Source organism: Branchiostoma belcheri, unplaced genomic scaffold (genome assembly GCF_001625305.1).
Source record: "Branchiostoma belcheri isolate BF01 breed outbred unplaced genomic scaffold, Haploidv18h27 scaffold212, whole genome shotgun sequence".
In the NCBI taxonomy this organism is placed as follows: Eukaryota; Metazoa; Chordata; class Leptocardii; order Amphioxiformes; family Branchiostomatidae; genus Branchiostoma; species Branchiostoma belcheri.
The window spans coordinates 190,719-261,439 of record NW_017803625.1 but is presented as its reverse complement, the minus strand read 5'-3'; the positions used below and the strand labels follow the sequence as shown (position 1 = coordinate 261,439).

Here is a 70,721-nt window from a genome sequence, read left to right as displayed (position 1 = left end):
ATACATAACTACAACATGGACATTTCGTCACAAGTACACAAAAAATTAAGCCTCCTCTAGTGACATAAGTGGTTATGTCTGACTCTAAATCTTCCTACATTATTCATCAGTTGTCCAAACCTTCCTCCTACACCCATGTACAGTGTCTAGTGTCTGGGTCCACATATGCTCCGTAAGTTAAACAAATACACTGCTGCACTTCTTCTGTCACCTGACTCACCTCCTCAGGTCTCTCACATGTGGGTTTGCATGTGTTTCCTCAGACTACGCAGTTCATTGAACTGCCTGCTACACTTCTCACAGGTCTAGGGTTTCTCTGAAGTATGAGTCCGCATGTGGGCCTTCAGATGACTCAGCTCAGTGAACTGTCTGCTGCTCTCCTCACACCTGTAGGGTTTCTCCCCTGTGTGAGTTCGCATGTGTGCCGTTAGAGTTTCTTGTCGACGGAACTGTCTGCTGCACTCCTCACACCTGTAAGGTTTCTCCCCAGTGTGAGTCCGCATGTGTCTCTTCAGAGTACCCAGCTGGCTAAACTTCCTGCTACACTCCTCACATGTGTAGGGTTTCTCTCCAGCGTGAACTTGCATGTGTCTTTTCAAAGTACTCTGTCTACTGAACTTTCTGCTACACTTATTACAGGTGTAGGGTTTCTCACCTGTATGGGTTCGCATGTGTCTCTTCAGATTACTCAGACAAGTGAACTGCTTACTGCACTCCTCACAAGTGTAGGGTTTCTTCCCTGTGTGGGTTCGCATGTGACGCTGTAGCTGGTCTGTAGCACTGAACTGTTTACTGCACTCTTCACACCTGTAGGGTTTCTCTCCTGTGTGGGTTCTCATGTGAATCTTCAAGGAGTACAGAACACTGAACTGCTTACTGCACTCCTCACAGGTGTAGGGTTTCTCTCCAGTGTGAGTCCGCACGTGGGAATTCAAATGACTCAGGGTAGTGAACTGCCTGCTGCACTCCTCACACCTGTAGGGTTTCTCTCCTGTATGAGTCCGCATATGTGTCTTTAGATTACTCAGATCACTGAACTGTCTGCTGCACTCCTCACACCTGTAGGGTTTCTCTCCTGTATGAGTCCGCATGTGAGACTTAAGTTGACTCAGCCGATGGAACTGTCTGCTGCACTCCTCACACTTGTAAGGTTTCTCTCCTGTGTGACTCCGCATGTGCCTCTTCATATTACACAGATGGCTAAACTTCCTGCTACACTCCTCACATCTGTAGGGTTTCTCCCCAGTGTGGCTCCGCATGTGGGTCTTCAGATAACTCAGTTTGCTGAACATCTTGCCGCATTCCTCACATTTGTGTACTTTTCTACCTCGGCGAGACACTTTCCCACCGTTTCCTTTCCGGCTGAAGACAGTGTCGGCAGAATGCACTCCAGATCCTCTCCTGCCATCATCAGAATGCTGCATGCTGCTTGTTGATGCCATGTCTACTTATTATTCCGAACAACTTCTGAAATGACAAGATGTACAACCATCAGTATGTGTGGTCCAGCAAGGGTCTATTAAGTCATAAATATAATTCCAAGTACATGTACTTGTATTACTGTTCATGCCCGTAGCCAGGGGGAGTTCGGAAGAACCCCCCCCCCGAACCCCCCCACAAGGCTCAAAGGTCCACCTTTTTTGGTCCACTTTTTATGTAAAGGTCCACTTTTTGGTCCACTTTTTATGTAAAGGTCCAAGATTTTTCTTGAAAAGATGGACTGGAATCGTAGAAAAATTGCTCCCTTTGTCATTGAATAAAAATCTATCTCTGATTTTTTCTTGGAAATCCTCTCAAAAATGCACGAAATGCCATTTTAGAAGGTTCATTTTTCAAAATTTTCCGGGGGAGCATGCCCCCGGAACCCCCTAGGAACCTCGCGCCTTCGGCACTCGCCTTGCGCCTACGGCGCTCGAGGTCCCCTCAAGCAGTGGAAAGAACCCCCCCATTCAAAATCCTGGCTACGGGCATGCTGTTATGGGGGCCTTGCACTACATGCATATCTCCAAACAGACCATAAGGTGGCAAGGCAGTGTCCATTAGCCATGCACCAGTCTCATTAGCCACTGGTGACTAATGGGCACTCCTCTTGCCAATGGATACTGCTTTGCCACAGATGCCTACAACTAGATATATACACTGTGTGTATGTAAAAAAACAGCGAGGCAAGAACTTGTCTCAAAGTTAATGTTGTTAAAACAGCTGATGAAACTTTGAAAGCAAAAATTGTAAGTTTGACACCTTCTATTGAGGATGACTACTACTTACTGAAAACATAACTATTACAATGGATGATCAATGGATGCAACATTATATCAACAAATGATGTTTGTTACAATTTTTCACAAAACTCACCTGTGTCACGTCTTGAATAATGGAAACTAAAACGACCAAAAATGCATTTGTCCCATTTTTACTGTCAATTATTTCCAAGAATAATTGAACACCAAAGTCATTTCAACTCCATATATAAGTTATAGTATAGTTATAATACCGCCATAAATTATGGCGGTATTTGACAGGCAGGCATTAGTGAACCTCCCCTTTCCATAAACGAATCCAGATGTCGGACTCTGAAGGCGGGAAAATCTTGGACCGAGGCGGAGGGAGGGTTTTACAGTACACCATTTACGTTACACATCAACGGTTACATATCAATCCAACATTGCTACTCATCCAGACCAATAAGGGACTTGTTGCTCTGGATGAGTCCTATCATCCTTCAGTGTAAAATAACAATCGATGTGGCGACTTTTCTGTTGTACCAAAGGTAAACAAGATCCTTCTAACCCCCTGATGACCTTTTTCCTCAAACAAACCGGAGGGCACCAACAATTCAATTCAATTCAATTCAATTTCTATTTATTTACGAGTGGCGCAAATGACGGGATAATATATTATGGGCTTATCTCCTCTATACTTTGATACAATTCTAATATTTACTCATAACGATACCACAGAAACAAAGAGTCTTAGAAGTATGTTAGAGGCGGGACGAAATTCTGTCCGTTACGAATAAATTATAAATTTTCCACACTGAACTCGACATATAAATGTTATATGACCATACATTCGGCCAAACCTTTCTAATCTGTGGCAATTTTAGTACTGATACACAACGGCCATCCTTACCTCAAAGTCCCCTCACGCAAAATCGCCTGTCGAGCCTCTAAACCTGTTGAATCGTAAGAAAAGTCGAGAGACGCTTCGAAATCCGCTCCTCACACCTCCGGTCCTCGGACAGGAAGGAGCGACTCCGTGAACCGGAAGTACTCTCAAGAAGTGGGTCTAATATTACCTGATGATTCACTCAGTGGATGTCACGTTCAAATGCATCATATGACATTAAGATGATATACAATCAATATACTCGTAAAATAGTTTTCTGGCTTAAATTTGACGATATAATGACAAGTGCTCCATGCAAGGAGGTCCTGAGAGAAACACAGCCTTTTAGGACTCTCTTTTAGACTCAATTGAATTACTAACGTTTACTTACTTAGTAAAAAACATGAACCTGCTAACGTTAAATACAATTTTTATCATTAGGAAAAAGGCGAAAAATACACTATTCCTGTAACAGACAAAACTTTCATAAAGAGGCTCAAATGTACAGCAACAAACAAGTAAGGCCAAGAAGAAACAGTGAGTTAACGCGTCGTGTGGCTAGCGGCAGCATGGTGGCCTGTAAGTCTTCCCTTGCCCCACACAATCTGCTTGTAGATGGTAGATTAGGTCCTTTTTGCAAGCGGAGGTTGGAGCATCGTGAGCTTCCTCGGGCGTACCCTGTTTTCTGACAGTCGTAATCAAGAACAGTGTTTCCTCATTACTGTTGACACAATCAATGAGCCACTAACTTCAATGTATTTATGACTCACTTCGCCGAAGGGGGTGGTGTACTAAAGGAGCTCTCGGGCGCGGCAACCTGTAGGATTTCGCACTGATGTCGTGAGTTTTGCTCGGTGCGAGTTTAACTCCGAGTGCCGGAGAGCTTCTGGTTTAGAAAACTAAATACTAGTAGATGACGCCCAATCCACGATAGCATCGATAGGACTGAAAAACAGGCTTCGAGGATACTCGGCTGATTAGTTACGAAACCGAAGTGCGTGGATCAAAAGCGGCCTCTAGCAGTTGAATGCAGAACTGCAACATAACGTTAGCTGAGCCCCTCCTATTACTGCAGTGATTATTTATGGCCGCCTAGAGGCGCTTTTGATCCATGGCGATAACATATACTAGTAGTTATGTTCAATTATGCAGCTACCTTACTTGAAAAGATGCACATCCGTGCCTTTGTTAATTTTGATAACATTTATTTTCAAGCATTTATTTTTCCAAAAATATGTCACTACATAAATATATGTAGAGAAGAACGATGGCTTTAAATTTCATGTGGGCACTTCTGGTATCCAAGAGCGGATTGTGACAGTAAGATCTTGTTCTTTTTTCTTGCACTGCGTGCTGATTATGTGTGTTTAATTATGTACATTTACATCAAGAAGTATGAGACAACTAGCCTGTGTGCCATACTCTGTAGCTACTGTAACATTGCAGTGAGTGTTCTCACTTGGCTGTTTGAGCGTAGGGTGTTTCTTTTTGGAGAACCCTCTGACCCTTCATAAATCTTTGAGAAAATAAAAATTTGACTTCAAAATGAAGGTGTAACAGAGTAACAATTTTGTTAAGTTATGTTAACTTAACAAAATTTGGCCCTCAAATGTCTGAGAGGGTTATGAGTCTTAATTTTTTTTTTTTGGAAGAATGCCTGAACTCCTGTGGTCATGTCATTGGGACTCGATGTAGGGCTTGCTGATGGAAAATTATCCTTCTGTACCTGACCCCTTTGCTGTGAAAAAATTCTGGTGAGAACCTTGCACCGGTGCTCTCTCACTTTGCTTGCTTAACTAGTTACTGCTGCCTCTCTGTTTTTGTTTCTCAGCTGTAACAAGGTGAGCAAGCAAAAAGAAAGGTTAGCCAGTAACTACAGAGAATGGCACCATGCTAAGAGACAATTATAAATGACATATGTATCCTGGCAGTGGATAGTGTTCTGTTTTGAGTGTTACTCTTTGAAAATTAACGATGAAAAACCTTTTTTTTTTAAATTACGTTACCCAAAAACAAAACACCTCTTACTACCTTAAAAAAAACAGATGGTCCATAAATTTTTAAAAGTTAAGGTCAAAAAGACAAACCATCCAGTCCCAGACAGTCATTACTATTAGCAGTGATCTATAAATTATAACTACATGTATTACGCCTATGGCAACAATATAATATGCATGCAAGGCCACATCTACAAATTAAAATTGTATGAATAGCTTGTTGAAATCCTTTCATGGGTATCACTTAGGCAGCCTATGAAGTATTAAAAAATATTGGAAATGGCCTTCTTCTTATCCATACTTTCTAGATTCAGCCTGATGCACAGGTAATTTTCCAGCTCTGTCTCAGGACAAAGCCACTGTAACATGTACAGTTGAAAGCTGTTATCATGACCAAAGTACACAGTAAAGTTGAGTTGTTTTTTTACTAGAAATCACCCAGTTGTTATGGAGACTACCATTATATTACCTGGTAACAGACAGTAAAGGCACGGATGAAAGAGACTGTGCCCTCCAAAACTGAATAAAACGTTCCTACCATCAACTGATATTTACATTATTCACATTTTATGAATTTATAGCAGGAATGAATAGCAGCAATCTATACAAGCTCATTGCAACTGCTTTTCCACACCTAAGACATTTGTATAACTGTTTTAAGTACTGGAATGTGATTGTACTTGAGTGACATTTCTGCCTTCTTCACCTGCCATTAACTACAAAAACACGCTCCACAATTTGCAGTATGAGTACTTTGTTTCTAAGGCACTTAAGCAGACGTGCTTTTGCTGAAACAGTTACTGTCTATACAAGGGGTGGGTACCTGTTTAACTGAACCTGGTGCAACTTGGAATAACATCAAGTCAAATAAAAAAACAAAGTCATGATCTGATATTTTTTGGACTCGTAATGAAGTAAAACTTATAGTTACTTCACTAGTCTAAGTTACCATAAGAGGTAAAAAAACAGACTAGATTAACCTAAATTCACATGCTTGTTCATCGAAAAAACATTCCAATGCACTGTGAATCTAAACATATTTGTAACACTCGCAGAGTGAGAGACATGAATATCACTCTACAAAATGAATTTACTACCTTACTAGCATTTCTGGTGAGTTAATTTCGTTTTTGTGTTGGAGAACAGTTTAACTTTCTTCAAGTTAACTACCTTATTTTTACTGTAATACTATAATCAGGTTCGGGATCTAGACTTGAACTGGTACTCACTCCTAGACTTTATCCAGGTAACCTCACATTAACGTTACACCTCCAAGTCTGACTCCTCGCTTGCAGAGGGACTTCTGTCCCGACTAGCGCCCGTCGTATTTTGGTACGATCCCTCATCGCTGTCGCTGTCGCTCACGTGATAGCTGGTTGGCCGAGACCTGCTGTTCCTCTCAGCGACAAAGTCCTCGTCCACTCCAGCATTGCGCAGTGCCTCTTGGTATTTCTTCTCAGCCGCCTTCCTCGCATTGATCTAGAAGTAATAAACAAATTGGCAAGATTTGTAGGTGAGCATAAGGCCATACTGATTTAATTCTATGGATGACAAGTGACAACAAAAATCACCTCCTCCAGCAAGGCTCTGGCCTGAGTGCCATCCTCTGTAGTCCATGGTATTACTAGTAACAGTACTTAGGTAGCTGGCGGTAACTACAGAGGATGGCAATCAGGCTGCCGAGGCTCCACAGAACTCAAGAACTCAGTACAGTGCCAACTCATACATGCCGCAAAAGAGACAGGAGTAGTAACTTTACAAGGGACTAACACGCTATCATTAGTATCAAAAACCACAAGAAATCCGTGTGTCACACACAATATAGTAGCGTGGTAGTACTGTAGTAGTGAAGTACATAACAATATTCTTTTCTACATTTTCCATGAAATGCACATTCCCCAGTAGCCTAGCTACTAGTAGCTAGCTACAGGGTCGGCAGTTTTTTCTAGTGTCAGTCGGGAAACAGGAAAGACAACATTTCTTTCCCATAGCATAGGCTTTAATAATTGAGCCGGGCCAAACCATGATAGACTGTCGGGGACACCAGCAGGCTAGTCCCCCATTTACTAGCATTCTTGCAACATATTCAGGAACATCTGTTTACCTGTGATTGCCTCTCAAACATGTATGGCCTGCTCTCCACACGTGCCATCATTTCATTCAGCGACCTCTTGTAGTCCAACTGACGGGCTCTCTCTTGATCTCTGAAAAACATATTAGATGTTAATCATTTTCATCACAGTTTGTTTCTTTGTTTGTATCACATAACCGGTAAACCGCCTTTAGGCAAAACATACCAGTTTTTTACAGTAGGTATTACAAGCTGCACAAGGCTGGACTATTATAATGAATGATAAGGTTTGACTGTTTGAACCATTCACACTGGGATGGACCCCTGCACTTTTCATTATAGTAAGTGAGGTTAAAGTGCAGTGGGATCTTTAACATGCTCGAGGTGCACCTCTCCGCAGTAAACTGCAGGGCCTCTGGTTTTACATCCCATCCAAGAAGATGTCAATAAGTACTTGCTTAACCAAATCTTAGGGTACTCATTTTCACCTGAGTTGAGTGAGGAAGTACCGTGTAATACTGTGTCTTTCCCAAGGACATAACAGTGGGATTTGAACCCAGAACCTTCAACAACCCTAACCACAAGAATGCATTACAATTTATTATTACTATCTAAATACATATTCTGAAATGGGACAAAAAAATATACAACCAGATGAATGACATTATCGTTTTACAAACCTAAATTCCTTCAGCTTGTCGTCATTCACTTCGCTGAGGGCCAGAGACTGGTCGTTGGCTCTTGCCTTGGCAGCCAGAGACTTTCTAATCTCCTTCTCCTTCTGTCGTTTCTGTCTCTCCCTCATCCTCCACTCCTGTTCCTCCATCTCTCTCTCCATCAGCGACGCCCGTACCGCCGCGGTCCTCTTGCGCGTGGACTCGGTCGTGGCGGCCGGGATGGAGTCCATGGACGTGGATAACCGCCCCGGGGAGGAGAGTGGGCGTGACCGGGGTGCTCTGAAAGGCCACCTGTTCTCTTTCAGACTCTGCTGGTCCCTCTCTATGTCCTCGTAGATTTTGTGCGTATTCGACGGGATACGCGACGTGCGGAGGTTGAACGGTTCGGCCACCGTGGCCTCCTTCGCTCTCCTCTTCTGACCAAGCTCCCACTGCAGCTTTTTGTGAATCTGGTCGAAGTCGGGTACGGAGTGCCGTATTTTGGGTTTGAACGAATACCCAGCACTCTTAGGCCTTTTGCTGTATAGAAACCTGTTGTAAGAATCAGCCTTTTTGGCGTTCTCTCTCGCCTGCATACTCGGAGGAAGGGAAGCCGATCTCATCAGTTCTTCTGCCCTCATCTTCTTCTTGATGGCCCTGTATTCCTCGTCTTCAAGTATTCTGTCAGCTGCCGCCGGGTCATGCAAGGACCTAGGCACGGGCTTGGCCTTGAACTGTTTTACCTTCTTCTTCTTGGGGCTTGTTTTCATCATGAACTGTGCTTTTTCGAGTCTTTCTTTCTTCTTCTCCTCCTCCCTCTTGTAGAAGCTGAAAGGTTTCTCCATGGACTTGAGGATTTCTTTGCTGTACTGTCTGATCTGTTGCCTCTTCTCTTCCTGTTCGCGCATGATGTCGTCAAACATGGGGACGTAAACGTGTGCCGGCGCCGGGGACGCCTTGAACTTCTTCTGTAGCTCCGCCTCCTCTCGTTGCTGCTTGGTGATCAGGTGCTCCTGAAGGGCTAGCATGGCAGACGTCTTTTTCTTGGGTTTGCTGGCCTCGCGTAGAGTCATTTCGAAGGGTTCTGGGATCGTGATCTTCGGCGACCACTCCTTGCTTTTCTTCGTTGACACACTGGTTCGCGAAGCTCGTGACACCGATCTCCCCCTAGGAGCGTAGTCTTCAACGGAAAAGTCGTCCCACATATTGTCTATGCGACTCATCGGGGTGGGTCCCGGTGTAGTTTGCCGCCAAGGGGAGGTCCTACCATCAAGTTCAAACTCATCATCGCTAGAAGCATAGCTGTCTGACCCCACCCTCCTCAAATCCTGCTCACTGAGACTCCTACCTCGTTTCAGGTAGTTGAGATCGATGTCTTGATCTCTTTTCGCTGACCAGGCGAATTTGCTGCTGGACACTGAGGGTGGTCGGCTACTGGTGGTGGGCAGGGGCGGTTTGGCGGCAGTCATGTCTCTTATTTTATCCGCACTCCTGGATGCCCTGAAGCTACTCCTCAAGTCATCCAAATCTCTGAACAACTCCTCGGTATCCTCACTATCCATGGAGGCACCGCCGTTCTGTTCTCTGTGACTCCGTCGATCCTCTGCTTCGCGGATTTCTTCGTATAGACCGTGGACCATCGACAAGGTTTTCTGGTGTTCTCTTTTGAGCTCCTGCATCTTTTCGTAGAAATCGTCGGTTGACATGTTGGACATTTCGTTGGCGAGATCACCAATCGGGTCTACGGTTCGTTCTATGTCACCGTGGTCTCTCTGTGGCTCACCGGTATAGTCATAGTCTCCGGCCGCTTGCGGCTCTCGTTCTTCGGGCTTGAGCCAAACTTCTTGAGGAGCGGTGGCTGTGCCATTCGGTTCTTCATCGTCGTCCGATCGGAGAAACTCGTCGACGCTTTCCGTCCGCCTCCCGGGCGATCTCTTCTGCCCCTGCCGCCCCTTCCTGATCTTTGTCGTGTCCAGCCTCTCGCTGAAGCTGGCCGCCAGTCGGGACCCGGGCATCCTGGGGTTTTTCACGCAGGAATTGGTCACAACCGTGACGCGCCGGATTGAGTACTTAGAATGCTCCATACAAAAAGTCGTAGTAAGGTCACGATACGTCAGATGAGACCATACAATGTATCTCCGTAATCAGAAAGGTACAGAGAACCTTGTGTAGTTCAAACAATGACTTCAACTTATACTGCATCCACGGATTAACGCGTCAAAGTTCGCCCTTACTCAGAATTTAGGCGGTTTCCGCCATGTTGTTTTTGACTGAAATACGCACCACATGGGGGTTTCGTGGCACCCGGTTGCGCATCTGTTTCCGGGTCACACCAGGGGTCACACTATCGAGTACACTGTCAGACGACGTGGAGTAGTACTCGACAAATTACGAATAAAAAAAATGTTTTGCAAAAAAAAAGTTGCTTTCACTATGAAATCTACGTGGTCATGAAGGTTGAACAAATGGCACAGAATATGTTATGGCGAATAATTTAATCTTCGAATTCATTTCTTTACATTTTTGTCTTTTTTTCCTTTGATTTTGGCATTCTACGACATTGGTATCGTTTCTAAATGTTTTCCTTGCAACTTATGGTATATTTTTGCTCATTTAGCAACTGTTTTGCACGATTTACAGTATGGTTGAACTTTTTTTTGGGGGAAACGGCCGAAAATTCATGCGCGCGCGGATGTCATCCATATAATCAAATCAACATGGCCTATGTATGTGAACATACAGTCTAACAGTGAAGACTTTGAAAGTGTGTCATGGCAGAAAAGTCCTCCGTCGTAACTGTATGGATATACAGTTGAAACAGAGCATACTTTGCTTTGACATTGCGTCATACCATTGACACAGTTTTGGGATGGAAAGCTCTCCGTCATATATCGATATCTTAGTGAATATACAGTCAAAACAGTGTATACCTCGATATTTTGTCAAACCATTGACACAATTTTCCGGCATAAAACTTTTTCTTCATAACTGCATAACTATATAATATAAACATTGTATAGCGGTACTTTGGCAGTGTGTCATACTATTGACACAGTTTTCGGGTGGAAACGTTTTCTGTCATCAGTGGGTGAATATACAGTCTAAACAGTATATATTTTGCCAATGTGCCATACCATTGACAAATATTTCAGACGGAAAATGTTTCCGTCATAAGTGGGTGAATATACACTTTAAACAGTATTTACATTGACAGTGTGTCATACCATTGACAGTTTGACACAGTTTTCAGACGGAAAATGTTTCCATCATTTACAGGTTAGCATACAGGCAAACAGTGTATACTTTGAAGTGTGTCATACAGCTGAATATGCACAATGTTGTTTTTTTCGTCCCCTGTGCGCTGGAGGATGTGCAGCCGAAGTTGAACGTGCCCCTTGAATATTGGCGCCCGCGAAGTTCTGTAACGTTATAGTCGGCTGCACAGAATTTGAAGGACAGGTCGGCACTTAGAGTGCATCCTGGATACGGACCTACTCTATCCCAAAGAGATCGCACCTCAGAGCGCATCCTCGATACGGACTTACTCTACCAAGAAGACGTCGCACTTAGAGCGCATCCAGGATACGGACTTGCTCTATCTAAAGAGGACGGTCCCAGCAAGTTAAGATATACCGCAAACCCACACCGCAATAGCAGTTCAAACTTGTTTCATACTGACTTTTACCAACAAAGATAAACTTACAAGAGAAGGTTTAAATTCTGTTGTCTAAGGCGCTATATCATTCGTATTTCACCTGTGTCATTGGAATGATATAGCCTTGAACAACAGAATTTCCATGATGGTTATTGGAATGACATATCTGCCCATGATAAGGCTATGTCATTCCTATGACACAGGTAAAATATCTGCCGTCTTAGGGCTATGTCATTCCTATGACACAGGTAAAATATCTGCCGTCTTAGGGCTATGTCATTCCTATGACACAGGTAAAATATCTGCCGTCTTAAGGCTATATAATTTCTATGACACAGGTAAAATAGCTGCCGTCTTAAGGCTATATAATTCTTATGACACAGGTAAAATATCTGCCGTCTTAAGGCCATGTCATTCCTATGACACAGGTAAAATATCTGCCGTCTTAGGGCTATGTCATTCCTGTGACACAGGTAAAATATCTGCCGGCTATGTCATTCCTATGACACAGGTGGAAATTCTGCTGTTCAGGGCTATATCATTCCAATGGCTCAGGTGACATATATCTGCCATGTTAAGGCTATGTCATTCCTATGACACTGCAAAACCTCATATTCGGGTCCCAGTATATACCTGCATTCAAGTGACACAGGTGGAAAATCTACCGTCTTTATTTGTCCAGCAATTTTTTTTACATTTTTTTACATTTTACATGCATGTAGACATTCTAGCATTGTTCCATTTAAAGATATATGTAGTCCAAAGTTACAATTACCCCATAACTGAAATCGTCGTGAACGAAAATGAACTACATTAGAACTTACATACGTGCGCACAGCAAAACAGATTGTCTGTAAGACAACTTACGGTATGTTTCATTAGAAACATGAATGATATGTCCCGGTCAGAATGGTTAGGGTGAACAGGGTGTAATGTGAAGTTCGAAGAAACAATTAGTATGGTTAAACTGAGTGATCCTGATGGAACAACTATTAGAGGTAAGGCTTACATGTTATCTTGCAATAAAAAATAAAATATGCAGTAATACTACGCTGAGTATGCCGTATTGCCCAACGTACCAACCCGACCGTTACACTTTTTGTGTAACGGGGGCTGTTCGAGTTATTCTATGAAACATTTGGAAGCATGTGTGATAACAAAAGAGACTCCGGGCCGTACCGTTAGTTATAACACTGGCCAGAACATCCGTATCGAACGCAATCGCCGTCCAAGTATAAGCTATAAGCACACATACGTGTATTAGCAGCTGTTAGGGGGCGTGGTTTGACCCGGAAGTAGACTGGACAGCGGTAGTCTGAAAACCCCCATGCAGACCGCAAAACACAGAAAAACCACGCCAAAATGAGTACTTAGAAGGTCAACTTTGACGGGACATATCTCGTCTTCCAGTGATTTTTGAATTTCCAACTGACCCACACACGGTGGTCTGACTCGTTGACATCACGGGGACACATAAACCAGCCTCATTTGACGTATCGTGACCTTACTACGACTTTTTGTATGGAGCATTCTAAGTACTCAATCCGGCGCGTCACATCCCGTGGCCGGTTGCCATGATCGCCGTTTGACTTGTATTTACGCGTCTCCTTGGAATGAATAAACCACGGTTGATTACTATCCCGCCATGCTTTGCGCGGCACCTGTCCTTCGAAAACCTAAACTTTTGCCTGTCTAAAATATCAAAATCTAAAAATTTGTTTAAAATAATATCCTCTAAAATATGAAATTACTGTACAATATTTTTTTCTGCATTTTTATATATGTACAAATGGATTACTAGTAACATTTTGATTATATTTCGATTTGTACAGGTATTAATCACATTAGCCACCTTACATAATTTAACCTTTGACCTGTATTCAGAACGAAAGTGTTGCGTTGGGGTCGGAACCATAATATTGTATGATTCATAACAATAACAATGTCGGCTCTGTTTTGTAGAAGTACATTACGGACTTTGATAAGAAGCACATATGTACGTCCGGGCTCAAGAAGGTCGGCGGTTCGAACGTTGTCCTCTACAACTGGGGGAGAACCACAACAGAGTACCACTACAGAAGACTCTGCCCCTCCCCCACCAGAAGAAACATGGGAAGATGACATGTCACAGGACTTCTACGATATCATAGTGTCAGGAGGGGGGATGGTGGGAGCTGCCATGGCTTTAGCACTCGGTGGGTACTAGTATATGCAAGTGACTGACATTTATTGATTTGTTGTTATTTGATGTCAGTCATAAATTATTTGGTTGTTGATGTCGACCATAGTCCACAGAGGTTATGTTTTTGGCATGTGTGTTTGCTCGTGTTTACTTAGTTATTGCCACACGCTAGCCACATGAACTTTGAATTTCATTCACCTTAAAAATTGTGACACTGACGGCTCCCATCACCGTGTGCAAGATACAACTATTCTGGGAGGCACTGGCAGAAAGCTAGGTCAAAGGTCCCAGAAAAGGTTATTTCATTTCATGTCTTTATTTTCCTAATCTCCAAGCAGATCCCTTTCGGTGGCAAAAATACAGTATCAAATTGGCCAGGCAGTATCCATTAGCCAGAGAAGGTCGCCGGCCACCGACAAAAAAAAAACAGCCATATATAAAAAGCTAACGATCATTCCCCCACAACCTCTGCTTGGAGAGTACATTTTCCTGCCACATGCATTCTCTGTTGCCTTATGGGAGCCAGTGGGAAAATGCATAAACAGATATATTACAGTTACATCACATCAGTGAGAAATTAAAATATATATATAAAAGATATTTCACAGATTTTTGTTTCACATTCTTTCGCATGTTTGGAAAAAAAAAGGTTGTTGTACCTCCCTCTGTAGGCAGTGACCCTTGCCTGATGGGGAGAAGGATCCTGATGCTGGATGGAGGACCCAGGAGGGTTCTCACACAGGTACCAGACAGGTTCAGCAGCAGGGTCTGTTCACTCACACCAGGAACTGTGCAGCTGCTGCAAGGTCAACTCAGCTTTTCTTGTATTCTTCCATATTACTCAGAACTTGATTGTGTTTACCTTCACCAAGGAATATAACCTCATTGAGAGGTTGCCTTTCTCAAATGTTACTTTTCTAGTTGCAATGTTCGAATAAGGAAAGTTCTGAATAAAGGTAATGATAATTTTACCATGTTTGTTTTTCAGACATTGGAGCATGGGATTACATCAATAAAATGAGAGTACGGCCCTATAAAAGGATGCAGGTGACTACATTAACTGTTCAGTTCCATAGATCTATCCATGCCAGTAATAAACAAAAGTAAAACGAAAAAAGACTAAATCTACAACAAATAATACTTCATGGTCTTTCTTTTTTCAGCACCTGTCGCTACTGCGAACATATATTACTTCTGAGAACATGTCAATTTTTCTCAGGCTACAAACTTTTACTAGCACAAACATTAAGCGATTTACTATAGCTCTTCAGTGTACTAAAACTGGATCGAGATCAACTTTTGCTCCCCCCCTCCCTCTTCAGGTATGGGATGCGTGTTCTGATGCCATGATCACCTTCGACAGAGACGACCTGAACGAGGACATCGCGCACATCGTGGAAAACGACGTCATCTTGTCGGGCCTGATGCAGCAGCTGGACGCGATGCGGGGTCTGGTGGACGTCATGTTTGACACGAGGGTCAAAGGTTACAAGCTCCCGTCCAAGGCCGCGGACGGGGAGGACAGTCCGTGGGCCAGGGTGATACTGGAGGATGGCCGAGTGCTCGATACGAGACTTCTGGTACGTATACATCTCTTGTCAGATATCTGTATTGCCATTTTGCATGATTACGTGACACAAACTGAGCTTTTGAGCCAATATTATTGTGTTATATGTCTCTAAATCAGCATAAACAAGACCATAGCATGTTCAGGACAAAAGGTACAAAAACTGGAGGTTCTGCTACAGTATCAAGGTCAGACACCTGGAGGTCCATATTTGACCTTGACCTTTGTCCTCCTAAGCCCTACCCACATACCAAATATCATCACAATCTGTAAAATTATGTTGGCCGCAAGTATGCAAAAACACAAACACACACAGAGACCAAAAACAATAACAATAACTCCATTTTTTCATGGAGGGTGCAATGCAGCACCATGCATCCAAGTAAAAACATTCTGCATTCTCCTTTTGATGCAATTTCCAGTTTTACATAATTAGAACAGTAATAAGACTATGATGTCTAACTCTACACAAATTGTGCAAAATATTTTATCTGCATTTTCTATTGTACATTTTGTCTGTTACTCCTACGTTACAGATTGGTGCAGATGGTCCCAAATCTCTGCTGAGACAGACAGCTAACATCCGACAGCTGTCCTGGAGCTACAGCCAGGCTGGGGTGGTGGCCACACTCAAACTCTCCGAGGTAGACATGCCCAGGCCACAATGACTTAATTATATGGAGGACATCTATGCATGCATCAATTTTTGTCACAAAAAAACATACTGTTTTTGGGGGCTACTTGAAGGTTTACAGTGGAGAGTTATTGGAAAAAAGGATATGCCAAAGGATTTAGGAATAGAGGAAGGGAAGCAGGCAGGGCTTCAATTACTACCTGCTTACACTTCCAAAATCAAAGAAGATGTCAAAGAACAAAATTATTGTTTAGCATACCATGCTCTGTGTGTTCAGTCATTTGTTCAGCCTTAGATTTCAAAATGAAGGCATCTTTGTTTTGTTGCCCAACTTTTTTTTCTTTCTTTGCACACCTGTATCAATTTTGGGGTGCCCAGAGGTATGTCATACATATCAAATCAGTATGGCCTTACATGGTGACAGAGATGTCCTTGTTATATTACTTCAAACAAAAGTAAGAATTAGTCTTTCACCCTTCAAATGGTGAATGTTGTACCTTTGTCACTGTATGTATTTGTAACATGATGATCTCTAGTGATGTACTGACAGTTCTTGTTTCCTACAGCCAACAGTGAACAATGTTGCCTGGCAGAGGTTCCTACCAACTGGTCCCATCGCCATGTTACCGGTATGACTTATTTCTTCCCTAACATCATATAACCTTAGTCTCCACTAGACTCCTTTACAGCTGAATATAAATACAATGTAGTAGAAATGCAGGCAAATTGGACCCTCAATAGTCGGACCAGTTACATTCCTTTTAGGCCAATTTCTACTATTTGTTCTGCCTGCAAAGGAGTCTGGTGGAGACTAATATAACCCTATATAAAGTCTTCAATGACTCTTTTTTTAACATTTGAATACTTATTAAGAATGAATTCTAAGAATGTCTGTTTTGAGTTGTTGAATTACAAAAATGTATAAGCTTTTAAAAAGTTTTATTTTAGCACTAAAGCAAACTGGTGATTTTTTGGCATGGCCTTTCATGTACATGTACAGTGAAGTTATAGTCCTATAGATGTATCAAGGAATCTTGTACAAATGTATGATTTTTTGTTGACAGTTGAGTGAGACCCACAGTAACCTGGTCTGGTCGACAACTACTGAAGATGCAGAGACACTCCTGAAGATGCAAGCAGATGAATTTGTAGAGGCAGTCAACAGTGCATTTGTGAGTAACAAGACTTAAACCTCATCTTTAATTTTTCATTAAATCTTAACATTAAGCCCCACTAATTTAATTTCTTTGTTCTTGAAGTCATTTTTTTTTCTGATTTGCAACAATATGTACAGTACCTGTTCTGAATCAATCCCAAAATGCTCACATTTTGACACAAGAGAGTTGGGGAAAGTCCTTGTCTTCCTATTTGTTGTTACAGATTTTCATCCTATCAACCCAGTGATTTCCTTACAAGTTTGAAGTGTATATTGTAAAAAAAAAAAAAAATGAATATGGACTACATGTAATTCTAAAGCGTCTTTGTCTTTCTTCAGTGGCAGGACTATAAAAGGGAGGCTGCCGTTGATTCTGCTGTACAGACTGTTCAGTCTATCCTGTCTGCTATTTCCCCTGGTGAGTGCTTGATAGGTTGTTCGCTGAAGTTAATCCATCTGCCCCTTTTTGCAAATGTCAGATATTGAGAGGGGTTTTATGTTAACTATAAAGGTAACATTTGCAAAGCAAATGCCTCATGTTTACCTTCCCATGCTCCATAATGTTTACCTTCAGTGCTCTGTTGATTCTTACTCACAATCATCATAATAATTATGGTGACCAGCCCCTCCAACTTTGTCCTGCCACTTGCTACATAATGTGATCCAACACCATCCGGTGCCTGCTACAGCACCAATCTCCATGGTCCAGTGCAATGACATTATAATTTGTTTGGAATGGAAGAAGCAACAGAGCAAAAACAATGTTTTTATTTTGCGAATGTAAACATCACTTTAAATGGAATACACTGTTAAGTCATCATCTAGTTTTTAAAAACATTTCTGTTTATATTCAGGTGGAACCTCTGCGAGACAGCTGCCCCCCAGTGTGTCTGATGTAGATGAAGACAGCAGGGCTATGTTCCCTCTGGGTCTGGGCCACGCCACACAGTACGTCAAACACAGAATGGCCATTATTGGGTAGGTCACTGCTACGTTTTGTATGTTATTTCATCAAAGGAGACCATTCTGGTACATGTATTGTATAGCACGTTGGCAGAACATACATTTTGTACTTTGCCTGCACCAAACCTGGATTTTACAGGGTTTTTTTTATGTACATGTTTGATCAACGTTTTATCAGGTTTTTGACCGTTGCAGATGGTATCTTTTCCAAAACAGTGTTTGAAACCTATACATATATACATGTATAGAATGTCCTCCTTAAAATCCCAAATACGACCTTAAAAGAGACATTCTGCCTATTGACAGTATTGTGTCATGAAACATGTTTTAGGACACCCAAGTCCTTGGTAATAACTCTGGTACTTGAAGGCATGACTACATGTACATGTATTTCTTGTTCTTTTCTTATTAGTAGTTGGTATGTCCACCAGTTTATCATTTATTAGGTACATGTTGTTTGAAAAATACAGGTGAAGAGATTGTGTCTGTCACTATTTTGCAGGGATGCCGCCCATCGTGTCCACCCCATGGCTGGCCAGGGAGTGAACCTGGGGTTTGGGGATGTCTCCTGTCTGAGGCAGGTGGTGTCAGAGGCAGAGGCCACGGGGGAAGATATAGGTCAGTTTTGTTTGTTTGTTTTTTTAATTATCTAAGGCCACAGCAAGTAACTTTGTAACAAGTTATTGCATCAGTACCCATACCATTTTTTGCCAATTAATTGGTTCCCCTCGGCAAATTTCCACAGGACAAGAAAATACTGAAAAGGGGAATAACCTGTGTAACACCAGTGAGGTAGCCATGAGTATATTTGTAGACGTGAAACTTGTTTGGTAGTTGTAGATAAAAAGTGACGTTGCTAGTGTGGTACCCTTGCAGTGTACATGTAGTTGAAGTGATCCTAGGTTTCCACATTTTCTGTACTTCTTGAATACAGGAATGAAAGACTTGTTGACTTATACCATGTTTTGTTACTTCAATTCTTTTTACATTTTTGGTGTCTACTTTTGACAACTTAGGGTTAGGCATCTTGTTTTTTCCCCATTTCTTTTCATTCGTACCCCGCAAAGGGTGGCCAAACCTGAATTTGCCTCAACAATATTTGTGTGCAGTGTAGTCTAAATTAAATCTCTTGACCACTATCTTCCCCCAGGTAGTGTAGATAGACTGTTGGAGTTTGAGACTAAGAGACAGCAGGCAGTTATCCCCATGATGGCAGCCATTGAAGGTCTCCACAGACTGTACTCCTCAGATAACCCAGCTCTGGTGCTGCTGAGGAGTGTAGGGCTACAGTTCACCAATGCTATCAAACCACTCAAGGTGGGTGACTTCTCTTGTGCATTTTCAACTTTCTTGATTATGCTACTAGCCTGGATGCCAGACTAGCCTCAGTCACAACCCCCTGTGCATGCTTTTTGTCCGTACATTTTATTGGGAGGCCACGTCTGCTACTGGAAACGTGGGGAAGGAGTGGCGTCAATGCACGTCACTCGCACGGTTGCGCAAGGTGTAAGAGTGTGGTCTGCACGCCAGGTCTGGCCGTGAGCGGTTGCGTGCATTGTTCATTGCGCAAGTGGTGAGTTGTACGCGCGTACAACGTACGATCTCTGTGCGATTGCAACTTAACCGTAAGGAGGCCGTACTCAAACGTGCTGCTCACGTACAGTACGTACGGGACACGCGCGTCGCCCGTACTCGTACATACGGGTGGTGAATCCGCAGACCGCACGCAGAAAAAGTTTTACATGCACTTATTGTTCTACGGCGTGTCTGCGTGCTCCCAAATCTGTAGGATTAGGTGCTTACCACTTACGGATCACCTACGTTTCAAGGCAGATTGTGACCAAGGTTTAAGCTTGTCAACCAGGGAGCAAAAATGCCCCACTCCCAGACTTACCATTAATTCCTGATTAAAAAAAACACACTTTATGAACTTTGAGGTTATTGTCCTGACAAAATAGAAGACGTTGCCATGGAATGAGCAATCCTCTGCTTCTGTGATGTCACATTATGTTGAGGACAACACAGATTAGGTGCACCACCGACATTCTGCAACCTACATTGTATGATCATGTGTATTAGCTGCATTACATGTATTGCTCATTTCTTGTCAAATATTTCTTGCTTCATAATGACACAAATGAACTTTGAAGATAATGCTTCTTCCTTGATGTTGATCTTTTTCAGAATGAAATAATGGGGTTTGCCAGCAAGTAACCATGAAGAGAAAACTGACTGTACTGGGCATCTGAGCAAGAGAGAAAATGCCAAGCTGCTATACCAAGGCCCGCTTGCAGTATATATATTATGATGTTTACCCAGTCATAATTTGCTGCATGGGAAGTTCCCTCCCAGTATGTGAAAGACACTGAACATTTACTGGTACTATAGCAGGGCTGGAAATCCCACCATGTCTACCCACACCAGTCCATGAGTATGCATTTGTGGAGTTTTGCTTGCTATACTGATGATCATTCTGATTCTGAATTGTCACCAGTGAAATGTTACATAAAGAATTCAAACGTCTTAACTGTTACTGGTGTTAGGAGTTTGATGCTTACTTATCAAATCTCTTTTTCATGCAGAGCTGTGTATGTTAATTGCTACGTTACCTGCACTGGTGCAGGTATGCAAAAAGAAAAAAGATTCCAAGCCCTCACTAGTCTTCCTTTTCAAGTTGGTAACTTTCCTATCTAAGTCAAAGAGCTAGAGTCTTGCAGTGAAGAAGCTGCAATTATAGTTACCTACTTTAAAATTTGTATTCCTTGCATTTGATCATTAAAGTGGTCGAATTGAGAAAATAAAGGCACAACAAACAAATCTTGTGACACAACAAAGGATAGTGAATTTATGTATAAAGTTTCACTCTCACACACAATACATGGTGGCTGTATGTATACAGAATAAGTGTAGATCTCATTTGCACTTAATAACTAGTACATGTATACCGACACTGCAAGTTTTTCGTGTTAAGCTCCTTCTTTCGAGCATATCGGTAGAACGTACTGTGCCTGTGCGAAACCAGTATTTTTCATAGCTTTCATTGGATGTCTGGTCAACATTGCATCAGAATTTTGCCCGTTGCAGACAATATCTTTTCCGAAACAACATTGGAAAACTAGACGGAATGTCATCCTTCAATACGCGAATGAGACGTTCTGCTGAAGTGCTATGACTGGTTTCACGTAGGCGCAGTACGTTCTGCTGACATGCTCTTCTTTCGTGACAAGTACATGGCCATAAATTAACAAGGACAACATGTACTTTTCAATGGTAGATATAATATAAATCAAGAATTGAAAAAAAATTCAGATTGCTATTAAACGTAGACGTCGACATGCAAAATCATCTCCTAGTTGACTGAGGAAATTTCTCCTCCAACAGTTCTTGTACTAGCGAGTGTTGACCTGAAAAAAAAAGACAGTTTTCAAGTTTTCAGTAAAAACTCAGGAATGCAGACCAATCAATTCACTCGTTACAACTACACCTCACAAACAATGATTCAAGAACTGCAACTCTAACCTTCAGCCTGCTAAGCCATTTGGTGCCAAATTTGTATTGGCCATGGGTTAGGCAGCAGGGAGAAGGTTAAACTTCCCAAGGCATGCCAAGAAGTCTGGAGAAACTTGAAAGAGTGGCAAAAACAAAGGCGTTCATACTCACAATGTCATCAATTTTGAGAATCTGAGTGACGGTTTCTGCTGCTAGCTTTACTGCGCTGACAGACACCAGCAGCGGTTGGATAACATTCTCCTCCAGGATGTTGGTGATGCAGCCCTGTTAAAATACATCAATTTGTCATTTATGACTGATCTATAATAATACTTAGGCAGAAAGAATAATTTTTTGGCTACTATCAACCTATCAGTCCTTCTGATGGGGCACAGGGCAGTGGCTCAGGATTAATAGTCCTTGGGCCATACAGGAAATTGAGTAATGCAATCACTACAGCAGGGAGCTAGTCCACTGGTAGTATTGTGTGTTTAGCTCCCATACTCTTCCCCAAATACTGAGTGTCAAGCAGAGAAAGCAGTATGTACCAGTTTCAAAGTCTTTGCCGGGAATTAGTGGTGCATACCTAAACCCACATTTAGGTTCAGGTCCGGATTCAAGTCCAGAGGTTTAGGTTCAGTTCCGGACTTGTAATTCCGGACCTAAACCCATGGCATATACAAAATTGCATGTTGGCAACCTTGCTACATGTATGTTGTCTGGGTGAAACTTTGGCCACATAACATGGAGGCCGATACTTGACAATGCCTGATGGCAATGTTTTCTTCATTTTGCAGCAAAGATTTTGCAATCTACGGACGGTTTTAGGTGGTTTGGAAGAAAAGGGGTATGTGAAATGGTCTTTTATGGTAATAAGTCCGGACTCGGTTCTTGACTTTTAGGTTTTTTTGGACTTGAACCTAAAGATTCTTACAAGTCCGGATCCAAGTCCAGTGAACAGCACTACCGGGAATTGAACTCATAACCTACAAAATGCAAGGCTAACACTCTACCCACTGCACTATTTCAATCAAACTTTGGTACAACAAAACTGCACTGTCTGACACTTTTCTCAAAGTTGAGACGGGCAAAGCAAAGACTTTTGCTAACCTTTCTAACATTGACACATTAATTTGCTGTTCATTTATTACTGATCTATATTACTTTATCAAACTTATATTAAACTGCATTGTCTAAGGCCATTTCTCAAAACTGAAACTTGGGGAAAGCAAAGCTACCATAGCGCTCACCTTTCTAACATTGATGCCGGCAGTCTTCATCCCCTCCGCATGGTGGTTCCGTAGCTCCGTGACCGTGCCGATGGGGTTCAGGCCGGCGTTCTCGGCGAGCGTGTACGGGATGACCTCTAGGGCTTCAGCGAAGGCCCGGATGCAGTACGCCTCCATGCCCGACAGGGTACGCGAGTACGCGCTCAGACGTACAGACAGCTCAATCTCTGGGGCTCCTCCACCAGCTATCAGAGCTCTGGGTCAAAACAACACAAAGTTTAGCTGATAGCCAAAAAATATCCTTCACAGTATAAAGTGGTCACCCTCAATGCATTTAAAGGAATACTCCAGAAGTGGGTATTAAATTTCTCAGAGAGCAAATTGTTATGCTTGACTCCAGTTTGTTTTGTCAAATTTACCATAAGGTGAAGACTGAAGATACGGTGAACATAGTAGTGATTGAGTTCTTGAAATCCCTTGCTGACAATGCAAGAGTTCAATAATAGTTTGTGTTTCGAAGGGAAGAGACTTCAAGTGCCAAATCTCTATACCCCTAGGGTCTATATTGCTCTATTGGAAAGAGTCCTCAGTGGGTTTCGAGACTTTAATTGCAACAAAGTTTGCAGTGCATTCAAGCATAACAGTGTACTCTCTGAGGAACATCAATACATCAAAATGTCATTGTTCAATAATCATACTTGGTAAGTATACACTGCTATCTTCAGGACAACTTTCATACATAGCAATGCCACTAATAAAATATTATGCCATAGAATTAGAAGCCTTCATTGTAGACTCTGAAATTGTGTGAAAACATTTTAAAAATTGCCTCACCTCTTCTTGACCAGACATCTGATGACACACAGTGCATCGTGGAGGGAGCGGTCAGCCTCCTCCAGAACTAGTTTGTTGGAGCCCCTCAGTACTACTGACACAGTCCTGCCTGGGTTCTGAACTCCTGTGATCTGTCAGTACAAATAACCGTCTCATCATTGGCAATTTGTAGAAATTCATCATTAACTTTTATTTACTAGGCTGTTTACAATGATATACAACCAGGACTGCCCAACTAGCTGCTATGCAAACAAATTGCAAAAGGCATTCTAACTAAGGAATAAATGGAACAAGAGCTATCTACCACGTAAAAAGTCACCACGATAGCATGTCCAGAACACAAGATATCAAAACCGAAAGTTCTGCTGTAGTACAAGGGAAAGCTGCCAAGTAGTCCAAAATCTAATGATTTCTTTCACAGGTGACTAGCCATGACCTACCCTACATTTTTATTGCGTCAAACCACATGGACACAAATTTGCTTACAAAAACATGACCTAGGCAAAGGTGGAAATAAATTCAAAATTTTTCCTTCCCAATGGCCAATGTTGGAAAATTGCTGCCTTCCAGCTTGTATACAAAGTAAAATTATAATGTATCCATGCATGCGACCCATTCAAAACTTCCTAACATCATCCCTGTAACTGTAAGTCCTCCTCACCTTGACCACTTTGCCGGAGCCGACCTGTAGTTCCTCCACCAGCTCAGCCTGTCCCAGCATGTCAGGCTGGAAGTGATCAATGCTGGCGATGGGCCGACAGCCAAGGCTCTGTATGAACAAATCACACGCATTATTACAGCAATTACAAGTGCAAAAGGTTTTAGAAGCACACAGGATTAGTTGAAATGATGTCTACTTGTAGCGGCAAATTGCCAGTAGACTCTCAAGTTTGACTCAAAGCAACCTTGTGTGACAAGGGCAATACAAACGTCAAGTTTCTAAACATTTCTTTAAAAGTAAGTTGAATCAACCCTATCTCATTACGGAGTGACATTCAGGGTAAGAAAATGAAAATTGCACAAATGTGTCAAAAAGTGGCAGTATATTGCAATCACGTGAAAACTTTTAATCTGTAAAAATTTTAAATTTTGGCACCAGAATATTGCTGATGCTGCTTTAAAGACTGATTCCATGACAAGACAATGATTCTTCTTCCCACCTTGCAGACAAACTCTATCTCCTCCCTCTCAATGTCCTTGACCACCATAATCTTCATCTTGGCCAGGAAGTGAAGAGCAAGGTCGTTCACAGCATCTCTGTATACAAGAAAGGCACAGTTTCAAAAACTTGCTGTATGGAACTTCCACACAGACATAAAACACAACAGCTGAAAAGCATCCAATGTACTGTAAATCACTTTATATTCGACTTCCAAAAATTTGTCTTCACTTTATTTGCATATCAATCAACAGGTTGTGTATATAAACCTGCTTTTTCCCTCTGGTCTCTCAGTCACTGACGAAAGCTAGTGGATACTAGCTGAAACGTCTGACGTTTTCAAAATCATATCCAGTTGCTTGAGTAACTGTTTTTTGGCATATCGTATTACCTGGATGTCTAACCTTCATCGACGCACTTTATATTCGCGTTAGCAAAATTTCGCAGTCTGAGAAAATTGGAAATGTTCGCAGAACTATATGTTCATGGTGGCGGCAGGCGCAGAAGACAGAAAGTCCACAAATATTTGTTCATGGTAATGTTAAATTCGTGGTAAAGAAGTGACCGAGAAAACTGTAAATATCTGAGAACATAAAGTGATTTACAGTAATGTCAGGGCAGCAAAACTTGATCTTCATGGTCAATTTTCTGGTTTTAATGTATTAAGTTGAATCAGTCCTACATTGTATCATATAGCATTTGGTATCTGACAAAAAAAGGTGATGCCAACAAATAAAGATAATCCATAGTTTTGTACACCTTCTTAGTGTGTGCTCAGTCATTTGTTCAACCTTTCTGACCATGCACTTAGATTTCATAATGAAGGGAACTTCTTAGCCCAATTCTTTTGGCACTCGCAACATTTTTGTTGTGCCCAGAGTGTGTCATTCATATAATCAGTATAGCCTTACAAAGAAAAAAAAAGACAAAAGTACTTCTTTCAAGAACATAGTACTGCAACGTGGCTGGATACAATGTTCTATACAAACCTCAGGATGGACTTCTGAATGAGGAGCACGTTGCAGCCGGCCTTTTTAATCTGCTTGACCAGGTTGAGAATGTAGGCTCTCTCTTCCCGCAGCACGCGGTCCATCTGGGTGTAGTCCGACACGATAACCTGGTTCTCCATCTACAATGAACAACGTTACAGCTCATGTTCAACAAAAATGAACATAACACAAGAAAAGTAACATTTGCAAAGCAAAAGACAATGTTTAACTTCACATAGAGTAGCTAAACATACTACTGCTCTGTTCATTCTTACTTATCAATTAACACATTTATATAAATGGTGACCAGCCCTTTCAACTTTGTCCTGCCACTTGCTACATAATTATTGTAATCCAACACCACAAGGTGTCTGCTACAGCACCAGTTACCATGGGGACAGCTGCCTGGTCCAAGACATTGACCTTATTTGTTTGGAACAAAAGAAAAGGAAAAAGAAAGAAGAAACAGAGTAAAAACAGAAATGCTTTCCTTCTGCGAAGGCCTAAGTTTTAAGTAGCAATATCTAACAGTTGACACAGTGTTTCGACTTACGTCAGTTTTGGGAGGTGACAGGCAGAACTGGATGAGGCCAATCTTAGCCTTCTCCATCTTGGATGGAGCGCCCGGTGCCCCGGCATGCTTCTGATCAAACACTACGCCATCTATCAGCTCCGAGTCCTCAATAGTACCACTGAGAAAAAAACACAAACATCAAGCAGGTAAGTAACAATAGGACTAAGTAAGGTACACACAAATGTGTCCCACTCCTGCAAGTTGACAATTGATACCTCCTACCAGTTAGGCACAACCACATACATGTAATATCATCATATCTTGCTTGCATCCTGTTTTTTAAAAATGTCCAATGCAATTTCAGGATGGCAAAACTGAATAAATCATTCTTAATTAGGCAATTTATATGATATTGACACATACTGCCCTAAATTAGCATATTTGCATCAGTATCTCATACTTTGGGCATTTTAAACAGTGCAAAATAAGCTCCCAGCCATGCCGGATTTTCAACGAGTTTTTACCATACAACATCACATTGTTGCTCCATGAATGTCAATAAACATTGGGATAGTTTTGTTTCAACTTAATGTATTGAGTGACTGCAATACTGACTTTGAAAAATCCGATTTCCAAGCCCTAAAACTGCATTGGGTGCCGTTAAGCAACCCTTCGCTCTTTGATACAAATTAAATGAAGCGAAATGTGACTTGGGACCCAATAAATCTGGTGACATACAGCAAGCACACAAACAGTGAAGACTGTTCTCACCCAAGCTTCTTGATCATCTTGATGTCCTTAAGGTCGACGTTTTTAGCAGTGGTGGGGTCAATGACCCTCATCACAGCATCCACAGCCATGGGGGCCAGCAGGGAGGAGTACTGCGAAACAACCTGGGGAAGAAAATGGCATCAAGTCACATTGTGGTTCTTTTCTTACCAGTTCACACTAAAAAAAAATATCTGGATGGAGCATCAATCCGGATCAAAATTCGTCAATCCGGATCATTTTTTTGCAGTGTGAATGCTCCAATGCAGACTTTCTCCGATCTGAGTCAAAAGTAATCCACCTCGAGGAAGTAGCTCAAGATGTTTGCAGCGGATCAGGATCGAACATAACCAGAACCCATTGGGTGACTAATATGCAATGTACATTAGATAAGGTCCTTGTGTGATGCTATGGATACACTGCCAATCAAGTATGAATAGAAAGCACACAGTAACATGTTTTCCCAAAGATTACTAACGTTATGCTTATTAATAAGTGGAATGGCGAGTGGAATCAAAGTCTTTTTAGCAAATGTTACACCCCACAAAATATCTGCCTTCATGCAACGGGAGCTAAATTCCGGCCACCTGGACCTGTTCAAAGAGGTGTTCTCTATATTTCTGCCATGATTTTGAGCTCTACACTCTTTTTTTAAAGACGTCCCCTTACCTTTGAGTTGAGAGACGTTGAGGCACTTTTGACGAGAGAGTCCCTGTCAGCCAGGTCCACAGGAGTGGCCGTCTCACTCAGGATCTCCTCGGACTTGGCTGCTGCTTTCTTGAATGCCTCTGAGATTGTGGTTGGGTGGATACCTGACATACAAACAAGAGCACCATTTTAACTTGAACTTGAGCACCATTCTATATTAACAAGAAGACTAAAAATGTATTAGTCTCGTAAGGCCATATGTACCAGTTTGATTGGTTCTCGTATTTGCCCACTTCATTCTTTCTGATTTGCAAAAAAAGATCAATTAAATCAAATAAAAAATGCCCATATTGTGGCCCTGACAGTTGAAGAAAGTCATTATCTTCCTCTTGAGTCATTAAAGCATTTCCATCTATCAATGCAGTGGTTCCATTTTAGGTTAAAAATTCATTGTTTGAATTATGAACTACCTATCGTTGCATTTGGGGCTATCATAGGATGCCTAGACCTGTTTTTTTTCCCTGGCACTTCAAATTTTTTCTGACAAAATTTAAGTACCAACAACTTGTGTGGCTTATCCATGTCCTCTCTTCCACTACATTAATATGGGTTGGAAATAAAGACGTTAGTACTTTAAACATTGTGATTTTTTTGTACATCCCATGAATATCCTACATGTACTTGTGCATGCCTTTTATGCAAGATTAAACCCACCTTTCTGCAACAACTTGCTTGCAGCATCCAGCAGACTGCCGGCAATAACAGTAACTGATGTGGTCCCATCTCCAGCCTCTACATCCTGGGCCTTGGACAGCTCCACAAGCTAGGAAAGTAACCAAGGACTTAAGTAGCCTATATGAATAAATATGACTAAAAATTTTACCAAACAACAATCATTCTTACATTAGCTGTCCAGTGTTTGCATGAAGTATTGTTCTGCAAAAGGAATTTAGAAAGCTGCTACAATGCAGGGTCAGTATAACGAGTAAGACTTTTTCATTACACAAGTCTTGACTACAGTAAGTTGTTAAGAAAAAAATATACACACCATTTTTGCACATGGATGCAGTACTTGCATCTGCTTGAGGATAGTGGCTCCGTCATTTGTGATGGTCACATCTCCATTGGATGCCTGGATCTACATGTACACAATTAGAGATTTTCAAATCATTTTTAAATGAAAGGAAGGGTTAATTAAGATGCAACTTAAATTTTCTGATGATTAAGATTAGAAAATGCTCATTGAAACACAGGTTGATAGTTGTTCAAGACACTAACAGTGACACTGAAAGAGACATAATGGATTCTTGATATTGTTACCATTTTGTCCATTCCCTTTGGTCCCAAGCTAGTCCGGATGGCATCTGACACAGCTGTAACAGAAGAAAAACAAAGTTTAACTGTGTCTCACAAATGTCACATGTTGGATCATCATGCCATTTGAGTTGTGCAAAGGGGATTGAATCCAACTGATACTACTAGGTTAAAAAAAAGTGAAGCATTCGTCACTTAAATTTCTTGCAAAGTTGGTTTTGTACACAAGTGACGTCCATATAAAATGATCATGTCAACAGAACGTACTGCACCTGGCAAAACCTAGATTTTTCTTCATAATTTTTTTTTACATGCATGCCCCCCCCCCCCATCTCTTTCGTAGAGGACTACATGCAAATAAATCATATAACGTTTGATTCTAGCTCTTATATGCATATAAAAAAATCAAAATGAAAAATATTCATGCCACCATTTGTCATGACATACTAAAGACATCGGATATGTCAGTGTGCAGTAGATCTAGATGTAAGTAACATGGCAACGTCAGATGCCGGTAAGTTTTGCACATCGACTCGAGAAGCTTCTAGATCATTCCATGGAGGCACGACAAACTGTAACGTTGGTAGGGGAAGGAGAGTCTCGCAAAACAGAAATTTTGAAAATATACAGTCGTCAAGACCCTCTCCTTTTGAAAAAGATGATCTCGTTCTTTACTTCTTACAAGAAACGTAAGAATTTGCTAAATGTATATCAAGCTTACCTTTGGCAGCTGTGATGTTACTCGTTCTGATATACTCCGGCTTTTCACGATCTTTGTACTGGCCCCTGCCGCCCGATTTGGCTCCCGAGCTTGCGTTCTCTGGCATTTTTCTAATCTTTTGACTGTTTACTACACAAAATCAGTACTGACGTGCACAGATGATGCAAATAACTTGGAGATTTGGACGGATTTTTACCAGGGGTCAACAGAAAGTCTCGATTCCCATACACACCAGGCAACAGCGGCCTAAAGGGCTGATGGGATGTGGAGATTCCACTTTTAAAAAAGGGGTGTCAGGAATATTGCCCAGGATTATTGTCAATCAGAATCATCTTATATCCTTTAAAAATAAATAGAAATCTTAGCAATAAGCGCTCTTTTATGATCGATAATATAATTTTTGTCTCTTTTTTCTCTCATGTTTGCAAAATGATTGTGTTATTTACTGTTTATTGAGAAATATAACCGTTGGCAGGTAGTGTACCTTTCCAAGATGTCATAGGTCAGTTTGCCGGCCAGACGAAGTATCGAAGGCTTTGTCAGCCGTTTGGCTTCTCCCGCCTCGTGGACTTGGGCAGCGGCACTGTTTCCCTCAGTTTGAAAAACAGCACGAAAAGTGATACCAAGTAGACAAAAAACATGTCAGCCTTCTTTCAGGCGCTGAAGGACCCAAGTGTCGTGGCCAAGTTTCAAGAACTGTGCGGGATCGAGTTCATCGATGATTCAGTCCAGGAGAAAAACGGGGACGCCTGCAGCGGTGGTGACAACTGCCACAACTCGGCATCAGCAACAAACGGCATAAGGAAACGACACAAGGAAGACAAACCAAAGGCAGAAGTAGGAAGAAGTCTGGCGAACGGGTATGTTGACCTCAGCCACCCAAGGGACCAAGCGGAATGGGGTAACCACGTGTCGGAGGCCGGGCGGCCGTACAGAGTCAACAACAAGATGTGGTACTACCTGTTCTGTTTCGGATCTTCGCTCGGAGGAGAACTCTTTTACATCACCTTCTTCCCCTTCTGGTTTTGGAACATTGACTACTTCGTCAGCCGGCGGGTCATCGTGGTCTGGGCCTTCACCATGTACCTGGGACAGTCCGCGAAGGACATCATCCGCTGGCCGCGGCCTCCCTCCCCGCCGGTCGCCAAAATCGAGCGCACGTTTGACTCGGAGTATGGCTTCCCGTCCACCCATGCCATCGTCGCGTTCTGTATTCCTTTCACGTTTGTCTACTGGACAGTAGGCAGATACGAGGTGAGATTTGAAGTCTTCAATTCTCCTGACAGAGATTTTTTTGACAGTGTGATTTTCAGAATGTACGTAAAACACCTAACCTAACATGTCAGGTGTAAATTTTACCTGTAACGTTACCATTTCCGGTTCCCAGCCCCTCCTTGCAAGAAGGTATGCATAACAATATCGCCAAGGCAACAAGTTTTAGTTCCTAAACACAATAATCTCATCTAAGGTAATAATAGTGATTTTGTTCCTGGTTGTCAACTAAATGTTTTTAGAATCAAAAGATTAAATCCAGAGTCCAAGTACAGTATCATGTTCTTAAATTTTTATAACATTTCAAAGGCAAAAGATAATAATTCAGAATAGTCTCACAAGAATGAAACTTAGTCTCTGAATTAAATGTAGGATCTGAAGTATTTTCGCTACAATAATTCTTTTGGGTGATAAGCAATATCAACAAAAAGCTCAATCGAAATCATAGAAATGTAAAATATTTCGAAATTAAAAAGTGTATATTCAGTTTGATTTTCACTCCCTCTTAGAATTAGTCTTATGTTGTCCAAACCTGACGGTACCAATTGTCAAATGTAGGCATGGCCTCACTGGCCTTACAAGTTATTATTAGCTAGTTCAAAGGTCTAAAGTGGTGAGATGTGAGACAATGGTTGGGGGCGGAGTATGGGCGTGTGGGAAACATAACTGGCCACGTGACAGGTGTGATTTTATATAATACATCAGAGCATTGGAGGCAAAAACAAATTTAAAGCAGGCTTAGATTAATGATTTAGTTATTACTAAACAAAATACAGTGTAATTGAACTACATCATATAATACATGAGACTTGTGTTCAACTGTTGACAACTGTTTATGATTGAAACACATACATGTAAGACTTGAGTCAATGAATTGACAACGGTTTATCAATTGAAGCACACAATACTTCTGGCCGGCATGGTCCATTGGTCAACTGTTATTGTTAATAACTGTTAATGACACAAAAGACTTGCATCAACTAATTGACAATTGTTAATTCATTGAAATACATTGAGACTTGTTGACAACTGTTTGTCATTGAACTACATACATCAACAAATTGACACCTGTTTATCAATTGAGCTACACAATACCTGTGGACAACTGTCGACAACTGTTTATTATTGAATGCCATCCATGAAAGACTTGTAATCAACTGTTGACAACTGTTTACCATTGACCAAGCTGAACTACATTTCATACTATGCAATGGTGTTCTGCAATATTGCAGAATGTCAAATTTTGTTCTGCAATTTATACTTTCTGCAAGTACACAATCATAAGTAAGGATGACATAGACAAAATGGCATGTTGGCCATTTTACATGCAATTTGAATATTACTGTGATTATTTTTTCACAGTGCTTTTAATAGTTTTTATGTTTTTGCCGTCACTCTGTATCATTACCATGAACAAATAATTCACCAACTTTCTTTTTTTCTGCACGAGTGTCACAAAGATACATGTCCATTTTTCTCAGAACAGAAACTTATTTTGCTGCTGCAAACATGATGAAGTGAATATTATAGTAATGCATGCAAAATTACTAGTAATTACTAGTACATTGTACAAATACTTACTAAGCACATAAAGCTCTTTTAGGATTAATATTGTTTAAAAACATTATTAATGTGCCATTGAACCCCTAACATATTTTTTCTGCAATATCGAACCTATAATTAATGTACTAGTACTAGTACTGGTATCTCTGCAAAATCCAGACTGCAGGTGGGCATTTCTAACACTGTTGTCAAGTCAAGTCAAGTCAATGTCTTTATGTTATGGCTTTGTGTATTTCAGTACTGGTACCCGGCTGGTTACATGATTGGTGCAGCGTGGTGTCTCCTGGTGTGTGTCAGCCGGCTGTATGTAGGCATGCACAACATCCTGGTAAGTACTATTACTGTTTGTCAAACAGGGAAATCCCACCTGCACATACAGGTTAGTGCAGGTAAAATTGGAGCTGTGCAGGTATTTCTGATGTCTACCTGCACCTAACCTGCACTGGTCCATGTGCTGGGTATATGCAGGTTAGTGCAGGTAAAATTGGAGCTGTGCAGGTATCTCTGATGTCTATCTGCAACGGTGTACTGGGATTATGTACAAATAGTGTATGTGGTCTTTTATTTGCTACCAGGTACCAGCTATGAAGTATAAAAAAGGTATTTCGATCCAGGGTTACATGAAAAATTTATTTTAAACAGGAAATCGAAGATCTCATACCTCTATGAAATGCTTACACGTTAGCAGGATTCCAAACTACAAAGCCCCTAATAAATTATTAATGCCAGCCTTTTTTTTTCATTTGGAGCATTTGTCAGTAAGGTGAAAAATTGTCTTCTTACATGTATGTACATACAATCAATTGGTGGTAAATTTGTAACTGAAGTACAATCGACTGGTCAATCATTTTGACCCTATATTCTTCACGAAATCTGAAATCAAATATTTTTGAATCAGTTATTTTGGTATGTTTGAAACATTAGGTCAGGGTGACAAAAATCTTCTGTTGATTGTCATTGATTCAAAGATTCTAGTGTAATTTCTAGAGAAAAAAAGGAATAATACAGAGAAAAATCCACCCAATTGTATCAATTATAAGAATTACACAATGATTGATTCAGTGATACCTGTATAACTACATAACTATAACTATGCATGTACTAGTAATACATGTACAGGAACATCCAACATTACCACAAGAAGCTTAAGATATCAAGAGATTTTGAGAGTTAATAACACCAGGTAATCCAGCTACATGTATGATTACAATCAGCATAACAGGTCAATTCAAATTAAAGTACATGTACTACAGATCTTGTTACCAGTCACCTAATCTACAGTGTATTGCCCTATCAGATGACATCTCCTAGCAGCATTATATATATAACTACAGATCAATAGTAGACTTGCTTTGCAGAATTTGTATGTAGTGGGTGGCTTAATAGGTTCAAAAGGATTTCATGACTGGGACATACCATGTACTGTAAACAGGTGGTTTGTCCCAATATTCAGATCAGGCCTAGGAAAAAATGTTGTGTACCTGTTTCCCGACCAACCCTAGAAAAACCTGCTGACCCTGGACTTTTTCTTTTGTGGTGGACCCCTGCTGCAAGGGACATAATTTTCGAGCTGACAAACCTTTTCTAGCTCCATGATCTGACAGTGACACCTGAGTGATAAAATGTTGTATAATTCGTTTTCTAATATTGACATTGAAAATAAAAGTGTCCTCGTGCAAGTTTTACTTTGTTAAACTGTATTGTATAAGTTCCACTCTTATATACTAGTAGATATCACTGAAGTCTAAAAGAACAGTTCAAATAGAAGTGATATTCATAGAAAGGGAAAAAAAGCACATTATACAGGTAATATAAAGGCTACCCAAAAAGCCCAGTCATGGCTAGAGCCTAACCCTTTTCCATGAAAGCCTGTAACGATGCCTATGAAATTAGAATTTAACAAAGAGCTTCACAGGTACTCTATTGAACCAAGGTTATCCTTGATTGAACCCATTGTTTAATGATTTATGACCTTTTGATCTTGAAGGTCAGGCTGAAGTGTTTTGTTGGGACGCTGTCATGAACTTATGATGGGATAATTGAAGGGCAGTGTTTTGCCCAAGGTCGTGTGATATATCCTAGATCTGAGGACAGCTAGTCTGACAAAAACAAATAACATGGCCGATTCCTGTACTTGTACTTGTACATGTGTGCATAGCCAGTACATTAGGAGAACGTACTGCGCCTTTGCGAAATCCAGAACATAACATAGCACTGGAGTGGTCCATGTACTGGGTTTACCGGTATTACTATATATACATGTATATTCTAGTCCCTGTAGGTATATGCAGATTTGTATTTGCTGCATTGATTGTTACCTGGACCTAAAAGTCATAAATTATTTTAAAAATACATGAAATAGCAAAAGTTTCTGAACAGTTTTTAGTACATGTATGAGCCATCCTCCCTAAATTATGGACCAGGTGCAGGTAAAACTAGACAATTGTCTAGTGCGGGTAATTTTCAATGGTACCTGCTCCAGTGTAGGTGTGCAGAATTTAGTATGTTGAGCCCTTACGTACATACAGTGGTCTTGTAAGTACAAAACCAATACAATATATGGCTCCTTTATCACATACAATCTTGTTTATAGTCGTCTCCTTGGGAACAGTAAGCGTGAACAAAGGACATGGGTGTGCCCCTTCAACCACCATGCATGACGTCTACCTGTGTTTTGGTAACCCAACTGAAACACAAATACACTGTAGTACAAATGTACGTACATGACATAGTCTCTAGCAGACTCCAATAGGTTGCTAGAAAGTACCAGGCACTAACTAAGTGGCCAAATAAATTATACACCAGCATGGCTCCAAATTCATTTTGGGAACAGGTGCACTAAAAAAACTGGGTGGTGCACAAAAGTTTTTTTGGGGTGCATGATATAAAATAAACTGTAGAATGTTACTTAGCAAAACTTAAATACAAAGTGAACCTTCTTAGTTTTTTACTGCTCCTCTTCTGAGCTTGAATCTGAAATGGGAGCTATTTTCAAAATCTTTGACAGTATAACTACAGGAAAGATTTTAATTTTTCTGACACCTAGATGTCAAGAATATGCTGTATAGTATACATTTAATAGTTTTACATTCGTCAATCTACAAAAATATTATAGAGCGAAAAGTTAGCCATAGGAGTACACTTTGTAACTCCATGGGTTTGCTTAGTCAGCTGTCATTTTGTAACCCACGTGTAACCCCGAATGTCAGACATTCATTACAGTTGAACTGCACAATGTTACTATATATAGCTATAAGCTCTGTTCAACTGCATTCCTGTTGTGCTACGCTGTGTCTGTACATTTAGTCATGGGGTTGGATTTGAAAAGAAATATTTAGTGCATGTAACTGAGATAGATAGCAAAAAAACAGCTAAAAGTAACTTAAGGTTCTATCTATTAGGAGTCCAGCTTTTTGTTGCTTTTTTATTGGATTTGATGCAGACAATAAGTAACACATACATGTATTTATATAAATGGCAGGGTAGAGAATATTGCCAATTTTACTGGTAGAAATCCAGATCGGAGTCTTATGTCAACAGACTACAATTGGGATTACACTGTACCATACAATTTTTACATAGTCATTAGAATTTTAACCGTCTTCCTACTTCGTAACTGTAACAATTATAGAGAATTGGCAGCCAAACAGCTACTTCAGTGTGCTAAAGGTTAAGGTCTGGTGGTCAAGACAAGAGATGATCTCTTGTGATACTATAGATATAGAAAGTAATGGTCACGTGTACTGTGTAACAATTACGGGCTCAAAATTCAGCTTTGGGAATAGGTGCACTGGAGCTGGTATAGTAGTATACTCAAAATTGGGTACACATTTGGGGGTACCATATAAAATAATTGAAGTAGAATGTTAGCAAAAAACTACTAGTAATCATGTTTATTTAATTTCTAAAGAAAGGTAACTACTACAATAATTCTATTATTTTTCTGACACTTAGATGTTAAGGATATGCTGTGTAGTAGTATACATTTTATATCTTTACATATAAACAAACAAAATATGCACCCACAGAAAAATTGGGTGTACGTAATTTTTGGTAAAGGTGCACATGTACCCAGTATTTTGAGCATTATCATTCAAATGCCATTCGATTAGATGGTTTATTGACACTGTTTGATGTGTCCGTGCAGGATGTCCTTGCCGGTTTGACCTTGAGCGTCCTCCTGACATGTTTCATCACCCCCTGGCTGGACACCATTGACCACTTCAACCTGCACCACCCCTACTCTCCCCTGCTGGTGGTCAGCTCCTACTTCATGCTGTGCCTGTTCTACCCCAGTGGGGGGCAGTGGAACACAGCCAGGGGAGACACGGCCATGATTGTTGGTACTTGTGCAGGTAAGTTTTTGCAAAGACACCATAAATAATGCCTAGGAAAAAAATGTTGTGTTTCCTGTTAACCGACCGTCCCTAGAAAAAACTTCCGACCCTAGACTTTTTTTGGTGGATATTAATTTTTAAAGCTGATCGACCTTTTCTCACTCCATGATCTGACTCCTGAGTGATAAAATGTTGTAGAATTGGTTTTCTAACGTTGACATTGAAAATAGAAATGTGCTCATGAAAGTTTTACTTTGTTAAACTGTATTGTATAAGTTGGACCCCTATAGAGATATCACTGAACTCGAAAAAAAAAGATAATCCTTACCTACCTACAATAGTTTTTTCAGGACTGAAACAGGAAACACAACATTTTTTCCCAGGCCTAAACTTCAAGAGGTCGTTGAGGAGACACTCTAGATCTTCCACTATATTTCAAGATTTGTTGAAGTTAACTTTTACCTCTGTTACATCCTAAAGCCAAATGCTAATTTTTAAAAAGGTCTGTAAAGAGAAAGACAGTGCAAAGTCCGAAACAGCAAAGTGGGCCCCTTCCCTCAAACTATGCTGGTATGAAAGCTTTCTCAAATTATTCTAATTGCAGCTTCATTTAAGAAGTGAGGGAAACTCACTGTGCTGGTATTTTTTAGATGGGGTTTGGTAGATTTGGTTGTGATAGCTGATCAGTAGAAATTGGGAAAGTGTGTTTCTGAGTGAATCTGACTAGCGTAGTTTTTAAAAAGTCTATCAGACACCTTCCTTCTGACTCAGGAGTACTGCTTCTCACTGCTATATGTAGCTGATGTAGGCAGGTTGCTTTTTTTTTAGAAGCAGTACTCCAGTCAGAAGCTCTGAGGAGCTTGATGATAGGTATCAAAATGTAAGCAGGTCTTTACTGGTTGTGTAAAAGGAAACCCCAATTATGAATCTTCTACCAAGCTCACATATTTTCGGATGTCTTTGCAGGTGTTATATACGGGGCTTGGATCAACACACAGTACAACCTACTGCTGGACCCCTCCATCCCCCCTCCATACAAAGTCATCTGGCCAAATATCCAACAACTCGGCCTCTTTGCCGTCCGTTTTGTCCTGGGAGGAATCATCGCGGGAATCTCCCGCGCCGTCGTCAAGCCGCTAACCCTCCACACGGTGTGTAGGCTGTTCGGAGAGTCCACGGAAGACCCCAAAGCTAGGAGCAGGGCGGTGGTGGAAGTCCCGTACAAATTTTTCACGTACGGCTTCCTGGGCCTGATGGTGGTCTGCGTGATACCCATCGTGTTTCGCGTGTTGGGCATCGCTTCGCTGTACGAGATTGGCTACGAACAAGCCCACACGCCGGCTCTGTGACAAGTCTACTAGCGCTTTACTTGTGAGAGACATATTATTACTTAGAATTTAGATATCTCTACAGTAACTGTTGGATTGTTGGCAAATGTTGACTTTACATGGCTGATGGACCTTTCAAATAAAGTTTGAGATTTCTTGCTGGATATTTTGAGTGTAAACTGCAAATAATCAATGCATCCAATTGTTTTTGTAGTTCGTACATTTTCAAATGCCTAAAAGATAGTTTCTCAATTAATGGCAGTCAGTGTTATGATGGTTTTTGATGAAATTACTTGTTTTTTTTTTAGTCCTGCACAAAAGTTAATCAGTTATAAGTGCAGAAGTGCCATTGAGTGGATCAACTTTTTTTCCAAAATTTCTTGGTTCGAACACTCAAGCACTGTAGTTTAGCAAATCAGTGCACTAAAAAGTGCTTTTGGTGAAATGAAGTGGTGGGAGTTACATAATCCTTGTTCAAAGGTGGGTGAATTTATAGGCCTTGAAGTTGAATTTGGTGCAGCGTTCTAGCCAGCGTTTGTCTTTCATTTGACGGAATTTTGCAGAGTTTCAAGAGTTAAAAATCTCTCTGGGGAGCATGCCCCTGGACCAACCTAGGATTGTAGCATTCGGCGCTCAAAATAACGTTATGTCAAACAAAACAAAAATTTCAGGCTGGCTAGAACACTGATAAGTTTATTCAGGAGTACTTAACATGTGTACATCGCAATTTAAGTTAGAATTCAGAATTTCTTGTTGTATGGGGACCAACCTATATCCTTAGTAGGTAAACTAAACTGGGGTTGGTCTAGGCTGTTGTTGCAAAGGTTTTCAGTTGCTTTAGTCTAACTCAGTCTGCAGCCTGGGAGTTGTGATGGTAATGACCACAGAAGCCAGCAACAGTAGGGAGCCGGCGGTAACTACGAAAGACGGCACCCAGTCTATTGTCTTTGCCTCTAGTGTCACTAGAAATACTGCATACTCCATTGCCAACTGGTCAAACCTAACCAAAGTAACAAGCAATGCCAATAACCAGTTGAAGAGTTGACAAAGTTAATGAAATCACAGCTGTAGTTCTTTGCTACGTCACTTCATGTTTTGTGTACTACAATACGTTGATAGTCATGAATATTTACAGTGCAGATCTTGGGTAAATTCCTTTTACACACGTTTTACACATGGTTTTTATTTCTCATGCAAAAGACATGTGAATTGTGTTTAAATCACGATTGAAAGATTGAAACACTTTGTGGCGCGTCGTTAAAACCATTGAAAACCTGTGTAAGCCGGTTTGCATTAGACCTGTACTGCCCCCTTTCCACCAGAGGTTGCAACTGATAGGCGACCTTATGTTTGACAGACTGTGCAATGAACTTCATAGCCAAAGAACATTAAACATTATTTTCTATTTGTTGTCTTTTAACTCATGAAATCAAGCGTTACATAAATCGGATTTTGGTAACTAAATGATCGCTGAGCAATTGTTCTCTTGTGGAAAGGGGGCCTTACCCGTGTTCTGAAACTGGCTTTAGTTCACATTTCACCAGAAAGTAGTTAGACAAGAAAAACTTCATGTATTTATTTTGAGATTTGATGCTACACATGATGTAATAATGGTGAATCTGTTGTTTTGGGGAGGGGCTTTTATAACCTTTTTTTGCTTTATTAGCAAACAATTCATAATGATTATCATGATGATATGTGTTACTACAGTACAGTTAATTTCTCGTGAAATTGTTCAAATGTGTCCTTTTGCACAGACCCAGTGTTCTAGCCAGTTGTCTTTCCATTACTGGTGTTTGATGGAATTTTGCTGCTAATGACAGACAAAAATTTTGCCCAAACATCATCTTTGACATACAAAAATTGCCATTTAAAGATACAGAAAAAGATGTCATTCAACTAAGCTTAGTCTACCAGCAAATTAACATTTGCCCTGAAAATGCAGGAAACAGCATTTCAGAGGGTCAAGATTTTAAAATTTTCCAGAGGAGCATGCCCTCGGACTAGCGTAGCACTCGGCATAATATTATGTCAAACAAAATTGAGATTTGAGAGGCTGGCTTAAGCACTCTGCACTGACTTGTGTAAAAGATGGCATTTGGTTTGAGTCTGCACTGTTCAGTGGTACTAGTATTAATTTCACTTGTATAAAGTTGTATAGATTTGAGATCGGTATAACAATGGAACAACCAATCAACTTTTACAAGCAGTATATCCTCTCATCAGATTACTGTTCTCAGGAGTTGTAGTTACAATGTACATCAGTTCTTCTTTGGACTAATCTTGATGACAAGAAAGTGTTGTGAAATGCAGTACATCTATTGTATTTTTAGTTGTTTGAGGTTTGCGTTGTAGTGCCAAATCGACCCTAGCAAGATTGGTACCCCAATAATCTATAGACTCTACACTCAGGCACTAGCACTCAAATAACCATAAAGATTTAAGTTTGTTTCAAGCAAGGAAAATTTCAAGATGTTGACTGTAATCTTGTTTGTTTTTGTACAATACAGCTACCGGTATAAACATATGTTTGGGATGTCGGTCAAGATGAAAAAAATAAACTTTCTATGGACAACTGTAGTGAAATACACTAAGCATTCTTGGCAGATATTTATGTTTACCTTTGCAGAAGGAAAACAATGTCATATTTTTCCTCTGTTTCTTCTCCAAACACATGACCTGGACCAGACATCTGTCACCATGGTAACTGGTGCTGTAGCAGACACCATGTGGTGTTGGATGCCATTATGTAGCAAGTGGCAGGTTCCGGTCACCATGTGTAGTGTATGAACGTGTTTGAGTAAGAAATAAACAGAGTAGTTTGTTAGACTAGACCATGTGAAAGTAAACATCTTGCATTTGCGTTGCAAATGTTACCTTTCTAGTTTTAACTTTCTTCCTGCTGCTTAGACTTGTAACCAAGACACATTTGATGCTAAATGCTACCTCAGCAGGGAGATAGTTATAAATGGCACCAGGAAACATTAAAGATACCCTTAGATAATCCAGTTTGATTTTGTCTGCCTGTAGCCTGGGTGCCGGCCCCTTTTAGCTTTGAGTAATGCTCTCTCGGTTGCTTCCTTGCCCAAAAGACTGGACCCACACATATTCTATCTGCCTGTCATTTGAATATTTGTCAGAATTTGAACCGGTGCGCTGATTGGTCAAACCTACATGGGGTCAATGCACAACAGTTGAATCAGTTGCACGACAGATAGATTATATATACATGTATGCAGGTGCAGTCTTTTTGGCAGGCAAGCAACAGAGCGTACTAAAGTTTTAAAAGCTGGCACCCAGGCTGGTCTGCCTATACTGTACTGTACACCAGCTCTACAAGTGTACTGTGTATCACTTTGTACCAATACTGGAACAGCAAATGAAGCACAGCAGGGACAGCATTGTACTGCTAAGTAAGATGACTGTGTATCTGTATGTTGTGGTCAGCGTGCGATGAAAGTTTGTGTGTGTATGAGAATTGTGCATTGATACATTCCTAGATATGTATGTATATTAAGATATATATATATATATATAATATACATATCTAAAATGTTGAATACATGGCTGTGTGGATTGTTGTGTTCGCTGCCTAATTACGTAGGATTAAAATCCTGCCAATGGCGTTTGCATCCGGCTATTCCAAATGTAGATACTACGATTAGTGATTTGTAATTGGCCAGTTGGCCTGCAAAATGCCTGTATGTATCTTGCACCCATAGTGCAAAGCTACGATTATGAAAACTCATACTGCCCGAGGTTTGTGATATCTGCTGGTTGTACATTAATAAAATATGTTGTATCAACAGTTCTTGGGTATGTTACATTGTATATTCTTGGTCACTGCAGCTGACTTGTACTTTTTTTTTTTTTAATGTTCTGCAAACCTTCTCTCTCGTAAAGAATAGTTGGTTTGGGCCTGAAAAAATGCAATTTCAATGACATATGTTTTAAAAGTGTGTAGCCTTACATAGTCTAAACAGTGGTTAGTAAGAACAAGATTGTATTGACAATCAAAGGAGGTTGACTTTGGTTATCATTGAAGTGGAGTAATTAAAAGGAGTGTTACTAAAATGTCTTGGTTTGGTTTTGAATACATGTATCATGGCTGATTATGATCCAATTCAGCTCTGTTTGTAGTTACAAAATGACGGTCATGATATGCAATTGGTTCTGACAGATTTGCTCGCTTCGTTTTTTAATGACTTGCAAAAAAAGAAAAACATTTCAGCTCTAAATCAACACCAAAATGCTCATATTTTGGCCCTTCTCTTCAGAGTTGTTACAGTTTTTCCATTTAATGCAGTGGTTGTGAATTCATTGTTTGAAATACAAACCAGCCTGGTAAGTTGACTTCATGGCTCATATCATAGCTATCATACCTTGGTTTGGTTTTATTTTTTTTTCCCCCTCCGCTTCTTTTTTTTCTGAGAATCCGAGAACCAGCAAATTGAATTGGTGTGGCCTAATGGGTGAGTCATCAAATTTGGCCTTCAGGCAATAACTGAATCAGAGTGACTTGAGTGCTGACATATGATCCAATCATCACTAATTCAAAACGATCATCAGACCAAGGATCACCAAGGCCCTAGTTAATTTCCAAGCAGATTTTTGGTTGGCTGCAGTATACCTTTTTAATGGTATCACTTTACCCGAATTGCTGACAGTTCATAAGTATACTTCATCATTTCATTAAAGACAACAAAGCCATGATCCATTCGTTGGTCTTGTAGTTGTATCACCAAGGACAGACACTATTCCTGCCAGCTTTACCTGAACCGCCAGAGGGCGCCTTTCAAGCAGGACATAATCTCGCACAGTCTCACAACATCTCGCGTGGTTTCAACATCCTGACGTTACCCCTGAAATCACACCTAAGGAAACCCGTCCACCGGTCTGAATTTCAGGGAGGAGAGATTCAAAATGGCGGCCAGCGATAGCGATGACTCCCTCTATCCCATTGCAGTGCTGATTGACGAGTTAAGAAACGAAGATGTCCAGGTATCTTCTGACAGTTCCCTTCCTTATCAACCCTTACGTCTGCTGTAGAAGTTCTGTCGCAGGACATAGCGGCAGCGCTGCAAAATTCAGGCAAAACATGTGCCAAGAAAATGATACCCTTTCAGTTTCACTGATGGTGTTGCAGGGCTTGAACTTCCCAAATTGCTTGAGAAACGTCAAATTGTCAAAGAAGCTTAGATGTTTTGTAAATAGTAATCCATCAAGTAGCAACCAGTTTACTTCTCTTACTCCCAGATAACCTGTATAATGTATAGCGTAGGAGTAAAAATTCTCGTGTTGCTAGCTGGTGGCCCATGACAACCATAACGTAACGGTGGTTATACATAAGTTTCCCTGTGTGCGTGTGAAAGTATAACCAGGCTTGTGTATAATAAATTTGGTGCGGGGGTGTCCACTGTGCAGTTGCGTAGGTACACATTCGAAATGAAAGATGATGGTGCACGGAGGAAACCTGTATTTCTTGTTGAATGTACATAGTACCAGGCTCAACCAAGAAAGATACCTTGATGTCTGTAGTTGATACCTAAGTTTTTGAGGAAGCTGGTCAAAAGGAATTCTGACATCTGTAATTGTTCATTGCCGTTGAAAAGCTAAATAGAAAATATACAGTGCATTTCACATGGTACATCAAATTTATATGAAATTCACGTAGGATTGTTGTGTTATGAATAATTTTGATTTTAGTGACATACAGCGTGTTATTGTAAGATGACACTATGCCATATACTTCCTTATGTGAGATGTTTGTTTCTTTTTGCAGCTGCGACTGAACAGCATCAAGAAGCTGTCCACCATAGCACTCGCCTTGGGTGTGGAGAGAACACGGAGTGAACTCATCCCATTCCTTACAGGTACATCAAATATTTATCTGAAATATTATTATAAAAACTTAAAGACATCTCCACCTAGCATACACAACATATACATCTGTTATCAGGCTATTCAAAATACAATATAAATATATAATACGTAATAATATATTAAAATAAGATGCAAAACCTGGAAAGGTAACATTTGCGAAGCAAATGCATACCTAATGTTAACCTTCACATGGTCTAGCCTAACAAACGTACTGCTCTGTTTATCCTTTCTCAAACACATTGATGATATATATACTATAATTTAGTGGAAACAACTCTGTCCAACTGTCATGCCACTTGCTACATAATGTAATCCAACACCAAAGGGTGTTTTCTACAGCAGCACCAGTTGCTATGGTGACAGCCATTTGGTCCAGGTCATTGACTTTATTTGTTTAGAAGAAAGAAGAAACAGAGCAAAAACATTTACCCTTCATTTAGTGATCTTTAAGTTTAACCATTCATTAGTTTAGAAATGTCACTGTTTTTCCAAGGAAGCTTCCAAACTAGGACAGGTCATTGATTTTCCCTTGCGTTTCTTTCAGACACAATCTATGATGAAGATGAAGTGCTGCTGGCCCTCGCTGAGCAGCTAGGAAACTTCACACCACTTGTTGGAGGCCAGGAGCATGTCCACTGTCTGCTGGTAAGAACATATACCGTTGATGAAACCTATCACGGCTCGAAAAATTAGTGCAGGTAAAATTGCCACAAGGTTTGGGGATATTTCTGATGTCTACCTGCACCAGCCTGAAGTAGCATCCTGTTTGTTCTTGCCAGGGCTGTGTTAGTGTAGGGGCCCCATATGCTGTGATTTGGACCCCCAATGCTGTGATTTAGCCTCCTACACCGTCTTTCGATCTGTTGTGGGGGTGTTAATTTTGGGAGAGAATCTTGTGACCCTTCCTAAATCTTTAAAAAAAATGAAAATTGGACGTAAGAATGAAGGTACAATGTATACAAGAGAAAAAACGCAGCTTAACAAATTCGTAACAATGTCTCAGGGTAGTCTCAATGTAAATTGTAATAAAGTCTCAGAAGGTTATGAGTTTTAAAATTTAGGGATCACGTCTTTGGGACTGATTGTATGGAGAGTTGTACTTTCTGACTTTTATGCCGTGAAAAAAATTCTAGTGAGAACCCTGTTTTTATGGTACATGTATAGTCATGAATTGTTCTTCCTTCAGCCACCCCTGGAGAGCCTGGCCACTGTTGAGGAGACGGTGGTCCGAGACAAGGCTGTGGAGTCTCTCCGTAAGATCGCAGCGGACCACTCCACCGCCGACCTGGAAGCACATTTTGTACCCCTGGTGAAACGTCTGGCTAGTGGTAGGTATTCAGCATGTTGCAGTACAGATCTCGATTATTTTCCCATCTATGCACATGCAAATTGCGACTAGATTTGTGCAAAACACTGTAAAAGGCCGTGCATTTTACAATTGAAACGTGAAGTCATGTCCTTTCCTCATGTAAAACACGTGTAGATGTTAGTGTAATAGCGTGTGGTTATGCGCCATAGATTGCCACATACGATTGCCGCTATTTTACAAAGCTTTTGTATGGGAAACCAGAAACACTACATTGTGTTTCCTAGTCCTGAACAGTACCATCGATTATTTAAATATGTCCTGTATTACTGTACTTGTACTTGTCCCACCAAACAACTTGTCTCATGTGACTTTCATTTCTAGGTGACTGGTTCACATCAAGGACATCGGCATGTGGGCTCTTCAGTGTGCCATATCCCAGGGTGTCCAGCCAAGTGAAGGCTGAACTTAGAACGTGAGTAGAACATCCATTTTCATAACTACTTCTTTCTTTGCTACCTTAGTTGTATTGTAGATAGAAGGGATTTTGGCGATGCCACAGGGGCGGGCCTTATAGCATGATTCATAGTCAGTCTGCAGGAATTCTAGCTATGTACAATTCTTTTATTTTCATAAATGCCTAGTGAGTATCTGTTTTTCCCAACGTAGGCTTCAGAGGCATGTGTTTACCCCAAAAGTAAACAGGTATTTACCCAAACAACAATAACAACAACAACATTGGGTCAGGCAGTACCCCTGTGCTCCATAAAGAAAAGAATCATTTCGGTTTGGCAACAGAAAACACCAAAAGAAGAACCTGTTTACACATACATATTTTTTTCTTTTTACATAAACATTACATACAATAAGCAAATTTTGATCGTCGCCACTAGTTTGTCATGCCTACCTTGTTGTATTTGTACCTTGGAATCTTACAAGTTTGTTTTTCCTTCTCTCCCAGGCATTTCCGTAACCTGTGCGGTGATGACACGCCCATGGTTCGTCGCGCGGCGGCGGGGAAGATGGGAGAGTTTGCCAAAGTGCTGGAGCTGGAGTACCTGAAGTCTGACCTCATCCCGCTCTGGACCAACCTGGCCAGTGACGAACAGGTACAAAATGTAAATGAATATATCCACAGTTCCATACCAGTGCTCCGAAGTACTTCTTGAAAAGGCACTTTTCCATAAACCAGGGTATGGGCTAGCCTATGGCAAATTCTTGGAGGGACTCAAAATATCAGGCCTAGGAAAAATGTGTTTACTGCTGACCCTAGTCTTATTTTTTGTGTGGACCCCTGCAAGGAACATGAATTTTTTCGAGCTATCCTAGCTCCATGATCTGACAGCTTGATGTAACATTGCACAGTCGGTCACAAACATTGACATTGAAAATATAAGTGTCCTCATGCAGGTTTTACTGTATTGTATAAGTTGGATCACTAGAGATCATCAAAAGAAAGGAAAAAAGATAATCCCTACCTACTGACCCAAATTTTTTCAGGACTGAAACAGGAAACACAACACTTTTTTCCTAATGGCCTCAGTACATAGAGTTGTACTCCTGAACAATACTATAATTCACAGCAAAAATTCAGGAATTACAGTATTGTACCCCCTACAGACACTCTACTCTATTTGTACACAACCTAGCCTGCCATCCCAAGTTTTTGGAAAAAATAGGTTTTCAAGAAGTATTTTCCCAAGCACTTTTGTTCTGTTTTTGCCAGTGTTGATGTTTTACTTCTGTGGTGTCATTGTGAAAATTAGGTGGTGACTGTGTGTATGTACGTATGTGTGTATGCTTGCTTTTTCAGACAAGATAGTGTGTGCGATGACTTTGTATACAAACTACTGACCGGATCTGTTTCAGATGGCCACTGAATTCCTGAGGGATATATGATCGATGTTGATAAGAGTTATGTAGTTACCGGAGTGCTCTGCAATTTTTTAATTTTTTGTTGCGCTCTTGAAGAAATAACGCATATAACAGCCTTGCTAGATGTGCTCTCACACAAGCTTTGCAGACGCCGCGGAATTTCGAAGCTGACCGTCATGGCAACGCCAGACCTGCACACGTTTGAACATTTCCATCCTCGACTAAGTAACTATTTCTTAAAGCATATCCAACTACTTTCCGGAAAGTTAGCTGTTCTATTTTGTGCCACGTGTTCGTCTGCTTGCAAGTTAATAATGCACTGTGGCTGTGTTGAGAGAGGTCCAGGTTTCTTTATCTATTATAAGATCCGACTTCGAACATGCATGCTTCTTTTGGACGGCACATTTATACTTCTTTGTCGTACAGAGCAGATCGATGCACGGTTTAAAATCTGCAAAAATAAAAAAAATGTAAGGCTTTCTGCCAGGAATAAAGCTTTGGAAAACACTGCAGATTTGGTTCTGAAAAGTTAGAAACAAGGGGAAGTAGACTTATTACCTCAAGATTTGTGTCATACAAAACAGGCATACATGTTACTACTACTGCTTAAGGCTTAGAACTTCATGTATAGCTCTTGTTAGTATATATTGATGTGCTGTATGATGAAGGAAGCTGTTTGGCCAGTGCGTGGAATGATATACCTATTGTATGCCGGGCAGGACTCGGTGCGTCTGCTTGCTGTGGAGGCCTGTGTCAGCATAGCTTCCATCCTGCCACGAGAGGACCTAGAGAGCCTGGTGATGCCCACACTGAAAAATGCTGCAGAGGACAAGTCCTGGAGAGTCCGCTACATGGTGGCAGACAAGTTCACAGAGGTAGGTGGTGTAGGGAGAGGTGTTGCGGTGTAGGCTAAGGGTGTAGGTAGGTTCCACCCACTTGCTAAGACAGCATATCTAAAGGTCCTCTATCAGAATGCATGTCGTTAATCTTAATCGGTACTATCAAGTGCAATTTAAGGAAGGGGAAAAAGAAATATTCTGGAAGAGGAAAAACTTTCTGATATTGACATTTACTGCCATTTCTTAGTACATTTTCGTCATCATTCCATAATTGAAGCGTTTGAAGTACCCCAGAAACAAGCTACAGGAGGAGTCCTTTTATTTTTTGGTACCACCAATAAATAGCTAGCAGCAGCCTATGATACAAAAGAAGAAACCGTTTTTCCATTAGTGACATTGCATTTTGGGGGCTGATTCACATTCACCTTACTAGATTTTGAAAGAATGACAAGCAAATTTGCTTTGAAAATCCAGACTGCCCTCAAGTCGCTTTAAACATTAGGTCATAAATGTAGAATGAATATTACTATTGTATGTACATTAGGACTTACTGAATGGTTTGCGTGTTACTGCACAGCTCCAAGTAGCCGTGGGTCCGGAGATCACCAAGTCGGATCTGGCACCAGCATTCCAGGGCCTGCTCAAGGACTGCGAGGCAGAGGTCCGGGCTGCCGCCGCTAACAAAGTCAAAGGTACATTGCGCACTTATTTTCTGGCACCACCACAAAATATCAGAATGTAAACAAACATGGCTAACAGCTGTTTTTCTACCTATATTCGTAACACGTCATATTTTGGTACCTCCACTTCTCAGATAGAACGTATTTGCTGTGGAGTAGGGTTGGTTCAACTTACTTTGCAAAGAAACCGCCAGAAACTTTACTTTTTGTATAATGCACCTTTAAGATCTCTCTGTATGTATATGCAAAGGACATTGACTTGGTGCAAACTTATCAGTTGAGTTTCTTCCTGTCTTTGTTTCAGAATTTTGTGAGAATCTTCCCGCAGACGTCAGGGAAACCACCATCATGACAAACATCCTCCCATGTGTCAAGGTGAGTCCTACCCTAGAGGTTCAGGGGGAGATGGAATGGTCTGTAGTACAGGTCCATTTCCTTTGCTGTCTAACTGTGATGCAAGTGGCAGTTGTTCATATGAAAGATCCAGCAATTCTGCATCTGAAACACACAGCAATTGTGCACCACCTGAAACACAGCAATTGCGCATCTAAAGGACAAAATTTGTGCACCACCTAAAAGATACAGCAGTTGTGGACTAAAAAGACAGCAATCGTGCACCTGAAAGAGACAGCAATTGTTAACCTGAAAAACGCCAATTGTGCACCTGAAAGACACGCCAATTGTGCACCTGAAAGTCCACCAATTGTGCACCTGAAAGACACACCCCTCCCCCCTAACCATCACAGCCTTCGTTGGGACAGATAGCTGTGTAGACCTCCCATTGAACCCTACGCTCCTTTTTTACTTGACCTAGTGGTCATTCTTCTTGCAGGAGTTGGTGACGGATGCTAACCAGCACGTCAAGTCAGCGCTGGCCTCCGTCATCATGGGCCTGTCTCCTATCCTAGGGAAAGACAAGTGAGTATATACAAGCACAACATCGGCCAGCAGGGCTCAAAATCTCCAAATGGTACAGGTGAAATTGAAGCTGTGCAGTTATTTTCTGATATCTGAAGTAGGTGTATGCGAATTTCTATTTGCTGTATTTTATTGTATGGAAAAAAAAATTTGAAACCCAGCATGTGAACAACACATTTGGAAGAATCCTTCACACTGGATTTTAAGTACAAATGTAGCTTCAATCAGCAAAAACTATGGCTGTCATGTCATAGGAGATTTGCCTCAATGTCAGTCAGAAAGTGTATAGTGTTTTGTCAACTATTCTGTTAGTTTCTGTGGTTTGACAAATGTTCCCTTCTTCCCTCACAGTACCGTAGAGCACCTGCTGCCACTGTTCCTGATTATGTTGAAAGATGAGGTACTACGGTAGTTCGTTAACCTTCGTAAACCTATATAGTATATAGACTATAGCCACCCATGAGTTGAAGTAATGGCAATGGTTTCTGAACAGTTTTTTTCCTAAATTCTTAATGGTCTATTCCTCATTATTTTTGTACAGACTACAGATCACTAACAGCTCATGTGTTGAAAATATCTTTGACCTAAATATCTGTCATAAGCAGTCAAGAAGTTTTGTTAAAATAGTTTTTCTTTTCTTTGCCAATCCAACCAAGGTCCACGCTTACCTCAAATTAAGCTGAAACTTTTGTGTAATTTTTTACCAAACAAACTTTGTCTACGTGCAAAAATTGCCCCTCAAAATTCCTGAGATAGCGTTTCAGAGGGTCTAGATGTCACCATTTTCCCCCGGACCCCCCTAGGATTGTTGCACCCGTGGCACTGGATATGTGAGATGACTGAAAAAAATTTTCAGGCTGGTTAGAGCACTGGTCTGGTCTGAAGTTGTCAATGAAGTTAATCCTAGGTGTCCCTTGAGTTCTTTGGCCTTTTGTGGGTTCATTGGAAATTCAACCACCTTGTAAAACAGTTCTCTTCTTTCATTAATGGAGGTTAGACATCCAGGTAACAAGATACGCCAAAAAGCAGTTACCGGTACTCAAGCAACTGGATACGAATTTGGAAACGGTTAAGACGTTTCAGCTAGCTTTCGTCAGTGACTGAGAGGCCAGAGGAGAAATGCTGGTTTATAAGCACAAACTAATGATTGATATGCAAATAAGTGATGTTCTCTTCTCTACGTCAGTGTCCAGAGGTGCGGTTGAACATCATCTCTAACCTGGACTGTGTGAACCGGGTGATCGGGATCACCCAGCTGTCCCAGTCCCTCCTGCCGGCCATCGTGGAGCTAGCCGAGGACACCAAGTGGAGAGTCAGACTGGCCATCATCGAGTACATGCCGCTACTGGCTGGGCAGCTGGTACGTGTTTGTTTGTTCATTTCACATAACTGCCTTTGCTCTAGGCGCAACACATCAGTTTTGTACAGTAAGGCCACACCAATTTAATTTGTTGGTTCTCAGATTCACGTCTTCATTTTTTTTCTGATTTGCAAAAATAAAACGATTCTGGTTCAAAAATGCTCATATTTTGCCCCCAACAGTTGAGGAAAGTCCTTGTCTTCCTAGTTGTCACAGTTTTTCCATGTAACAATTCAGAGGTTTGATTAAAAGTTCAAAATTCATTGTTTTATTAAAATATAGTTTATATATTAACCCAGCCTTTTGTGTTGACTTCATGGCTCTTATCGTAGCATTTGATGCTATAATAGGGATGCCTAGACCTGTTTTTATTTTTTTTGCCCTGTCGCTTTTTCTGAAAAAGTCCAAGAACTAACAAATTAAATTGGCATGGCCTTACCTGGATGTCTAATCTCCCTCGACACATGTAACATATCAGTGTGTAATGCAGTGTTTTTGGTACCCATCAGGGCCAGGACTTCTTTGATGAGAAACTGAACAACCTGTGCATGGCATGGCTGGTGGACCACGTCTATGCCATCAGGGAAGCCGCCACAAACAACCTGAAGAAACTGGTGGAGAAGTTTGGTTCAGAGTGGGCAACGGTGAGTAGTGTCCACCGCGGTTACTGTTGGATGTTTGTTCAAAGTTGCATAGGAATTTTGTTTTTATTTTTATCTTCATGCCCACGATCATTCTGGCATGCTTATTTTCACCTGAGTGAAGTCAGGAAAGTCATGTTAAGTGCCTTTCCCAAGGGCATAAGATCGGTGACAAGGTATGGTTTGAACTCGGGACCTCTTGGTTCTGAGCTGAGAACGTTACCGCTACGCCACACGACCCCACCAGTTTGTCTGTTGCAAGATATCTTTCCCTGTGCAACATTTGAAAACCTCAGGCGGGATGTCGTCTTTGAACACACAACCAGGACGCTAAACGATACAATCTGTTGGAATGTTATGCACGTTACGTTTGGGATCTCACAGAGGCACAGTACACTCTGCCAATGTTCTAGCGTCAATCTTACTGGGAAATCTAATTATGAATCGTAGCCAGACAGAATGTAAAGCTGACACAAATCAAAGTTGAAAAATTCTGATGGTCTTAAAATTTACAGACTCTGATCAGGATTCTATCAGATCGGAGTCTCTACTCTACCATATTTTTGTCTGCTTATATCATTGTTACTTACGATTGACATGTGTTCTTTTCCAGTCAAAAATCGTGCCCAAGGTGGTGGCTATGGCTCAGGATCCCAACTATCTACACAGGATGACAACTCTGTTTTGTGTCAATGTAAGTCTACAATATTGTATATACTAATGAAAGGTCGTTCCCACACACACATATATATATGGTGTATAGGGCAGTGCCCATCTCCGTTTCTGTAGCCCATGGGCCACACAGTTTTGCAATCACTACAGCTAGGGTCTAGTCCACTGATGTTGTGTTTAACTCCCCTACCTTTTCCCAAATGCTGAGTGCTAAACAGAGGGGGTGAGCCATTGTTGCCAGTATGTGCCATTTTAAAAATCTTTGGTATGGCTTGGCCGGGGATCAAACCCATGACCTACTGAATGCAAGGCAAACACTTCTACCCATTTGGCCATTGCACTGGTTCCATGTTTGGAATGTGCAATTTTACACCTAGAGCAGGAGGAGGCCCATTGCAGGCAAAGAAGCAAAAATTAACCATACGTTATTTTTATAAGCAGTATATTTTACTTGCAGTATGATTTTGCATAAATTTTTCAAATCACACCCAAAATTTTTGCCAATGTGCAATTTTGCACATAACAGCATTAGAAGTGTTCCTTGTACCACCTGGAAGGTACCTTGTTTGTCCTAACTGTGATGTTTTTACCCCTCCCGCAGGTTTTAGCAGAAGTGTGTGGTGTAGAGGTGACCGTGTCAGTGTTCCTGCCGGTCGTCCTCAAGCTGGCTTCTGACGCCGTTCCCAACGTCCGCTTCAACGTCGCCAAAACCCTCCAAAAGATAGGAGGCCTCTTTGATGCCGAGTAAGTGGACGTTGCTTGCGTTTTTATACCATTTTCTCCTTCCAAGTTCTTGCTTGTACAAGACCTACATGTAGAACTGTAGATGCAGGATGAACAAGAATGCTGTCTGAATGAAAATTTTTCCTATATTCCTCCCTGGATATTAAAGTGCATTCTAGAAATTCTCCGCGCATTCCAAATTTTTGTGCCCATTCTTGTGGCCAACCTATATGTTTTGAGCATGCTCAAAACTTTTGAGGTAAATTCCAAGTGGAGAAATATCAAAATGGCATTCAAATGTAGTCTAACTGCAATATACCACATCCGTGAATAGTTTCATCAGGTTGGTAAAACACTGAGTAAAGAGACTCTTTTTACACAACCAAGTGTTTTATTCAGCCGACGTTTCGTTGACCGTCTGTCACCTTCCTCGGGGCAATTCTGACTGGTTCACATTGCATTGCAGCACAGGGGTCACTGCTACAGATGCATTCCCAAGACTTGCTTGTGTAAAAAGAGTCTCTTTACTCATTAACTGCAATGTAAATGCAGAGTTTTAAACATCCCAATCTTTTTTAATAAAACTGTTACTGTACAAAATGTGTGGAAAGGGAACTGAACTAACTGCAGTCAAATATTGTTTTAGCAATCATGTACTTGCGTTCTTCCTGTCTGACACTCTTCCCCATCCCTCCCCAGGACTGTAAACTCTCAGTTAAAACCATGTCTGGATAAACTCAAAACAGACCAGGACTTCGATGTCAAGTACTATGCCAGCGAGGCCATACTTGGTAGTGTATTACTTCTTTGTTTCTTTGTTAAAGCTGCATTATGCAACTAAAAAAAAATAAATTTTCTGGTTGTTTCTGTACAAAAAGTTGAATCAAGCTTTTTTCCATCATCATTTACTCCATTGCAAATAAGTGTTGTTTTATTGTCATTCATTTCATGTTGTCTGTAATCTAAGAGACAGCGTGCTGATGTCTTACCTCCATCTTTCCACAGTCTTGACAGAAGCCGCATGATGAAAGGGAAGTGGGAGGGGTCGGAGAATCAAGGAGGTATGTTAAAGGTTTTCTGACATTTTCTCTACTTCGAATTGTTCGGAGTACATACTTCAGTCGGTACCTATGCCACAGACTTGCAGAAATGATAAGAATGGCTAGGAAAACCGTTTCGTCTGCTTTAGTTGAAAATTAGTGGGCCTGTTTTCTGTGTTGAATGTTTTGTGCAAATAGGTTCATGTACAGATTCATATATATGCAACTTAACTTAGATGTCTCTTCTTCTTTCCAGCTAGCTACCGTGCAGCTGAGATGCTAAGAGGAAGCTTATTTACACCAGAATTTGGCCGTCACATTTGTGAATTTGCTCACCATCCTACTGTACAAGTGTCACTATTCTAATATAAATACATCCGAACATGTCACCTTGTAGAAAGATGTTGACTATAAGGTACAAATTTGCAGGTACAGTGTTTTGGTTGTGATATCAGTATGTGTTCATTTCTTTTCTCAAAATGTCATTGGAAATGATAGGAGCTCTTTTCGTATGTACAGTCTGCCTTTCCTATATACTTTGTTCAACATTATCCTTTTTTTTTGTCCGCCTAATTTTACAAAGTTCAACATGATGTATGGTAAATGTCGTCTGGAATAAACTATGAAAAACATTGGAATGTCTTGGTGATCATTTCCTTTGTGAATGTGTGAACTGTTTCTGAATGTCCAGATTCGATTGGCCAGGGTGTAATGGTGGATTAACATAACAAAGTCAGGGCTTGAAATACTGGGTGCATGATCACCATAGTGCACCCAAAATTCGAGCTGTGCACCAAATTTTTTTCTGCACCCAAATATTGTTGTACTTATTAAACGTATAGTATGTAGAATACAGGATATTCATCTCATATAAGTGTCAGATAAAGTAATAAACTGTTGTAGTACTTCTTCAAGATTTTTAAGTTAGCTCCCACTTCAGATTTAAGTCTAGAAGAAGAGCAGTAAGATCTGTTACTAGGTTTTGTTTTATATGGTGCACCAAAAAATTTTTGTCACCTAATTTTTCAGCTTGGGTGCACCAACTGGTGCACTTACTCCCAAAAATGAATTTCAAGCCCTGACAGTGGAAGTAACAGTTGTAAATGGGGCACTGTTAGCAGAGCTCTACATCAAATGCAATAAAACATGTATTGTCAAGGAGAATTTGGTACCAACGTCATTGCTTTATGATATCAGTCATTATACACAGTATACTAATACAACACAGTTCACTTTGCACTTCAGAAGACATACATTTACATTTTTCAGTAGTATGCAGTGTGGTACACAATTTGATCTTGTTCTTTAAAAACATCTTGTGCATAAAAATATATAATAACTGCATGCATACATCGTATACCGCAGTAGTCCTCTTTGGATAAAATGCATGTACATTTTGTATATCATTCCTGGCATATAATACAACTGTCATTTCTGAATATAGACTAATGTGTCTTGACTTGAGTGTATATTGCCTGCTATTAAAATCTTTTCATTTGCAGAAAGCTCAGTTGGAAAATATATGGTTAAGCATCATTTGACAATGACTCGTATCATAAACGTTGCTCAACAACCATTTTGCACCAAGCTGGTGTTTTGAGTTTCTACAATATGTTTTTTTTAAAATATAGATCGCTATATGTCATAAATAGAGAATGTCTGTGCTGGATATTCAGCGGCGCCAGCATGACGTGAAAGCCCTACGGCAGCGTGAGAAGAAAGCGGCCAAACGTCCCCGCTTCTTGACAGGGTGGACTTGCTGCTGACTGTCACCGTTCTCCTCATCACTGCTAGGCTCCTCATCATCTCCAGACTCTTCTTCATCACTAGGAAGCTCCTGCTCACTGGTCGGGCCCTCCAGTGTGATCAGTTCGAACTCCAGCGGCTTGATCCAGAAATCAGGATCCACTGATGTGGTCACGACATCCAACAGCTCTGAGGACGTCAGGCCACGTACCGGCAGGTCGTCAATAGCGTCCAGCCTGCCGACTGGTAGGGTTCCATCTGTCGCCGTTGCCTCACAGTGGAAATACAGCCTGTGCAACTCCTCACCGTCACCAAACAGCTCCTCCAGGATGTGATCATCAGAAGCCAGGAAGCGGTACCACTCTCCGTTGTGGAGTCTGTACAGCACGAAGTACCCACATCTGGCAGGCTGTGGTGCTGGGACGGGAGTGTCATCTCCATGGTGAAGCCTGGGTGGTTTTGGTGGGGGTGTACCAGTAACCACACCGGCAGCTGAGGGGGTGGAGGTGGGCTGTTCTGTCAGCTGTTCCAACTCTGCCTTGATCTTTTGGTCAGAAGGTCGGAGGCTGAGAAAGAAGGACAAAATTAACTAGAAAGGTAACATTTGTAAAACAAATGTTTTCCTTCACACATGGTCTGTTCTTACTCAAATACATTCATATCTATGGTCAGACAGGAGTCTAAATCGGCCAGTCTAAATCCCTTCTACTATAAAATTGCAACATTATGTAACCCAACACCAGTTACCATGGTGGCACGTCAACAAATCAGGTCATTGGACAGGTCAGAGGTTAGTGTTTGGAGAGGAAGAGGAAGGAAACTGAGCAAAAACAATATGCTTTCCTTCGGTAAACATAAGTACACACTGCCCTCCATAGGGGCTGTTACAAGCAATCGCATTAAGAATATTTTCTGTTGTTCAGGCTACTTTTCAGGCTCCCAGTCATTTGATTGGTTTTTAACTAATAACAGGGTTGGAGAAAGACCATTGTATGTCATCATTTTAGATATGGAGAGGAATGGGTAAGTCTTCTAAACAAGATTGAAAATAGTTATTTGGTGTTAGAATCATTCAGACTACAAGAATGAAGGAACATTGAAATGATGCTGTAAGTACCTGATCAGAGCTGGTAGTGCATGTGTGGGGATCCCACTGCTGACAGCTCCGTGTGACTGACTGGTCAGGGACTCATAACCGCGCACCAGTTTGCTCACGTTAGCTGATCTGTAGATGAAACATGTTAAAGAGGTTTTCAATAACAACATAACTGTACAGCTAAACAGTACTATGGAGGAAATTGCAGCAACCTACTTTGTAACCTAAGGCAACCATCATCTTGATAATATGCCAGTTTACCATTCACTGATTGCATAAACTGCTTACGTCACGGGGAGGACATTTCGAATAGAACACCATTCTAGAACCAGCTTTCGCTTGCGTTGTCCTCCCTGGCAGATTTACTGACGTGTGTAACTCTGATTTCCGAAAGTTCCCTGGGTCCGTACAATTACTCTAAAGCTTATCGCTCTAACTTCACTGAAGGATGGCTGTCCCGTTTCCTCCTATCCAATCTCACCAGATAGCAGATTCTGTTATCTGAGATCAGAACGCAGACCATCACAGTGATCTGCCATGGGGGACACCGCAAGCAAAAGCCGTGTTCAACTTCCGGGTTCTACAAATGCGTTCTATTTGAAATGTCCCCCTGCTGTGACGTTAGCAGTTCTTGCAATGAAAACAGGTCTATTCCCACAATACAGGAGTTCCCACCATATACAACAGACTCTGTGGATAGGATCCCCCCTCTCATGTTCTAACTATTCTCAACATTTTAGTAGTAAACCCAACTAAACAGTTCTTACTCGCTAAACGAGCTGGCCGCATCACCCTCTCGCCCGGGCTATTTAGGAGAAGGAACACAATGCAATAAGATCAACAAAACAAACAAACAAAGCAGACCGAAACAAACAGAACAGAGCAAAGCAACATATAAATAGGGAACTTGTGAGTACAAGTACTAGTTTAATAAAATGAGCAGAACATAATATATAACAAGTTTGAAAGGAGAATAATTTGCTTTACTCAGGCTGCTCAAATGAAATTCTAATTGATTAAATTTTGACATGGGGAAACTTGAGATTTCAAATCCTTCAGGCTGGTGAAGATTAGAGAATACATGGACTAGTTTGATAATAACTGGTATAAAATCTCTGCTTCTGACCATAAATGTTGAAATAATAACTTACCTTCAACTTCCCCTCATCACACTCATTGGTCAGTTTTCTCAGGCTGAACAAGCTCAAGTCCACACTTTCCTGAGTCTGCAGTGAGCAGGAAAGGGTCATGATTCATTTAACACATTGATACGTCTATGGAAATATGTGAGAATAACCTTTCCTGGTCTAGTTAGGCAATCATATTCAAAATGTCTATATATACTTTTCGTTTACTACCTCGGTTTGAAGTTTGATTTGAAAAATAAGACTTCCGACAGGTTGAACCCAAATGTTGTTCAGCGGACAAGGTTGAACAACCTCCGTGTATCAGCTATATGTAGGTCTTACCTCTACCTGACTCAAGTCGTTCCACGTCATCATCTTGCGGAGGTTAGACATCGTGTCGTAGGGATTTTCTTCGGTAAGACGAAGTACACTCATGCAGAACACCTACAGAGGTCATCAAATAAATCCACCACGAAATAAATGATTTGCTGGTTTCCAATGGCTCCAAGACGTCTACATACACTACAAACTCAGTCTACAAGATGTCAGAAATACCCCTAAAGACTTTACTCTCTTCCCGTAAGCCTAAACTTTTCTTACAAACGACAATGACCTTGAGGTCTTACGTGACCTTGCCATGACCAGATTGTTTAGAACTCTGCGAACTTTTTGTGCTTCATTTCGCCAAATATTAACACTTCTGGACGGTCTATAAGCCGTAACGGCATGTGAGTAGCGCTCATACGTAAGATATGACTGAGATTTACGACTTTTCTAGGATTTTTCGCCGGATTTTTACCTAAAACAGGAGAGAGAAAACTTTCCCACCTGGTTCGTGAGCACGAAACTTGTCGAATGTGTAGAATTCGAACCCGTGTCCATGGCAACACGAGTAAACATGGCGTTCGAACGCATGGGAGGAATGAACCTGTGATTTGCGTTCTGAAAATGGGAGCATCTGTCAAGAATCGTGTTATACTAGAAATGTTTAAAGAAATATTATCTTCTGTTGTGAAGTTTTCAACATATCTTAGACAATTAGATGAGATAATATGAGTTTGGTCTTAAAGAATTGGGTGTGTTGGTTTACTTTTTTGTTGTGATCTGGGATCATTCTTGCCATTATCGCGGATGAATACAACAGTAGCAATCGGGTTGCGGTTGTGACAGAACTAGGTTGTGGAAATGGCAATAAATTATCACAACCAGAATTATGCACATCGCCACTAGCATGATGTCCCTCTCTTTTGTTTCTTTGAATACAGGCAAGTGTCTCCTGAAGACTTTGTCTATGGCTGTTTTCCTACAGAAACCTATGCTGGCAAGATTATGCCTGTCCGGCTCCCTTGCAGCTTGACCAACAGCAGCTTGAACTATTGTTGAAATCGCCATGGATCAAAAGCGCCCCTAGGCGGCCAAAAACAATCACTGCAGTAATAGAAGCGGCTCATGGTGCAGCCTTGCATTGAACTGCTAGAGGCGGTTTCGTAACTTACCAGCCGTAGATATTTTCGACGCCTGGTATTCAGTCCTATCGTAGATTGTTCTACTTTTGGACTCGTATTTATTTTCCTCAGTGTGGTTGGTGTTCAGCACCAAGGACAGGCATGGTTGTGTCTGTGTGGAAGGTTTTCATTATTCTACAGCGAAACGCAGTCCCGCTAAAATACCGATGAATAAGATTTACAGTAATAAGATATAGTAAAAAATGGACAAAGTGTTATATTTCATCGCGTGGTTGCATAAATGTTATTCGTGAAAACAACTCAAGTCAGCCTGCAGCTGGATTTCCATCCATTCGTAAATAGATTACCGGTTTCACATTAATTAGACACGGCTGCTTTCCACACCTGTGTAAAAACACGTGTGGCGTGCACGTGGTCCTTTCGAAATGGCGCTCTCGCACGACAGGAATATTCTAGGCTACTATTTTTGTCAACTTTTCGGGAACGTTCTCGATTTGTTGTCGGTAGAATTTTTTTTAAAGTGTACATCAGAACGTTGGGGAAGTTTTCGCTGTGGATTTGTGCCGTTCTGGTGACGTTTTGAAGAGAAAATGCGGAATTCCTGACCTGGTGAATTTGGGACAAGACAAGAAAATGGCGGGGCAGTTGGAGTGGCGGGGTGTGGAGACGACTTCACGTATTGTTGCAGGTAAACCAACAACTTGTTGGCTGATAATTTGACATGATTATTCCCTTGCAACTACATGTAGTAAGAACATGTCAAGTTATATTTCGTATGAAAACGACCGTTCCAAATTTAAAACAGGCTTTGAAAAAGACGCATTATTTTGCCACGTGTTCTGACATTCCTGTAGTGTTAAATGTATGATTGTGTAACGTTATACGTTATGTCTTTTTTGTCAATTTTGCAACGTTTTGAGGTTATTATAGAAAAAATGACGTTTCTTTATCTCCACGTGGTTCAAAACATCTGTTGGATGCACGTGTGCATAATTAGATACATTTGTTGTTCCCGCCTAAAACTCGCGTAAACAAGGCGGGCTATCTAAAGCTTTGAAGGCGCTGAAATAAACATTTAAGTCCAGTCGACCTTTTAATACTTCCATTCTTCTGTGCATGTATCATGCATCTTTTAAAAACCTTTGTATTTTAGTCTAATTCAGTAATTTGTAATGACCAAACGCTACAGTTGACTACGCTTTGTATTTCGCAATAGACGTCATTCACGTCATAATAATTATCATATGAATCTCAGCGCCGTGGTGTTGACGGACACATGATTATTGATAATAAGTAACTGTATAGCAGCATGTTGAACAGCCATTCACTGTAATCTCTTAAACATGGTGCATGTCAAAAGCCAGTGAGTGTATTGCCATTGTCAAACTTTTTGCATGACTTGCATTCCACATGTAGTTTCAGTTGAAGGGATCACAGTTTTCGTCCTGTATGACAAGTTGATAACGCTTTGTAGTCATTTATTTTATTTTTTTTTTAGAAACCTGTCTGAGTTAGCTGTGTTCTGAGGGTCAGTGACTTGTGCGGGTGTTTGGTACTGATGTGATGAGACTTGTGATGACAGAGGCACCAGGTGAGAAATATCTAGATTCTGCAATTTATCACCTACAACTCAGGTATTATTTGAGACAAGTGTGTAACTTGTAATGTCTGTCTAGTTAGGTGTCTGCTGACTGATGCAGAGGTGAGCACTCGGCCTGTCTAAAGCTGACAAGAGAAGATTGAACCAGACCAGACCTGGAGATTTGAAGACTATATGAATATCAGGTGAGAAAAATCTGAATTACTCTGATTTATCCCTTATTTACTTCATGTTAAGACATTAATCTGTAACTTGTAATGTCTGTATAATTTAATAGGTGGCTGCTGACTGATGCAGTAGTGAGGACTCCTGTCTGAACTTGACGAGATTGGACCAGACCAGACTGGGAGATTTGAAGACTATATGAATATCAGGTAAGGTACATCTGAATTGTGGATTTCACCTACCATTTATTTCATGTTATTTGAGGCAAGTATGTAATATAAAATGTCTGTATAGTTAGTTAGCAGCTGACTGATGCAGTAGTGAAGACTCTTGTGTAAACCTGACAAGACTGTTGGGTAATTAATTTGAAGAGTACATGTAGATTATTTGCCAAACCATACTCTGTGTCATTTGTTCAACCTTCATGACCACATATATTTCATAATGAAAACAACTTTAATCTTTTTTTGGAAAACTTTTTTTTATTCGCATGCATGCTTCAGTTTGGAGGTTCCCAGAGGATGTCATCCATATAATCAAATCAACATGGCCTAAAGAAAAACATACCCTTAACTGTGTCAAGTTTATGTAATTCTCATTATTGAAGTTCAAAAGACCATGGTAATGTGTTGAATTATTCAGGTTCTGAGGTCCAGACCAGTACATAACTTGTGTACCTGTAACATTACCTGTCTCTGGTTGTCCAACGTTTCCGATGATAACATTACCTGTACCTGTACCTAAAATGTCATACCTATACTGGATGCATAGCAACCTGTAACTAATGAATTCTTATTTTCATATGATGTTGTAGTTGACTGAATCCTGAGGGTCTGCCAGCTGTCCAGGTGTTCCTGTCTAGATGAGATGAGACGTGATGACAGATGCACCTGGTGACAGCTACATGTTGTACAATTGAGTTTCAGGTGAATTGTGCATTTTACCTACCATCCATTTTATTTGGAACAAATATGTAACTTCTAATGTCTATATGCTTAGTTTTCTTGAACACTGGTTTTTCTTCCTATACAATCCACAATAGTTTAATACAGGCATAATGTAATGTACCATACAAACATCAAGCTGGATGAAGCACATTGAAAAAATATTTCATTCGAGCCCTGTTTCATACAATACGGTATTAACAATGCAAACCCATTGCCATGGCAGTTACGTACCTATAACTGCAAGCTTTGTTTAATTTTTAACCTCTTATATTTTCTTTATAGCTAAGAACTGGCTACTGGTAACATGTTATGGAAATATTTTAAATAAGGCAACAGACTAATTATTAGTATTACATTCAGGTGTGTCCTGGCAGAAACAGCAAACCAGTTGACTTCAAGACACCTGTGAAGTGAAGAGTTTGTACAGGTGAGACATAGTGCTGCATATCACAACCTGTATCACATAAGAAACTTTTTTGGACTATTATATACTCAGTGTCTTAATGATCCTATTCAAGGCATCTGTGATATAAGTAAAATCAGGGTTTTGATGTTGTGACCACGAAATTTGAATGGGGTTTATGATTTTGTCTAGACATTCTTGTTGTTGTGCGACACAATTTTCAGTGCAAGGCCAATCACTGTTTTCAATGCACTGACTTTTGTTTCTCTTTCTTCAAGATGTGAACCCAGAGACCAGGATGAGCAAGAACCAGACTTTTATTGGCAGAGCTGTATGGGGATGGTGTGAGTATGTTTTCTTTGTTAACACGAGACAACACTCTTATACTCCACAGTCCACATGCAAACACTAGCATTTCTCTATTTCGCCAATTTCACTCTACTCTGAGGGTTGGCATGCCTTAAAGTTTTTTTCCACAAGGAGCCATTTAACATCACAGTGAATGCCAACTTGACCCAAAAATGTACTAGTGAAATTTCCAGGGCCTTTACACTTAAATTCTCAAGCCAAAAAACTTTTAAATTATCTTTATCAGCAGGCCGCTTTTATTCCATCCCATCCTCTTTGCATTGTGTTGCTGAATGCCAAATTTGCCAGAAATTGTTGATTTTGACTTTTAACACTTAAATTTTTCTGGACAAATTAATTCCATGCTGATTCCTTTGCATTTGTAAGTCAATTCTCCCACCAAAAAACCTAATTGGGACCCCCAACTGGTTAATTACTTGGATTAAAGTTTTCCCGCCAGAAATTGTCGATTTGGACTTTTAACGTAAAATTTTTTCTGCCCCCACCCCAAAAGTTAGTAATGGGGACCCTCACCTGGTTAATTAATTGGATTAAGTTTTCCCGCCAAAAAACTTTATATATAGAGGACTCTAACCTTGAACTTGTGCCCCCCTCCCCACACTAAACTGCTACCACAACTCACAGTATGTTACTTACACTGTTCTGACACTTTGGACTTCTTTGGGTATGTAACTTCTCCGAACATGTAGTCACCACACACTGCTACAAACAACTATCGATTGCAGTTTTGCCACAAGACTTTAGAATAAATTATTATGATATCTCTTGCTCTCCTGGTCAGTCAATTGCACTGGTATACTGATGTGTCGAAGCATCAATGTCTCCGAAAAGACATCCCCAGGGAGTACACTTAGTGCATTGACTGATCAGGAGAGCGAGAGATTATTCTTAAGTCTTGTGGCGGAACTGCAATCGATAGTTGTTTGTAGCAGTGTGTGGTGACTACATGTTCGGAGAAGTTACATGTCCAAAGAAGTCCAAAGTGTTGGAACAGTGTAAGTAACATACTGTGAGTTGTGGTAGAAGTTAAGTGTGGGGAGGGGAGGCACAAGTTCAAGGTTAGAGTCATCTATATACTAAGTTTTTTGGCGGGAAAACTTAATCCAATTAATTAACTAGGTGAGGGTCCCCATTACTAACTTTGGGGGGGGGCAGAAAAAATTTTACGTTAAAAGTCCAAATCAACAATTTTTGGCCAATCTGGCATTCAGCAACACATTATGTGAAGAGGATGAGATGGAATTAAAGCAGCCTGCTAACTTAAAAAGGTAAGTTGTTTGGTGGGACAATTGAAGGGCAAAGGTCCATAGCTTAAAACATTTTTGGGTCAATTTGGCATTCACATGTTAAATAAATTGGCTCCTCGTGGAAAAAAAAGGCATGCCAACCCTCGGAGTAGAGTGAATTGGGCGAAATAGAGAAGTGTTTTCATGTGGTGTACATTGTTGTCAGGTGTTAACAAAGAAAACATACTCACACCTCCTTCCCCATATAGCCTCACAGTGTTACACAAGCTCTCGCCTTATGTAGGTTAATGACCCCACTGCAACTTCGGGGCCGCTAGCTACTTCCCCATACAGCTCTGCCAATAAAAGCCTGGTTCCCACTCATTCTGGTCTCCGGATTCACATCTTGAAGAAAGACTAACAAAAGTCAGTTAGCAGAAAGTTTGACAAAAGCAAATTCTCTGTATACGTACACTGTGCGTTCCCCTATTGCAAAAATCTGTGTATCACGTGGCCGACAACAGCCCGTCTATACCTGCAACCGTCATCTTAACTGTCACAATTGACAGTATAGGATCCTCGTATGAAATTCAAATGAATGTTCTTTTGCAGAGACCAGGGGGACCAGGAAAGAAATTCTCACAGACCTTCTGACGTAACAGCTAAGAGTAGAAAACAACTTCACAGTATATAATTCTTGAAAAAGACCAGACCTTTCGTTTTGCTGATTCCTCCCTTTCAAACATCATACATTCAACGCCCAAACAGCTTACCCATAGTACATTTCACTCTACAGAAAGAAAGCACAACATCATCTGATTCAGCCTTTTCCATTTTCTGTAAATTTTTTTCCCTGAAATCCACTCCATCAAAGAACAGAAGGAAATAATCCTCGCTTCTGTCCCAAAATGCTCCTTTGAGAATAAAAGGAGTTTTTGATTGAGTTTAGTTATAATTTCTTGTTATCACACAATTGATTCCAGTTAGCCTCACACTGCTGTGTATGTTTTATCTTCAAAGTTTTTGATAATAAAGTAAAATATATAATAAATGGTTTGATATACATTTTTGTCATTACATGTATTTACATCCCTACAAGTTATGTTCTGAAATGTTACCACCCAACTCACATTTTGCATATTATGTAGTATGTATGTTTCAAATCCTACTTAGATATAATTTTGAAAATCGATAATGATAAAAAAAAAGAGCCCTGTACATTTCGAAATCTTGACTGTGCATAGATCTCTCCACATACACTCTGTTCCTTATAATTTTCCAGTTTTGAGCACTAGAAATCATTATTCATCAATGAACTTTCATTGCTTTAATAATGATTGCTTCACCATGAACATTTTCCTTTCTTCACAAAAAGGACAATTTTTATTTCAAAAAGGACAAATGATAATGACTTTGATTTACAGCTTTGTCTGTCCAGTACTCCAGTTCTTTTGAGTCAATGCTGTCTGGAATATTCAATACTACCATCTTTTTGTCCATAGTACAACATGTAACTTTGTGGCTTATAGGTTCTTGTATGTTCCAAATCACTGTACATGTTTGAATATCAGTTGAGAATATTATTGTCAGGTAACAAAAAAAAAAGTCAAATCTTGACTGTGCACCAGTAAACTTCATGAAAATGTCTCTTTATTGCCTTTCATTTTTTGAGTCCTAAAAATTATTCATCCCTAAACATTGTTTGTTTTGATGATTTTTTTTACCATGTAGAGACTTTTTATCTTCACATGATTTGATTTGATTTGATTTATTGAGATTGCAAACAAATAAAATACTCGTGGGCCACAGGCAGCAGGGGCTGGTGTTGTGGCCTTACACATGTACACAAAACATTATCATAAGCACACAAACAAGACACACATTTAAACCTAATGTAAGTACATAAAAATAAGTATAAGGGTACTAGAAACAGCATAGATTAGAATACTAATATATCAGTCCGCATGAACCGCATGAACTGTTACAGTATCAAGTAGTAAATCTTCACATGAAGGACAATATTTTCATTTCAGAAAAGACTTTTGGTTGTCTGACGCTTTACCCATACTGCGCAGAGTACTAGTATGTTTAACGACTTCACATTTCAAAACGCTAAAACGACTGATTACGCATTGCAGCATGCAGACCTCCTTTTTTGAAAGAATTCGACAAGTAAAACCTAACTCACAGTCAAGTCCGATGTTCTCTTCTCTTGTAGTTAGAGTAGAGTAGAGTAGAGTAGATTTCTTCGGCCACGTAGGAGCTTGAGTTCCAGTTTAGGCCGCTCATCACTTAGTGCACCGACATCTCTGGCCTCTGAGGGTGATCCAGAGCTCTGTAGTCGAACATCAAGTTTCTCCCTTTCATGTGTAGATCTAGTCTTTCCTTGAAGGCATTTACACTGGGTGATGTCACCACTTTCTCTGGTAGGTTATTCCACCAAACCACCATTCTGTTGGCAAAGAAACAAGCCCTCTTGTTGCCATGTGCTGTCCTTCGTGCTACTCGCAGACAGTGTCCTCTTGTTCTGCTGTCTGATTTAAGTTCAAAGGGTGAGACTGTGTTGAATTTTCCGTGGATGAACTTGTATGTATTTATCAAATCCCCCCTGAGCCTTCTGTAGACCAGTGTAGGTAGACCAAGTGCTTTAAGTCTCTCGGTATACGGTAGATCTCTCAATCCAGGTACCCTCTTAGTTGCTCTCTTCTGCACCTTCTCAAGTTCAACCGCCAGTTTCCATGTGTGTGGTGACCACACTGAGACTCCATACTCCAGATGTGGCCGGATTAGGGATTTATACAGCAGCAGGAACACCTCTCTGTCTATGAACTCAAAGGTCCTCCACATGAGACCAGCCATCTGGTTGGCTTTACTTGTTATGGCCAAAATGTGTTTGCAGAAGTTCAGTTCTTCATCCACTGTAATCCCCAAGTCCTTTTCGTGCTGACTGTATACCAGGGGGATATCTATAGAACTATCCACCATGGTGTAACTGAAGTTCGGATGGCCTTTCCCGAGTCGGATTACACTTAGGTGGAAGGTCCTTCTGTAACACAGGCAGATCCTCTAGGACTACCGGAACAGGAACACAGGATAGCTGACAGATCCTCCAGAATTGGTACAGGATAGCTGACAGGTCCCACACTTAGTCATACATATACAGTATTCCCATAACCTAAGTCTGTAAAAAAAAACTTACTTAGAAAAATTGCACGACAAATTTTCATGCACAGATATATAGTATTCAAATTCCTGTTATCAGACAACTTGAAGATATATTCAACAATATTCACAATGGTTCTAAAGCCTTATTAGGGTTAGGGCAAGAAAACACTTTCTTAGTGAGGAAACTTGACGAAGAACACAACCAAAAGTCATCCATATAATCAAGTCAACATGGCCTAAAACAGTCAAAATTAGCGTCATGGGAAAATTTAACCTAACCTGAGGAGAACTATAACTAGATAAAAGTCCAATTTGCTTTATCTTGTTATTGTTATTGGTTGAAAAACGCCAGAAATATTCAATAAATCATATATAAAACAGGGAAGCTACTTGCCAGAAAAAGCATCACTCTTCACCTTCCAGTAAGCTCTGACGAGGATTACTAAGACGGAAACGGAGAAAATTTGACATTTAGCAACCCCGTCTTAACCTGAAATATCCGCTCAGTATTCAAACTAGAACTACGAGCTACAACTTTCTGAATTCTAATTAGTCGTTGCCGAGTAATTCTGACCAAAAAGTTTGTTCTTTACCTTGTATGAACCAGTCTCCACACGGCCAACATGCGGTCTCGCCATTTTGGTGTCTCTCCAGAAATTTATACAGCCCGTCAGAAGCCCCGCATTTTCTCCTCAAAACACCCTGACGTCGACATGCGGCTTCTTCCGACGCTAGAGAAAATGGCACAGAATTTTTTTTCTATGAAATTTATTGAAAACGTTTCTTAAACCCGCATAACAAATCCTCAAGTTTCCGCACCAAATGTGGCGTTTCGCCTTTGGCCCATGGGCCATGCCGTATTTTGGCGGGAAAACTGAGCCGTTCCCAAATGTCCAACACAAATACAACTCAACCAATGAGAGAATGGCAATTAACGGTTCGACCTATGAGAGAGTGGCTGCATGTCCGTCATTAATTTGCATTTCTATGTTTTGACGGAAGTGGGCGGGGCTTCAGGATCGGTATATTATGCCCACGTGCGGCACATTCCAACAGGTGGGTCGAACACCACGTGGCTACAAAGAAAGAATTTTCTCTTAGTTCCTCCACCATGGAGTTAAAAGATGGTGTTTCTACCTCCATGCTTCCACAAATATATATCAACTGATATTCATATATTGCAGCGAAACACGTCACATACATATAACGGTTACATGTAATATAGTTAGCACAAACAAGAAATAATACAGAACGCCAAGAACGCACACTTTGAACGCATAGGATGCTCTCAACTTGAAATTTCAACTCAGAATTTGAAGAGTTACGCCAAAATAGACGGACTCAAATTTGCCATGTAATAAGTTGTTGGGGAGTGATAATTTGACGTCTTACCTAATGATGTAGTATGTGAAGTTGTGAACGTCTTCACACATCCGACTTGCAGTCTCGCCACTTTGTTCTCTCGTCCAAAATCCATCTGGTCAGGAAGCACGCATTTGTCTCCTCAAAAGAGTCAAATATCCAGAGAATGGCAAAAATTCATTGAAGAAAGAAACTCGAGAAGAAGGGGCGTGAAATTCTCTCGAAAGGCTGCAAAAAACATCGGAAACCTCCACGCACGTCAACACGCGACATCAGCAACAGAATGAGCGGGAAGTACCAACTGCGATTATCAAATAGGGGTGCAAAGGTGACACAGATGGCAACTTGAACAGAGAGAAGCTTTGTGGGACTGAAATATTGGCAAGTGTATTCTGCAGTACTTGTCTATGTCTGTTTTTCTACAAAAACCTATCCTGGCAAGATTAACAGTTATGCGGGTCGGCCTCGCTTGAAGTTTGAATCACTGGTAGTACCTGTTCTTAAAATCGCCATGGATCAAAAGCGCCACCAGGCGGCCATATAATAATCACTGCAGTAATGGCAGTATAACCGTGGCTCAGACAACATTATGATGCAGTACTGCATGAACTGCTAGAGATCGCTCACTCCACTTGTTTGGGACTGGTTTTCTCCCAAACGTTTATAAAAACTTCATTTTTCAACTTCCCAATTGAAAGGTTCGAACTTCCTGTGCAAAATTCTATAATCAGTTTTCAAGCATTTTGTTGGCAGCCAGGTTGGTAGGTGTACATATTAACGTAAAAAAACTACTATAATGGCTCTTACCATGCACAAACATATCCGCTTCTTCAAATGAGCTCTCAAACTAATGAACAACAAACAAACTTTATTGAAGAAAATAACTTATAATCAAATGTAACAATAATATAACCACCACCAACACCTCTAACTTAGAGTCTACGTCCAACTACAGATGTGAATTTTGAAGTCAGAGTTTGACTAACGATGGGTTATAATATTGTGCATGTATGTTTGGAATTTGGAAATAACATTCTAGCACGGCTATACCAACACTACAAGCCTAGTTATAGTTGTCTAGATAGGACTAAATAAACTAGTTAAAGTTACATAATAGCATGAAAAGTTAAAGAAGAAACAAAACCTACTCTGTTACAAAACATTCTAAACTTGGGAACTGGAAAACGTTAAAGGTATAGTAGATCAACTAGCAAATAAGATAGCAGTAATACCAGAAATACATCTAGCAATCTTCAACAACTGAGAACAAGTACTCCTATCTACAGATGCAGTGCATGCCAGACCAGCATCTCTTCTGTACTTCCAGACGCCCCGGCTTTCTAACTTGTGAGACTGTGACGTGCCTCTAAGACTTAACAACGGCCTGTGCAAGTGATTCTTTAGTTGACTGAACTGCCTACTACAGTCTTCAAACTTGCTCCTAGTATTTCCCTAACGTGTGACTTCAAATGTGGGTCTTTAGATTCTCCAGAATACTGAATTGCCTAGCTGCTGCACTAACCGCTAACTCCTCACATCCTAGGTTTTCTCCCGTATGTGAGTCTGTAAATGTTTTTTTTTTCTTCAGAATCCCCAGCTGACTGAACTGCCTGCTGCACTCCCCACATCCATAGGGCTTTTCTCCAGTGTGAGTCCGTATGTGCTTCTTCAGGTGACTCAGCTCACTGAACTGGTTGCTGCACTCCTCATCTGCAGGGTTTGTTCCCCAGTGTGAGTGTGCATGTGAGTCTTTAGATGACCCAGCTGACTAAACTGCTTGCTGCACTCCTCACACCTGTAGGGTTTCTCCCCTGTGTGAGTCCGCATGTGTTTCCTCAGACTACCCAGCAGACTGAACTGCCTGCCACACTCCTCACACCTGTAGGGTTTCTCCCCAGTGTGAGTGCGCATGTGATTCTTTAGACCTTCCAGTCTACTGAACTGCCTGCCACACTCCT

General features: G+C 40.8%; 6 protein-coding genes and 1 pseudogene across 9 annotated transcripts in view; 3 read left to right on the top strand and 4 right to left on the bottom strand.

Moving 5' to 3' along the window:
• LOC109469944 (zinc finger protein 678-like) overlaps positions 1–1,442 on the bottom strand; it is a 2,130-nt gene extending 688 nt beyond the window's left edge. The window contains exon 1 of the mRNA XM_019768707.1: positions 1–1,442. This exon is cut by the window's left edge and continues 688 nt beyond it. Within this exon, the coding sequence (XP_019624266.1) occupies positions 306–1,442 (1,137 nt within the window). The 3' untranslated portion in view covers positions 1–305.
• Positions 1,443–5,536: 4,094 nt separating this feature from the next.
• Positions 5,537–9,916, bottom strand: LOC109469935 (protein FAM161A-like). The gene is made up of 3 exons (XM_019768696.1): positions 7,857–9,916; positions 7,210–7,309; positions 5,537–6,584 (listed from the first exon to the last, which is right to left on the bottom strand). The coding sequence occupies exons 1-3, from the start codon at positions 9,914–9,916 to the stop codon at positions 6,369–6,371; spliced, it is 2,376 nt and encodes a 791-aa protein (XP_019624255.1). The 3' UTR covers positions 5,537–6,368.
• Positions 9,917–13,366: 3,450 nt separating this feature from the next.
• Positions 13,367–20,703, top strand: LOC109469941 (ubiquinone biosynthesis monooxygenase COQ6, mitochondrial-like). Its single transcript, XM_019768705.1, has 12 exons — positions 13,367–13,682; positions 14,341–14,475; positions 14,658–14,716; positions 14,992–15,249; positions 15,773–15,880; positions 16,437–16,499; positions 16,935–17,042; positions 17,366–17,444; positions 17,881–18,004; positions 18,492–18,607; positions 19,140–19,306; positions 20,174–20,703. Exons 1-12 carry the CDS (start codon positions 13,430–13,432, stop codon positions 20,201–20,203), a joined length of 1,500 nt encoding a protein of 499 aa, XP_019624264.1. The 5' UTR covers positions 13,367–13,429; the 3' UTR covers positions 20,204–20,703.
• Positions 20,704–20,831: 128 nt separating this feature from the next.
• On the bottom strand, positions 20,832–29,927 carry LOC109469940 (T-complex protein 1 subunit delta-like). The gene is made up of 14 exons (XM_019768704.1): positions 29,655–29,927; positions 28,940–28,992; positions 28,668–28,757; positions 28,334–28,442; positions 27,641–27,783; positions 26,975–27,096; positions 26,243–26,381; positions 25,690–25,829; positions 24,702–24,798; positions 24,203–24,310; positions 23,542–23,672; positions 22,729–22,963; positions 21,650–21,763; positions 20,832–21,393 (listed from the first exon to the last, which is right to left on the bottom strand). The coding sequence occupies exons 1-14, from the start codon at positions 29,758–29,760 to the stop codon at positions 21,379–21,381; spliced, it is 1,602 nt and encodes a 533-aa protein (XP_019624263.1). The 5' UTR covers positions 29,761–29,927; the 3' UTR covers positions 20,832–21,378.
• A 211-nt stretch (positions 29,928–30,138) lies between these two features.
• On the top strand, positions 30,139–42,087 carry LOC109469942 (sphingosine-1-phosphate phosphatase 1-like). The gene is made up of 4 exons (XM_019768706.1): positions 30,139–30,908; positions 32,728–32,817; positions 36,637–36,844; positions 37,793–42,087. Exons 1-4 carry the CDS (start codon positions 30,294–30,296, stop codon positions 38,173–38,175), a joined length of 1,296 nt encoding a protein of 431 aa, XP_019624265.1. The 5' UTR covers positions 30,139–30,293; the 3' UTR covers positions 38,176–42,087.
• Positions 42,088–43,010: 923 nt separating this feature from the next.
• On the top strand, positions 43,011–54,723 carry LOC109469939 (serine/threonine-protein phosphatase 2A 65 kDa regulatory subunit A alpha isoform-like). 4 transcript variants are annotated; one of them, XM_019768703.1, is made up of 18 exons: positions 43,011–43,155; positions 43,937–44,027; positions 44,582–44,682; positions 45,224–45,365; positions 45,728–45,818; positions 46,305–46,452; positions 47,938–48,093; positions 48,635–48,749; positions 49,042–49,112; positions 49,570–49,655; positions 50,007–50,055; positions 50,842–51,015; positions 51,525–51,659; positions 52,270–52,350; positions 52,930–53,072; positions 53,751–53,842; positions 54,057–54,112; positions 54,348–54,723. In XM_019768703.1, exons 1-17 carry the CDS (start codon positions 43,078–43,080, stop codon positions 54,074–54,076), a joined length of 1,773 nt encoding a protein of 590 aa, XP_019624262.1. In that variant the 5' UTR covers positions 43,011–43,077; the 3' UTR covers positions 54,077–54,112; positions 54,348–54,723. The 4 variants fall into 4 exon arrangements, with proteins under 4 accessions (XP_019624262.1, XP_019624259.1, XP_019624261.1 ...); XM_019768700.1 differs by having other exon boundaries at positions 49,552–49,655; XM_019768702.1 differs by having other exon boundaries at positions 46,305–46,461.
• Positions 54,724–69,449: 14,726 nt separating this feature from the next.
• LOC109469943 overlaps positions 69,450–70,721 on the bottom strand; it is a 4,210-nt pseudogene continuing 2,938 nt past the window's right edge.

Coding starts and splice junctions, on each gene's coding strand:
- LOC109469939 (XM_019768699.1), top strand. CDS start 43,078: ATGGCGGCCAGCGATAGCGATGACTCCCTCTATCCCATTGCAGTGCTG. Junction 49,656..50,006: donor CCTATCCTAGGGAAAGACAA/GTGAGTATATAC, acceptor CTTCCCTCACAG/TACCGTAGAGCACCTGCTGC. Junction 53,843..54,056: donor TGCCAGCGAGGCCATACTTG/GTAGTGTATTAC, acceptor ATCTTTCCACAG/TCTTGACAGAAGCCGCATGA.
- LOC109469941 (XM_019768705.1), top strand. CDS start 13,430: ATGTCGGCTCTGTTTTGTAGAAGTACATTACGGACTTTGATAAGAAGC. Junction 18,608..19,139: donor GGCCACGGGGGAAGATATAG/GTCAGTTTTGTT, acceptor ATCTTCCCCCAG/GTAGTGTAGATAGACTGTTG. Junction 19,307..20,173: donor ATGCTATCAAACCACTCAAG/GTGGGTGACTTC, acceptor GATCTTTTTCAG/AATGAAATAATGGGGTTTGC.
- LOC109469940 (XM_019768704.1), bottom strand. CDS start 29,760: ATGCCAGAGAACGCAAGCTCGGGAGCCAAATCGGGCGGCAGGGGCCAG. Junction 28,758..28,939: donor CAAAGGGAATGGACAAAATG/GTAACAATATCA, acceptor GTGTACATGTAG/ATCCAGGCATCCAATGGAGA. Junction 25,830..26,242: donor TGTCACCTCCCAAAACTGAC/GTAAGTCGAAAC, acceptor TGTTCATTGTAG/ATGGAGAACCAGGTTATCGT.
- LOC109469942 (XM_019768706.1), top strand. CDS start 30,294: ATGTCAGCCTTCTTTCAGGCGCTGAAGGACCCAAGTGTCGTGGCCAAG. Junction 30,909..32,727: donor GGACAGTAGGCAGATACGAG/GTGAGATTTGAA, acceptor TGTGTATTTCAG/TACTGGTACCCGGCTGGTTA. Junction 36,845..37,792: donor GATTGTTGGTACTTGTGCAG/GTAAGTTTTTGC, acceptor ATGTCTTTGCAG/GTGTTATATACGGGGCTTGG.
- LOC109469935 (XM_019768696.1), bottom strand. CDS start 9,916: ATGGAGCATTCTAAGTACTCAATCCGGCGCGTCACGGTTGTGACCAAT. Junction 7,310..7,856: donor GACAAGCTGAAGGAATTTAG/GTTTGTAAAACG, acceptor TATGTTTTTCAG/AGATCAAGAGAGAGCCCGTC. Junction 6,585..7,209: donor TGTTTGAGAGGCAATCACAG/GTAAACAGATGT, acceptor TATTACTTCTAG/ATCAATGCGAGGAAGGCGGC.